Below are 59,131 nucleotides of genomic sequence, written 5' to 3' on the forward strand. Positions count from 1 at the left end.
ATAGAAAACTCATAGAGAAATGTGTCAGACAATGGTGGAATTAGGGATTAAACGTGACTTTGCTTTACTGCTGATAATATAAGCACATAATGATCGACCTCGTCACTAATGTGCTGCCTTCCCACATAAACACTGTAAAATCACAGAGGCAGAAATGATTGGGATTTAATTCTATCCCACTGGGAAGGGAAAGGAAGAGAAAGGGAAAGGGGAAGGGTGCTGTGCTGATCCCATTAGGGCTGGTCCACCTCTTAGAGTGTGCTTGGAGCAAGATCCCAGCCTTCTCCTCCACAGCAGGATGCTTTAGTCTGGGCTGACGATGGGGTGGCTCCACCCCCGATGAACATCGGGGCTGCCCTGCACTGAAGGCTGTGTTAGCTTTGCTCTGCTGTGTGGTTTGATTCCAGGGTGGCTCCTGCCCCTTCATCCCACTGGAGACAATGGAAAAGGGAGAAAAGTGTTTCCGCCTCCTCCATCCTCGATGCCCCAGGATGGGTCTGCTCCCCATGCACGCTATGCCCCCCATGCACGCTATGCATTCTCCTTCGCCTCCCTCTGTTCTTTCCCTTCTTACTCTTCTTCACCTTCACTCCCTGCTCATGTTTTTGGGGACAGGCAGCATCCACCTCACGTGTTCCCCCACCACCACTGAGCTGTGAGTGACCTCGAGGGTGCGCATCCCAAGGCGCACAGCATCACCTACAGGACACCAAGGTGTCATTGCTTCTCGTTTTGAATCATCTCCATTGCCAAGGGTCTATGTGATTGGGTTAAAAACTGAAAGTTTGAACAGTCTGAAGTATCAAATCTTTAAGCAATTACACCATCCCAAATCTTTACTGGCTTCAAAGACCAACTTCTCATCTCCAACGAGGCAGCTCCACCTGTTCCTCCTCAGCGGGGTTCACAATTTGAATGTGGAGACAATGGAATATTGATCATGCAATGGAATGGATTTTTTTGCACTCTTTTCTTTCCTTTTTCTTTCTATTGTTCTTTTACAAACCAGTGAAGAAGCAGCGCTGCGGGAGCTGGTGCTGGGGTCACCAAGTGCTCTGTCACAGAGGCTGAGGAATGCAATGTCAAGCAAGTCCTGTTCCCTTTGAAGTCAGGCTGGCAGTTCCTGTGGACCTTAGTGAGAGGAGGTGGACAGAGGCCATCAGGGGGAGAAGCAGTTGAGTAAAAGAGCACTAAAGCCACAGAGCAATTCCCTAAAATACTGCTGATCCATCAGCTAAGAGGGTCTGTGAAGGATCTCAACGCTTAGTTTGATACCAACCCTCCATCCTGACCCCACAGAGGCTGGGGCACGCTGAAGCTACCCCAGTAAGACCCCAGAACAGTGGGAGAGCTGTGACACAGCACACAGTGGGCTGTCCTTGTGGCTGGGTCCAGCCATGGATTAGGCACCCAGACACATCCATTAGAGATGAGACCTCAGCCAGGCTCAGACTCAACCAGGCTCAGGTGCTTGTCCCCATTCCAGAGGGATTCCCCTTGCTTCAGGCTCAGAATCCCCCCAGCACAGTGGGCATCCAGAAAGGGGCACCATGAGGAACACGCAGCAGGATTTGTGTGGCCCAGAGGAGCCTGGCAGGGCTGGAAAGCTGACCAAGAGCAGTCATTCCTCAGGGTATGGTGGTTTGGGCTTTTTCCCCTTACACTTCCTTACACATGAGGTATGTGCTGCTGGCACATTCCCCACATCTTCCTACATTTCCCCATGTCAAAGCTGTCTCAAAGCCTGTCTCTTCTGCATTCCCAAAACCAAGAGGAGTGAATCAGAACCAGCAAATCGAGGAGCAACGGGGCTGTGCTTGGCATCCGTGAGGACTGATACATCTCCTCCAGCACCAGTAAATAACCAGACATTGCTTCTTGCCCGGAGGAGGGAGCATCCCCCTCCAAACACCTGCAATAAGGCACTTGCAATTACTGCTTTGTCTCCTGGAAACTAGTAAATAATTCAAACAAAACCCTCGCTTTATTTTTTTCCTTTCCTTTTGTTTTTCATTTTAATTAATCCACATAGAATTTTGTCCTCCAAACACAATCACAGCAGCACAGGAACAGCAGGTAGAGAATCTCATTACCCAGCTTAGCAGCCAGCTCCTGGAGCCATTATTAATAGAGACTTCACTGCATGAGGAATTAATAAAACCCAATGGCGAGGGGGAAGGGAAATGTTCCTTCTGGAGTGCATCACCCTCTCCACCTCATCCCTGGAATGTCTGATGGTTTGAGGTACCAGCGGGTGCTCTAGGGACAGCAGCATCCTGCCTCCTGCAGCACTCAGCAGCTTGGCAAGTGCCGCCCTCCCCTGTCAGTGTGAGTGGTGAAGGAGGAACCTGGGTGGGATACAGGCTGGGGCAGAGGGGCAACCGTGATCCAAGGTTGGACTGTGCAGTCCTGCCAGCTCCAGTATGTTTTCACAGTGCTATGTTAATCCTTCCTTTCTCTCTCATTACATCAGTAGCAGCGAGTCTTCAGCACATCCTCAGAGCATCCTCAGTATCCTCAAGGCATCCTCAGAGCACTGCCTCAGCACCAGTAACTGCTCTTGCCTGGGGATGATATTAACAGAGGGTCAAACACCCAAGCTTCTCCCACATATCTATGCTGGGGGGAGAGAGCAGGATCCTGTCCCCTAGCCATGGGGGTAGACCCCATGCCCAGCTGCTTTTGGGAGTTTGGATCCTGCCCTGATGCTCATGTCCATGAGCCTCCTGTGCTCGTGGCTCTCCTGCAAATGAGCACCCAGCTGTCCGGCCGTCTATCCATCCATCCATCCGTCCATCCCTGGGTGCTGAGTCCACTTTCTGGGTGACCCCACGAGGGTGTTTCTGTAAGGGCCCAGAACACACCTCCTCCTTGGAGCACCCACTGTACTGATGGGTATTTTCCCTGACGCAAGGCAGTCCTGATGGTGGAACGCCGAACATGGGCATGCACACAAGGGACACCCTTTTCCCAATGGATACTGCATGCGCAACGATATGCCAGGAATACCTGGAGCCACTTACACGGAGGCAAGGCAAGGCCATGGCTGGCAGCACATACTTGTTCTGTGTTTTCTTTCCTATCTGGCTTCTTTTCTCCTTGCCCCTCAGCCCTAAGGAGCAGGGTGATGGGTGTGCAGGCTGCTGTGCTGTGAGGTGGGGAGGTGTGATTCACTTAGGCTTGATCACTCCTCTGCCTTCATCAGCTGCATTTACACAAACAGCACTACATCAATAAGCAGCTCTAATTAGAGGTGTTAATAGCGCTGGGAGCCGGGGGGAGGCAGGAGGGAGAGCAGTTTGCAGCCTTAAGGAGGAGCTGGAAGACCTGGGATGCTCAGGACCTTCCCTTGGTGCTGCAGGAGGTGGAGCACAGCCAGCGGGAGGGACAATCAAGCTTCAGGAGCCCACATGAAATTGCCAGGGAAATATCCCCCGTGCTGATTAGCTTGAATAATTTATGCAGATGTTATCATGCATTCATGGCTGGTGGAAGTCTTGCAAAGCTCTTATCATATTCACAACCATTTGCTCCCTTCCAGAAGTCTCCATCAGTGGAGGGTGCAGAGACAAAGCCCATGTGCAGGTTACACCTCAGAGACCTCAGCTCCCCATGGCAGTGGGGACAAGGCACTGAGCAGCATCAGGGAAGCCACATTGCCAGAGCACCAGCACAGGCTGTGCTTTACCCTCCATCCCAGCATCCAGCCCCAGTACCTCCAGGGGCAGGCACTCTGGGGCTGATCCTGAAGGGCAAAGAGGCTCCATGGCCCCAAGGGTCAGTTCATGCAGTGCTACTGAGCAAGACAGACGGGAGCTGCTCCTGAGATACAGGCTGGGGTAGAGGGGTCCCTGACACCCATCACCTGGGGCTGGGCTCTGCAGTCCTGCCAGCTCCAGTCCCTGTCTGTCTCCCTGGGAATTGAAGCCAGTGCTGAGATGGGAGGCAGGAAGGGGCATGGCTTCCCTTTAGGAAAGATGAGTGGACACACTGCACAGCAATTCCTTCCAGCAAGGGGGATGGATGAAAGGCCATGGCTCCTTTGCTGCCTGCCTTGAGGCGTGGTGGGCAAGACACTGCTCAGAGCCCCGGAGGCTGTGCAGGGCCATAAGCCATCCCTACATGTCCCCGTTGATCCACACCTCCCTCTGCTTTAGGGTCAGGAAGACTTGGTGCCTTCACTCAGGGCCATGCAGGGGTGTGACAGTCACTGCAGGAGAAGCAAAGAACTTTGTGGGGAGCGATGAGGGAGCAGGAGAAGGGGAAGGTTGTGGGGGGGGTAGGGGAGAAAGATGGGAATAAGGGGAAAACCTGAGGAACCCAAGGAGAAGTGATCAGACCGTGCTGGAGGAGGCTGTGTCTGCAGGGAAGCCTGCTGGTACCCAGCAGAGCAGAAAGCCAATGCCATTAAAGCAAAGACACCAGGTATGTTAATTCCCCGCAGCTCCTGCTCCCCGGAGGACAGCAACAGTGTCCGAAACGCAAGCAGAAATTAAACCAGAGGCATCTCAGTTGGGTTGTTCAGCCTGTAAAAGGCCTGGGGAGCCGAGCAGAGAGGGGTAGAAAGGAGCAGCACATGTCCCTAGGCAGCTCTTGTGCCACCCATCCCTGGGAGATGCCAGCAGCGTTGCCTCCCCAGCAGCACGCTCTGTGCTGTTATTGCCTCCCTTCAAGGACACCCCAGGAATCCTGCTCCAGCCAGGCTGCCTCTGCCTGCAGCAGCCTCCATCCATCCCTTGCAATTAGAAAACCCTTCCAAGAAGGGGCCAGAAAGCTCAGCTCCTGCGAGGCAGAGCAGGGGATGCAAGCAGCCTCTGTCATGCCTGGGGCTGCTGCTTAGAGCCTCATTTATCATCCACCAGCACGACGGGCATGCCCAGCCTCCCTGCCCCAGCAGGGGACCAGCACCACCCCGTCACCAGATGGGGTTAATGAAGGCTGGCCTCTGCCAACAGCATCTCAGAGCCTGGGGAAGGAGCACACTGCCTATCTGAAAGCAAACAGGAGCCTGGGGACTCACCCAGAGCTGAGCTTCCTCTGGAAGCTCACATCAAGCCTGGTTACAGGACTGGTGATTTATTAGGAGAGCTACTCCTTGCAGCTGCAAGCCATAAGGCTGTAGTAAAGGCATCTGCTTCACCAGGGAGCGGTGGTGAACAACACGGGGTGATTTAGCATAGAATCACAGCATAGCTTGGAGGGGACCTTAAAGCTCATCCAGTTCCAACCCCTGCCACAGGCAGGGACACCTTCCACTGGAGCAGCTTGCTCCAAGCCCCTGTGTCCAACCTGGCCTTGAACACTGCCAGGGATGGGGCAGCCACAGCTTCTCTGGGCACCCTGTGCCAGCGCCTCAGCACCCTCACAGGGAAGAGCTTCTGCCTAAGAGCTCATCTCAGTCTCCCCACTGGCAGGTTAAAGCCATTCCCCTTGGCCTGTCCCTACAGGCCCTAAGCTGGTTTAGAACCAGGTTTACAGCATGGAGGTACCCTTGAAGAGCTGTCGCAGTGCTTAGGGATGGGGACACCCCCATCTCCCTGCAGCACAATGCAAAGTGGGCTACAAGCCTTGCTGCTGGCAAGCTGAGAGACAAGAGGCAGGAAGGCCACAGCTCAGCTCTACACCTACACATGAGCCCTTTCCTATTTAATCTTTTCTAGGAAAAAGGCTTCTCCCATTTTGTCTGGAGCAGCCAATGGAAGCCAAAGAACTGCACTTGGCTGTGAGGGGAAAAAAAACCTCCAGGGCTATTAAAAATGATGAAAGCCACCTTGACAGTGTCCTTTAATGTAATTAAAAACCTATTGAAAGGCATGCCAAATGTTTACTAATTAAATGGGTGCTTCATTCTGGAGCCATAATGGAAGAAGTAATTGTGGCGCTTTTAGCAAATCCCAGGTTTTTAAAGGAATAATTACTTCATAGAGAATGAGGGACTGAATTCAACCGTTCTTTACCTGCTGTTATTTCTTGCTCTTTTGCTCATTTTATGCAGCAAGTTGAATCCTGAAACCAACTTGGACAGGTTTTGTTCTGAATAATTGATGTTTCAAAGGATATAGGAAGAGAGAAAGAAGGAAGTGTTGGCAGGTCCCCAGAGCTTCATATGTGGCTGTTGGGGATCACAATGTGGTTGGAACAGACTGAAACATGCCCACACGGCTCTATTCCTGCTGACAGATCTCCAGCAAATCAGCCCACCACTGCTCCATTGGTACCACCAAGACAAACGAGGGGCATCAACGGAGGCAAAGCCTCCATAGAGCTGGCACAAAGGGGGGTCAGTGCTGTGAGCAAGGTCACTGTGCTGTTCGTGCAGTCAGACACAGACGATGCTGATCACCTGAGGAGAGAGGTGGGGGCATTTCCATCCATGGAGACATCCAGAAGCCACCTGGACCTCGTCCTGGGTAACCTGCTGTGGGTGGCCCTGCCTGAGCAGGGGGGTGATGACCTCCAGAGGCCCTTTTCAGCCTCGGGCAGGCTGGGATTCTGTGATGATGGGTGCTGGAGAGGGACTTTGCATCAGGGACAAGGGGTGATGGGTTCAAACTGAAACAGAGCAAGTTCAGGTTAGATCTAATGAAGCTCTTCCCTGTGAGGGTGCTGAGGCGCTGGCACAGGGTGCCCAGAGGAGCTGTGGCTGCCCCATCCCTGGCAGTGTTCAAGGCCAGGTTGGACACAGGGGCTTGGAGCAAGCTGCTCCAGTGGAAGGTGTCCCTGCCCGTGGCAGGGGTTGGAACTGGATGAGCTTTAAGGTCCCTTTCAACACAAACTATGACTCTATGATGAACCCAAGAAGCAGGAGAGCAGGAAAGAAGGTCTTCTAGTAAAGGCAACGCTGCACACCACAGCCCTACCTGCAGATCCCAGCTCTGTGCTCAGATGCCATTGACAAGTCAGGGGACATCTTTGTGCCTTACCTGCAAAACAGGGTCCTCAGCTCAGACCAGGGATTCCTCTGAGGCAGGACTCTGCTCGGTGAGCATCCACAGAGCTGACGTGCTGGAGCCGCACACCTCAGCGCGCTGGTGCTCCCATCCAAACAGGTCTGAGCTCGGACACGGAGGGAGCACAAAAGGAAACCAAGTGCTCCCCCCCACGTCATCAATAAATACCCATCACAAGAGTTCTGCTCCTGCAGGCATTCCAAAAGCAATCCTGCCAAAGAAAGGGATCTTATTTCCACCCTGGAGCAGACAGCAGTAAACTGCACAAGCCTCTAAACCACCCAGTGCTGGGTTCTTAACCAAGGTGCATGTGGTCACTTCAGCCCATCAGCTCTACCTGGCTCTCCTAGAGGAAGCTTTGAACACAAGCTCACTAATCTAAGATGCCACCAGGCTGAGCCTAGAGAGAGGCAGCGAAGGCACAGCAGTGACCAAGCATCTGTGCAGGCAGGCAGGGGATGCTGGCTCCCAGTTGCTGGTTGCAGGGGCCTTTGATAGCAGATGGAGTCTGATTGCTTTTGCTGATGATGGATTAGGAGGCTTATCTCTGATCTCGTCTCTCCCCCTGTTAGCTGGGCTCTCGAGGGGCTCTGCAGGGAGGTGTTACACAAGATTTATTAACAAGATGAACTGCAATGCCAGGCAAAGCCACTTCTGCAAAGTGCACTTTCCCTCTCAGGCTTAAACCCACCCTGTGTGAACACACTCTGCATCTTTGCTCCTCAGGGAACTCGAGCAGGTCTGCTCCTTCCCTCTCAGTGGGCTGGCAGCGCTTCACCAGTGCAACAGGAAGCTGCTGCAGTCCTTGTCCCGCCATCTAACCACTTCCAAAATGTCCTTATTTGACAACAACAGCAAACGTAAGTACCTTAAAAGTTAGGCACCCAGGGCAGAAGAAACTGTAGGCAGAAACAGCTTGTCCCTAGTGTCCCCAGCACTGTCACAGCCTTTCCCTAGGGAAAAGGGAAAGGCTGTGATATCCCTTGTCTTGAATCACAGAATCCCAGCCTGGTTTGGGTTGGAAGGGACCTTAAAGCTCATCCAGTTCCAACCCCTGCCACGGGCAGGGACACCTTCCACTGGAGCAGCTTGCTCCAAGCCCCTGTGTCCAACCTGGCCTTGAACACTGCCAGGGATGGGGCAGCCACAGCTTCTCTGGGCACCCTGTGCCAGCGCCTCAGCACCCTCACAGGGAAGAGCTTCTGCCCAAGAGCTCATCTCAGTCTCCCCTCGGGCAGGTTAAAGCCATTCCCCTTGGCCTGTCCCTACAGGCCCTTGTCCCAAGCCCCTCTCCAGGTTTCCTGCAGCCCCTTTAGGCACTGGAGCTGCTCTCAGGTCTCCCCTTCAGGAGCCTTCTCTTCTCCAGGCTGCCCCAGCCCAGCTCTCTCAGCCTGGCTCCAGAGCAGAGCTGCTCCAGCCCTCGCAGCATCTCTTGGCTACTCTTGCAACAAGGCGCCAGAGCCCGGCTTTTCCTGGGGCTGGGGAACAGGCAGCACCTCCCAAGCCATCCTGGAGAGGTAAAGGACTGGTTTTAACACCCGCAGGCTCTGACTGGCTTCCAGCCCCCGGGCTCAGCTTCGGCAGGAAAGGAAGGTGCTGCCCTTATGGAGCCACCAAAACCAACAGAGCGCTTCCAGCAGCACCGCCTGCTCCAGCTGCCCCTCCAGCAATGGGGAAGTGGCAGATACACAGACCACTCCTGGGCACACGGCAGCTCAGTTGGGCTGCCTGAAGGCAGGCACCACATCTGGAAACCCTCTCTGTACCCCAAAGCCCTTCCTGCCCCACAGTGTGTCTGACCACAGCCATGAAGCAGGACTATTCCTGCAGGGATAAGCAAGCTACTGAAGCTACATGTTCCTGGCCAACAAGTCTGAATAATTCATTTTCAACTGCTTTTCCTTGAACCTGATCCACCCAGCACGCCTTATGCTGCCCCAAAAGTGGGCTATTTTAGCAATGGCCCCATCCTGCAGGTGGGGAAGCCAAGACTTGCTCTAAGGCATCTGTGTAAGGTCAGCAAAGGAGCCAGGATTAGAAATTCAGAGCTCAGCTCACCAGTCTGCCTCATTTGTACCACACGTGGACATGGCACGAGGTGACACTGCTGAGCCACAGCTAGCTATAAAGCAGTAGCTACAGGGGAAGGAAGGAGCAAGGAACAAAGAGATAAAGTGATGAGTGAAGCAGACAAGCAGCAAGGAAAGTAAAGGAGGGGGAGGAAAGCAGGGAGGTAACTCACACATTCATCACCCTAACTCCTTCAGGGGAGTTTTAGCTTGCTCTCTCCAGGCACAAGCCTTTGCTGCTGTGTGCTGCTGGAGGCAGCGCTGCCCTGTGCGCTGCTGTCACCCGCAGAGCAGTGCAGCCACGCAGGACCCGTGCTGCAGCCAGAGCAGGGTCTGGCCTCAGGCTGGGCTGGGCATTGCGGAGAGTCTTTGGCTCTGGGGAGAAACAAGCAGGTCAGACCCAGCCCTGCCCTTTCGCCCAGACTTCTGGATCTCCAGGACCACCTCCGGGAGCAGCGGCAGGAAGGAGCAGGTAGCACTGGCCATGCATCTGCTCCACTAACTGCAGCCACCCCTGTGCTGCATCTTGGCCAGTGCCCTTCACTCCCTGGCATAGCAAACACAACATGGGAAAACAAAGCAGGCACTGCACTTGGATGGATTCTGGTTTTCCTTTGCCAGAACTTCTAATCACTGTGGTTTCTCCTGGCTTTTGGAGTTTGCTGCTGATGTGCAAACCCTTGGCTAGTAAGAACAGAACTCACTTGGCCCACTGTCCTGGGTTCAGTAGCAGTAGTCAGTTTTTCTCCTTCTTAGTAGCTTTTGCAGCACTGTGTTTTTGACTTTCGGCCTGGGAATGGAGCTGATAACAGTGATGTTTAGACTGACCAAGGACTTTGTAAGTCTCATGCTCTGCCAGGGAGGAGGAGAAGCCGGGAGGAAGCAGGGACAGAACACCTGACCCAAACTAGCCAAAGAGGTATTCCATACCACAGCACGTCATGCCCAGGAGGTAGAACTGAGAGTTCCCAGAAGGGCTGGATCATGGCAGGGTGGGGGTGAGGTACCGGTTGGTGAGCGGTTGTATTCTCTTGCTTGTTATTTCCTTTATCATTATTACTATTAGTGGTAGCAGTAGTGATTTGTGTTACACCTTAGTTATTAAACTGTTCTTATCTCAACCCGTGGGAGCTGCATTCTTTTGATTCTCCTCCCCGTCCCTCCAGGAGCGGAGGGAAGAAAGGTGGGGGGGGAAGTGGACTTCGTGGTTCTGATTTACGGCCTGGGCTTAAACCACGACACCCACAGAGTCCACAAACACCTCCAAGTGATGCAAAGCTGAAGCACGCATCCGTTTTCCTCAACAAAACCACCCACTGACCCACAGCACCACCCTGAACGGGATGTGCTGTTTCATACAGAGACCTTGGGGCAGCTCCCAGTGTATAAAGGAGCTACAAGAAACCTGGATTTCCAATCCAAACCAGCCTGTGACTCTATGGTTCGTATTGCAACAGCATTTGGAAAGCCAGGGCCCAGGCTGTACGGACACTGCTCCAAAGAATCAGCAATTCAACTGCCATTTATTCAGCTTTCTGGTCCTCCCGCACAGCAGCAGCCACCCCAAGAGAAGGGTTTCACAGTTAACCCCAGAGGCAGCAGTCAGGATTCAGCCAGAACCCAAATTCCTATGAAAGGATGCAATAAGTGAGCACAGGGGCACGAGAACCGGAGTCTCCTTTAAACAATATGCAGGCTGATGCATGTTTTATTTGATGCTTCACTACAAGTTAAATTAATAGGCTTTTTCTGAACCAGGAGCCACAGCACACACTGTGACTGCACCTGGGAGCCTGGCAGCACCTCAGAACCAATGTGCAGGAGGAGCTGTTGAGGTTAACCAAACAGCAGCTCAGATCAGAGTGGTTGTGCTGCAGCCTGCTTGCTCTCTAAGAATTCACTCTTTATCTTGTCACCTCATCTCCCTGGGGACTGGTGTTGGAGGCTCTGGTCCCCAAATGCCATTGCAAAGCCCAAGCAAAAGTAACCGCAGGGATACAGACCAGCAAGCCCCGGTCTCCATCCATCACCACATGGGGTATTTGCAGTGAATGAGGCCACAGGCAGAGCAGAAGCATGACAAGTGAGCAGCTCAGAGTGCACAGAAGGTATTCCCATGCGTGCCTTCAGACCCAGGGATGAAAAATGTCAAGCCACAATTCATCTCAGCTGGCCAAGGGCTGCCTTTGCAGCCGGGATCCAAGCACAGACACCACTTAGCTTGGCCAATTTCCTGTGCTGATGCTTCACCCAAGACCCTGGCGGGAGAGAATCGTTAATTACAGAGGCTGGAATTGCTTCTCTGCTGGATAAGGGGGAAGCCAAACGCAGGTCAGAGCTGTACGTGCCCAACAGAGCAATAACCTGCCAGTGAGTGCTGGTACAGACCAGCCCTGGCAGGGGATGACACAAGTGCTGTGTGCTCAGCTCACCCCAGCCACAGGCTGCCCCTGTGACAGGTCCAGCTCAGTGCACGGAATGATGATGCCTTGGGGAGGAGAGATGCTGCCACATTCAGGACTGCTGTAGCCAGGTAGAAGAGGCTTCCTCAACTCCCCCAGGGCGCTTTGCCTGCTTCTTTCCACCCACTTTGCATCTGCAGGCGCTTCACAAAGGAGGTCAGCAGTTCCAAAGGCACCGTGCCCCATGGTCAGCAGCAGCCACAGGGACAGGACCGATTCTCAGGGCATGGCTGTGACATCCCCATCACAAAGCAGGACAGGAAGGTGGGATCACACCTCCTGCACCCAAGCCCCAGCATGGACCATGTCAGTCACTGCTCCGAGGCTGTGCAGTCACGCTGGGAGGGGGAAGGTGCTCTCGAGGTCACACACAGCCCCCAGCCAGGCTGCAGATGAGTCACTGAAATGCAGAAATATCACAAAGTGCCTCCCATTCCACACAATATCCTCAGAGGATAACAGTTGGTGGCTCTTACCTTCCTGAACCAACAGGATGAGGCTGCCACCCCACAAAGAGCAGGGGAGGTTTCCAGGATGAACCTCATCCCCAAATGCAGACCAGCATCCTGTCCACCAGCTCCCTAACAGCTGGCCATGAATTCCCCACCAACTCTTCAACATGTCCCTATCCCTTCCTGTGCTCTTCTTATGCTCCCCCTCTCCAAACCTCCCTCCTCCACAGCTCAGAGGATTTGCTCCAAAACCCAGTCCCTCCCCATGGGAAGGAGGTCAGCCTCACACCTCTCCCCATTCCTCCCTCCATTTCCCACCTGAGCTGATCTCAGATGCAGCTGCCACAGCCATTACAGCAGGGACTGTAGCTCCTCTTAGCTGGAGCGAGGAGTTACCTTTACACTTGTGTGCTGATCCAACTAAACTGGCCAGTTTGCTCATTGCAGGAGGCCCAGCTGCTCTCCCACCCCATCAGTAATTCCTGTTTCATGCCCTGTCATAACAGAATGGGGCTGCTCACATTTAGTGCCTCAAAGCAAACACCATCACTTTCATTCCTTTCCTTTTGCTACAGAAGCCTCGGTTATAAAGCTAAACCTACATCTTCCATCTGTGCTGTACAGCACGAAGCACCTTAGAATTAATGCAGGACAATCAGAATTACTGACACAGAGGTAAATGCAGAAAGACCATCAGAAGAGCGTATATTTGATCCTACATCCTGAACCACCGAGCACTATGTTCTGACTGCTTCAGCAGAGCGCAAGAAACACTTCACGAACACACAGGTCAACACACACTCACTCAAGGCTCATCCTGGTTTCTAGTACTTAGAAACTGGCTTAAAGCTCCCAGCATGAGGTCTAAGAATGCCTCTGCTATGTCTGTGGTCATTAGTTAGGACAACTGGATCCATCAGGGGTTTACAGGCTGGAAGGAGGAGCCACAGAGATGCTGCGAGGGCTGGAGCAGCTCTGCTCTGGAGCCAGGCTGAGAGAGCTGGGCTGGGGCAGCCTGGAGAAGAGAAGGCTCCTGAAGAGGAGACCTGAGAGCAGCTCCAGTGCCTAAAGGGGCTGCAGGAAACCTGGAGAGGGGCTTGGGACAAGGGCCTGTAGGGACAGGCCAAGGGGAATGGCTTTAACCTGCCAGAGGGGAGACTGAGATGAGCTCTTAGGCAGAAGCTCTTCCCTGTGAGGGTGCTGAGGCGCTGGCACAGGGTGCCCAGAGAAGCTGTGGCTGCCCCATCCCTGGCAGTGTTCAAGGCCAGGTTGGACACAGGGGCTTGGAGCAAGCTGCTCCAGTGGAAGGGGTCCCTGCCCGTGGCAGGGGTTGGAACTGGATGAGCTCTAAGGTCCCTTCCAATACAAACCAGTCTATGAAGAGCTGCAATTACAACAGTTAACATTATGCACAGCCTACCACCTCTTGATCCCCACAACCTTCTGTCTAAGCCACAGCTCTGCAGAAAGAATCGCTACACATGGAAAGGGGAGAAAGAAGTAAAGAAAAAGAAAGATAGAAAATTATGCTGGCTCCCAGCTCAAGTCTTTCACTTTTTAAGATGCATTTGGATGATCTGCAGGCTGTAACCTGCTGGAGTTACAAGGGAGCTGCTTGTCAAAGCTGACCTGAGCTGGATTTAATTGAAAGGCAGTTGCTGGCAGCTGGAGTGAGATCCAAAAGGGCACCTTGTGGATGCTCTGCACAGGGCAGCCAGGCCAGGAGCCACACGAGCTCCCTCTGCAGCTACACTGAGAAGGGCCAGAGCGTGGGTTTGGAAAGTGGATTCTTCAGGCTTGGGCTGGAGAGCCCTGGGCTGCTTCCCTACGCTCCTGCCTGTTCCATCGCATCCATCCTGTTTGCCTTGTGCCAGCATGAGCCTAATGCAGAGCACATCAGAGGGCAGTGCTCTGTGTGCATACAGACCCTGCACTGAGAGCACCATGTCAAAGCAGCAAGAGTCACAGGTCTGTCCCACAGCACCTGGACACACAAGACCATTTCAAGGCATTTGTCTGCAGAGGTTTTCCTCTGCCAACCATCAAGCAGATACAGTGCACTTTCCGCTGCTACCCTGAACCACACAGCTTCTTCCACTCAGGACAAATGCCTACCCTTTTCTTTCCAGCTGCTTCTCATCAGCCATCACACCAGCAACACAAGGGTGAGAGCCAGGCATGGACAAGCCAGTGCCTCCCCCAGGCTCTGCTGCTGCAGGTCCTCAAATGGCTTCACAAACCAGTGAGTCCCTCCAGCACTCACAACTCACTTCTCTTTATCCTCCCATACAGATGTTCCCATCCCCCCCACCCCAGCTCAGACAGGAAGGCTCATGTTGAGCTATTGGACAGTGGTTTACATCCTGGGAATGGGGGGAACTGCTGTTCACAGCTACCAGCAGCTCCCAGGACGGCAGTGCTGTGTGGAGATTTGCAAACTGGATTAGCTGGGAGCACCCAGCTGCTAATGCCAGCTGCAGTGCTGAGGATGCCTGTTGCCTTGGGCAGATCACATCAGAGCTCTCCTGGTTTGCATTATTTACCTCCCATGAAGTTTCCCTGGGGAGTGACTTAGTAGTAGAAGGAAAACAAATCCAGCATTGCGCAGCAGTGCTTCGCAGGAGGAAATATTGAGCAGTATCCACGTCTAAGTATTATCGATATCCTAAGCCTTTAATTCCACCAGAGACAAAGTGAGTTCATTCCACAGCTTCACGCAGTGACCCTGGAACATTACCATTCTTGTTAAGTATAGCCTCTCGTGAAAATACTGACCATCAAACTGCACTGCTTCGAGCTTAGCAGGCTATTGTCACTCCTTTCCTCTGCAGCCTGAGCACCCTCCACCTTAAGATTTGCCACTATCCGACAATAAATTGAATTTTTAATGGTGCGACATGACCCTTAATTCCCCTCACAATAAAGTGACATGTGTACACACACACACAGAGGGTAAAGCCAAGCCACACCATGGCATGCTTCGAGGCAAAGAGCCAGTGAAAGCAGGCACACAGAGCTCCTCCTGTGCCCTGCACAAGCCTGGCTCCCAGCTCCGCATGTACAAGCAGAACCTGAACTTTGCTGGTTCTTCATTAGCACTGCTAATCCACACCTCATCATTCCAGAACTCTCAGTTGCCTCAATATGAAAAGTAATCCTCTTCTTTTCCTCCTGCATGTTTAAGCACTCACCTCTGCTGCTCACCCAGCTCGTTACCAGCCTCACCTGGCCACTTGTAGCTACAGCCTTTGGCTCGCTCACAAACTGGAATCTTTTGCTTTGATCCTGCAGTGAATCCACACCCCAGTGCTGGAAAGCAGAATGAGACCCATATATATTTAATTTCCCCCTCTCCCCAGAGTTCAAACTGGAATGTGTAAAACTGCCCAAGCAGAACCTGCTTATGCCCAGGAAACCATTCTCCAGCCCAGCCATGAATCCAAGCAATATTGCACTTGGTGAAAAAAATAATGTTCATGGTGGGTAAAAACCAAGGTCTGAGTGCCCTTGTGACAACCCCAGGAATGCAGCCCTCACCCCAGAGCTCCATCCACAGCAGACCCACTGGGTGCTACCACTTCGTAGCTCAAACATGGACCAACAGCAAGGACCTGGGCTCAAAGATAAGTCCTGAGGGAAGCAGGGGGTTAGAGCCAGGTGGCCAGGCAGGAGCTTTGGAAATGGCCATGTGCAAAGGCGCTCATGGCTAACCCACAGGGGAACAGTCCCTGAGAACGCCTCAGGGCTGACAGTCACAGGCCCCTTCCACTGGAGTCTAACAGGCACTTTCCTTAACTAACAGCATTACACAGCATGCCTAGATCTCCCTCAGTACATCTGGGAAGCATGTCTGGAACATAAAGCTTCCAGTGTCACAGCATTTCAAGTCATCCTCCCCTCCCTATCCCTGGGACTGGTGGTGTATTTGTCTGCTGAATAACACCATAAATATTTTTACCAGCTTGGAAAACATAAATCCAATCACTTTCTGCATGAAATGAAATCCAGCGTGCATAATAGTCTTTCCTTCCCCAACAGTCATGTTTTATGTGTCAAATCACAGAGCATGGGCAAAGAGCTGCTCCATGCTGATGCCGCTGCACACCCGCAGGGGTGAGAAGCACTGTCCTCTGCCACTGACTGCAACAGGGCAGTGCTTCACTTCTCACCAACACATCTGAGAATCTGCAGAATTAAGCTTGTATGAAGTATAATCATTATAATTATCCATAAATGTCACTCAGACTTGTCTGTTATCGCTTCTCTATTTCGCTCTGCAGCGAGGTAAGGATGCCATGTGAATGCGAGTGCTGGAACACTCATTTTTCAGCCTCACTCACGCTGTATTTGCTCCAGGACTTCCAATTACAACAGAAATGCCTGTTGTACTGGTGAGTTTAACACTGCCTAGTGCCTACCTGCTGCGTGCCCTAACACAACAGCAGAAGAGCATCAGCCTTATGCCTATTCTGATAGCCTGATGCCTCTGAAGGCACAAACATTAGAGACATTCTCTTCTCAACAATATCAGTCTTAAGATGAGCTCTCAAACAGGAGAAGGAACCCATCTAGGACTGAAGCAGCCACTCCGATTTCCCTAAGACATTTCACTAGTCCACATCACGACTAGAATTTAAGTGGTTCCAAAGGGCAGCTTAGCACTAAACCAAACATTACCCTCTTCCTAAGCAGGTCTTCACAGGTGCCCACAAAGCACTTCTGAGATCCATCAAACTGGATCTCCCTTTTCCACAGCCCTTGACATGACTTTAAAACAATGACGAGCAATTCTGACAACTGAACAAGCATATTAACAAAAGCATTCTCTGCAATTCATTTTCATTTGCATGGCTGTGACCACGAAAAAATATACTGTAAAGAGTCAGGACACTCACCTGATATAAAAGTGTTTTCATTAGGATAATCATTAAGTCTGTTCTGATGCATGTGTTGAGAATGTCATCATTCCTTGTACAATTTGTTACAGAGTAATACTTCCTTCATTTTAATGCCCCAATAAATACTTCTGAACAGCCTTGTAACATTATCTGATATTGCCAAACCAAGCAGAAAAGGAAAAAAAATATCAGATACACAGAGGTTCTGAAACTTCAGTTCATTAGTATCCCTGGAACTCAGTCTCAAAATGCTTTTTGGAACTACCTAAGAAAATAGTTCACATAATTTTTATATGGCAGATGAACATCACAGGAGTTCATCATTAAAAGGGATCAATTTAAAAAGCAAATTGTGAGAGCTGCTACCTAGCTATAGAATCATAGAATGGTTTGTGTTGGAAAGGACCTTAAGATCATTCAGTTCCAGCCCTCTGCCACGGGCAGGGTCTCCAAGCCCCATTCAACCTGGCCTTGAACACTGCCAGGGATGGGGCAGCCACAGCTTCTCTGGGCAACCTGTGCCAGTGCCTCAGCACCTTCATAGGGAAGAATCTCTTCCTTATCTCCAACCTGAACTTCTCCTGTTTAAGTGTGAGCCCATCACCCCTTGTCCTGTTGCTTCATCCCTGATGAAGAGTCCCTCTCCAGCATCCTTGGAGCCCCTTGCAGACACTGGAAGCTGCTCTGAGGTCTCCACACAGCTTTTTTTCTCCAGGCTGACCCAGCCCCAATGTTCTCAGCCTGTTTCCATACAGGAGGTGCTCCAGCTCCTGATCATCCTCATGGCCTCCTCTGGACTTGCTCCAACAGCTCCATGTCCTTCTTAGGTCAAGGACACCAGAACTGCACACAGTGCTGCAAGCAGGGTCTCACATGAACAGCTTTAAAGGGTCAGGATCACCTCTGTGACCTGCTGGTCACACTCCTCTGGATGCAGCCCAGCACACAGGGGCCTTCTGGGCTCAAGCACACACTGAAGTCTGGTCACGGGGAGCATCTCACTAACCAACACCTCCAAGTCCTCCTTCTCAGGCTGCTCTGAATCACTTCTCTGCCCAACCCATAGCTGTGCCTGGGATTGCCCCAACCCGGGTGCAGGACCTTGCACTTGGCTATTACAATTAAATGGCATTGTTTTAAAAGCATTTAGAAGTTACTGATCACCACAAGACCCGAGAATCATTACACACACACCCCCCATACTGCAAGACAAAATTGTTCCTTCCGAACTTTAAAAGCTTTCTTCTCTAGTTGATATATAGGGGAAAACAGGTGCTTGGAGACCAACAGCAGTAATTCCCTATCTTAAAAAAAGCTCTTTATCCATTTTGGTACTTGGGAGAATGCACAAATGTGCAGCAACAAAAGAACTCTCATCAGTGGCAGCCTCCTATCAGTTATACCTTTTATGGTGCTTAGTATATAAAAACAGTTTGCTTCAAATTACAGGATAACAGGAGTGAGAGGCATTAGAATGCTGCTAGTCACATTAATCATACATATTGACTGAATACTGAATGCTTTTCCAGTTTGTCTGACAAATTGGAGTGGCTCTGGTAACCCCTCGCTCAAGTGTGTGTTCTGCCTCATTCTCTTTTCCATCATTCATTAAATCTCCTGTGAATACACAAGGGCTCTCTCTCCTGGCTGTCCACATGGATTTGATTGCTTGCCAAGTGTTCAGATGCCCTCTCATCCTCCCATTAACAACTTACTGATCTCACAGCAAAAGCCTGCAGTGAATTTAAAATTCCCTTTCTATATGCCTGTTAAATAATCCCTCTTTGTTGTTTGACTGTGCATGAAGAAGGCCGTGCTTCACGGGAGCTGCATGTTACATGCCCTTTGAGAGCAGAAGTGACAGCTGATGTCACAAGAAATACCATACTCCTTTCACCAAGCTTAACCTTGGGTACATGTACTTTGTTATGACATGTAGGAGGTACTGACGCATAACTGAGTTGATTTTTTACTCATCTTTAGAGATATTAATATCCTGATCTGTGCATAGATAAAGGTTGGAAAATTGTACCTTTCTAAAAATAGCTCAATGGAGTGTCTAAAAACAGTCTCTCATTGTTCCATAGCTGCTCTTGGTTGCATCTTGTTTGCTCACTAGACAGAAACATAACTGCAAGTACTACCATCATGTAGACAGATAAAAATCCAGGTGAGTTGCATTCACTGCCTGTATTACATCATCTGTAACGATTTAGGATCAAAACTTGGCTACTCTGCTAGTAACCTGGCTTTGGCATTTGGCAGCATAAGATTACAGTAGAGTCCTTCCAAAAATATCCTGAATGAAACAACTTAGGTCAAGTGTTTCAGGTCTTTTTAGACCATGCAGTAGATCAAACACTGCAGGATTATTCTTACAATTCACATTCTGAGCTGTTTGCACTTTAAAAAGTTACCATAGACAATGCTCCCATCACCAATTGTGATGAAAATTTCACTGAACTCAAAAGCACTGTTTGGGAGCCTGGGAGTGAAGCTGTGCCTTGTGGTCCTTCATGTAGCATTACCTTGAGAAAGGTTCAGCAGCAATCCCAAAACAGTAAAGCAGTTCATTTCTGAGATGCTGACCCAAGAGGCTCATTTCAACTATCAACACTTCAAAGCTCTCAGGATCACATCCTTAAGGTGGCTAAGGGCAACTACTTCAAATTCTTATCAAATCTTTTGCATCACACTACAACCTCATCTATTTTCTTAAAGAAAACAAAAAATACACAAAAAAATCTCCAAAACATTGATCTGATAAAATTTAAGCACATGAAATACATTAATAAACAAATGGGAAACAAGGAACTGGATGATACAGAATAAGAAGGCAACATTTCCCACAGAAATACTTCTGCATGTCTAATTGTTGGCAAAGTCAATGACAAATTGATTTCTCAGCTGCACAGACATTCTGTATACCATGTACCCTATAAAAATATCACTGTTCAATACAAGAATTCAAGTGTCTGCAGACCAGGATATAGGAAAAATAGTTAGGGAGGAAAAAAACCCCACTAATTCTGTAGTGCACGGTAGAGTGAAACGAAGCAATTACATTCTGAAAGGTACAACTCAAACCAGAGTTGTTCAATCCAGAGATCTCTGCATTCCCTTCCATTTCTAACACTGGATTTTTAAGACCATAAATACCAAACCCAGCTGATTTAAGCAAGAAAAGCCTTTCAAATGTGGCATTTTCTCTCATGTTCTATATTCAGTTAAACTGATGGTGATTTAGTAGCAGCTTCCTTCATCCCAACCTCTGCAACAACTTGACCTTTTCACCTTCTCACATAACTTCACAATAAAGGTGCCTGTGCTGTTCCTTACGTTGGACTAGGCACAGTACATGGATCAAATGCTGCTGTAGTCCGAGCCACGGGCAGCAAGAGCTGCTGCTGCTTTCCGCTCCACCAGAAAGAAGGTAACTGTTCCAAAGAAGCCCACAACCACCATGATGAGGAGCTGCCACTGCAGAAGGAAGTAGTTGCTGTAGAAATAGGCAACTGCTGCACAGATGGACTGAGAGGAAAAACACAGTGTGAAGAGATTATCAGTGGAGATATCCAGAATTACTGCACAAGAATCAAACTGATATATACAGTTTAATGTTCAACTCTCAGTAGCATGCTTCTGTAGAAGACATGCAATCATAAAACTTCATTATAGCTCAACATATGGCTTGATATGATATACAACAGATTTAGTTTTTACTTGTATTTAAACAGTGTTCACTGCAGAAAACTCAAGTGTTTGTAGCATCTCAAATGCACTTCTCTGCTATTTTAGAACAGTTTGTCTACAAACAACACAGCCAAGGCTTTGAAGTCAGTCCTAAAAATTAATTCCAGTTTTACAGCATTACAAACTATTCCATACCAAAATTCCGGATGAAATCTGCCACAGAAACATTCTCTTTCTCAGCTCATTAAAAACTCAACCCAGCATTTTGATAACATTCCACAATCATACTCTCAAAAGGCTCTGTTAAGTAGTACCTGAACAAACTTAAAGATGGCAAAGGCAGGAGCACTGTCTTCCGAATACAGGAAGCCTAAAATACTGAGGAGCTGGGTGTTAAAGCAGCTGTCCCCCAAGCCCAACAGGAAGCTGCAGAATATGGCCACGTTTTTGCTGAAGGAGAGAGCGAATCAAATTTAAAAGCCATTCATTCAAACAGCTTACACATCTATAAACTATTTGGCAGCCTAATTGGAAACTGAGAATGGAAGTTATCAATCTAAATCTCACTGAAAGAAACTAGGAATGCCTGGCTTGGCATAAAAAGAATAGTTCCATCAGATTTTAGTTTCTTGAATGTCAAGACTACTGGTACTGTTACCTGCAGGGAATTTTAGTCTGAATTAGAACCACTAAAAAAGCCTCATACTGGTACTTGGAGCCACAAAACCCACAAGGCAGAGACTAGAAGCTGATACACACATGGTGAGTTGATAAAATCTGCAGGAATATTAGAAAAATACCAGTTCATTCTGCAGCAAAACATTCCAGTTAAAGAAAAGTCACCTGTACTGGCACACACTGACATGGTTTAGGGGTAGACTTAGCAGTCCAGGGGTAAATGTTGGACTTGATGATCTTTGAGGTTTTTTCCAACCTTATTGATTCTATGATTCTAAATGCTTAGTTGCAAGTTAGCAGCTGTGCCTGCACAAACTGACAACACTATTTTCACTCAAATTGACAAAACAGCACTTCAAAAGGAAGTTGCAATGATAAGAAAGCTCCCTACATCCTTCCCCTAACACTTAGTGCTGTAAGACAGGCATAGCACAGCACCAGTTAGACCAAGTGGATTTGACAACAAGCATTGAAAGACTTTGGAAACCAGTGCAACAGCACAAGGCATGGAGTGTCTAAAAACACCTTCTCAGTGTTCCTGCTGTAGTACAACTGAACTCAACACTGTTTTAAAATAAACTGACTTCCTGACATCTAGTACAATAGTTGCTGGTCTCGTTAGTCAGGTTGTTCTGGCTAGATGTCAGGAATGGCAGTTCACAAGCAACATACTTGCTATCAAACATCCTAATGCTTTTAATTCTTATGCCATTCAAGTGCCTAAATTGGATGCACACTGGTAGAATATATAACTTCCACAAAACCAGAATTCCTAAAAGCTTTTTCTATGGAGTTAGCCACTACACAGAAAAGCAGGTTCAAGGAATTTTCTGTTAGAGGAACAAGCTGTTTATATACATTGAGTTATAGCAGCCAAAGGGAAAAGTTCACATACCTTGGAATCATGTATGCAATATCATCTGTTCCTTCCATAGGAGCAATAGGGGCATCATTTGGTATGTTGAAAAAAATTAAGTAAAAGGCTAAGAAGTGGACAATGATGCCGAGCACCACCACAGGGTTCCGGCCAAAGCGGTTCTTCTTGCTCAGCAAACCAAAGATCCCTCCACCTGTAGCAGTGGAAAAGTTGAATAATTAAACCAGAACTGAAGAAGTAAAAATAGAACCAAACTTAGAATACTGTAAAAAAAGTGCTGACAACTTACACTATAAAATTCCCCATGTTGGATAACTGAAAGATCAATGGACAAGTGCTTAGCTCTTAACTGCAAAAGCATGCACCTCTCTCTCTGCATGCATGTTGTTAGTAAACAGTGTTTTTTTGTTAAATATTGTAGTACTTAAGTTTAAGCAAAAAACAATTACTTAATTCAATTTTATTCAATATTACATCTCATTTAACACAAGCTAAACTCTTTAAAAGAAAGACATCTTTAGTGCAACAATTTATTAAAACATTAAGTTACAACATGACTTAAGTAATAAAAATGCAAACATCATAATGTTTAAAAACAGAATATAAAAAGGCTGAAAACTCCTCAATGACATCATAGTTCAGTGTTTCTCTCATGCCAAGATTTAGGTATTTCTGTTCTTCTTTTAGGGCCACGAGGAAGATCAGGGGCTGGAGCACCTCCCGTATGAAGACAGGTTGAGAACATTGGGGCTGTTCAGCCTGGAGAGGAGAAGCTGCGTGGAGACCTCAGAGCAGCTTCCAGTGTCTGAAGGGGGCTACAAGGATACTGGGGTACTCTACATCAGGGACTGTAGCGATAGGACAAGGGGTGATGGGTTTAAACTGAAACAGGGGAAGTGTTAGATGTAAGATTAGGTTAGATGTAAGGAAGAAGTTCTTCCCTGTGAGGGTGCTGAGACGCTGGCACAGGCTGCCCAGAGAACTTGCAAATGCTCCATCTCTGGCAGCGTTCAAGGCCAGGTTGGACAGAGCCTTAGGCAACATAGTCTAGTGGAAGGTGTCCCTGCCCATGGCGGAGATTGGAACTGGATAATCTTAACCCAAGTTGGATAATTTCCTAACCCAAACCAGTCTGGGATTCTATGATTTGTGCTAATCTAAAAAATGCAGACTCTTAGGATTCAATTAGTATGTCACCTCCTACTCCAGAACCACTTCACAGAGTGTGATGTGTAATTCACATGCAATAAGGAGCCACATTGCCCATTTTATTCCTATTATTTCAGGTTTTGTTCACATACACATTGCTGGAAGCTTGAAAGACACTACCTGTTTAAATACAAACCCCACTTTGACAACTATATCATCTTAATCCTTTTTTGTGTACAAAGTAGTAAATTTAGACTCACCCAAAATTTCTCCAACACCAATAAAAATACCAGAGAGCCCAATAAGGCTTTTTGCTTCGCTGCCAAACCTATTCACAGCACCAATGCACGTTCCATATACTCCAGAAAAGAAGGTTAATTCCACACCTTTGAAGGAAACCAAACAAACAATAAATGAACCATTACCAAAGTCATAACAAATCTTTATGTCTAAAGTCTGTTTTTCTCTACCATACCTTTCATGTAAATATATTTAAATGAGGTATGTGAAAGAGAATCAAACAGGGAATTTTAAACTATGCAATATAACATTCTCCTATGAGCTTAGGAAAACTATATCAGAAAGAACAGCATCACTAACTAGTGTCACAGGCACTTTGGGTCAGTGTTGTTGCTGTGGCACAACCTTCTAGCTAGTTTATACTTCTGCTTTTCAAGAACTTTGGAATTTCATCCAAGTGCCGTGTGAAATAACACTTAAAGTAACAGAAGAAAGAAAATAATTTCAGTGTAAGAATTGCCCCCTCAAGTCACGGCAGTCCTAAGAAAGTCCCCACATCCCAAATACCAATTAGGAGCTAAGATTCCTAAAATGGACTGTGTTGCTTTTCTACACATACATAATGAATAAAAACTGAGAAAGAACTGCTGCTTAAAACACTTATTTTTATTGCCATTACTGTGAGGAAAGGTGACAAAGCTGAGTCCAGTTTCCACTACTATAAGCAACCATCAGTATAAAAATACCTGTTTCTTTCATAAGAACTGTATTTAGAACAATGCAAACTTATGCCTAAACAAAGAAAAACAGCTCAAAAATAAAACTGTTTATAATTTACCTCCTTTGCCTTCTGCTACTGCAAATATATAGTACACCATATACACACATATATAGTCCAGGCTACCTGTATGGCACAGGAACTGCAGAGCTTCAACAAGGGTAAACTTTGAGCAGCCTTAATAATCTAACCATCAATTTTTATTAATAAAAGCTTTTGTGATTCACAGAACAAGTGTGATGAGGAATGACTGAGGAACCTTGGGGGGGTTAGTCTGGGGAAGAGAAGGTTCAGGGGGTACTTTATGACTCTCTACAGCTACCTCAAAGGAGGATAGAGCCAGGAGGGGGCTGGTCTCTGCTTCCAAGGAGAAAGTGATAACAAGTGCTTCAAAATCCATGTAGACAACACCCTCAGTGACATGGCTTAGTGGTAGCCTTCGCAGTGCTGGGGAACAGTTGGACTTTATGATCTTAAAGGTCTTTTCCAACCTATCTGATTCTATGGTTTACGGGATTTTGTATTTCCCTACATGAAGTGGCAATATTGACCAGGAGCCACCAGGTGGCAGCAACTGTTTTTCCCAAACTGGACTGCTTTTTTCCTGCTACCTGTAAACCCAAATTTAGGATTAATCAGGCCAAACCTGCCTGAACGCCTCCCCTTGTTACCTTGCTCACATCCCCACTGTGCTACAAGAGGAATTCAAGTTTAGTTAATCTGGGTTAACACAACACTGGAGATGCCATGAAGTAACCTGTAACTCAGTAAGTGCCTGGCACAAACTGACTTCATAGCTCACACCACTATTTCTCTACCAGAAGCTGACTGCAAACTTCAGCCGATGTTGTGGCACTGTTTAGAGTCTGTTCACATCTAAGTTTTTCTTTTCACCTACAAGAGCTAACAACAATTTTCCATAACAGTGACTCAGAGCTGAGGTTCTGAGTGTATCCTCCCTAAAACTTAATCTGATCATGAACAAAACTATTTCTGAAGCCAAATAAGTAGCAAGAAGCCCCCACAAAAATTCATTAAAAGATCTCAGTTACACTTTGAACATTTTAAGAGTATTTCTGTGGAAGAACCACTTCTATATGGCAAAACTAACTGTATTTGGTTTACAATTCATATCTTGGTCTAACAATGGCAGACCAGGATTAACTAGAAGTTGATAAGGAGAGCCTTGGCCACAGCAAATATTAATGACAAAACCAGTTGAAAACGGCTACATTTTCCCCAACAGAACCAAGACTAAAACAAAAACTGTTAGAAATCTCCCATGCCTTAATGAAGGTGACACAAAGTATAATGTACAAGCATTACTTTAATTCTTTATTTAGTTACTTTAATTGAACAATCTACAACCTACTGATAATGGAATGCCAACTGAGATAAAAGCCATTTTGTCTAACCCTCAATTTGGGACCCAGAGCTGTACTGAACCAAGAGTCACAACATCTGTCAGTACTTGCAGTCTTGGTGCACCCCTCCTCCCGTACAGAAATGTTCTTCAGAACACAGGAATGTTGTAACTTAGTCAAAGTTAACTGAAATATTCAAGTAATGTTTGCAGAGATATGGAACTGTAAACCTGCCCTGGGGTTAACATTCCGAACAATGCCCTGACATTACCACATTATACACTCTGCTTGCTCCATACCTGTGTATGCTGTTGTAACACTGAGCAGCATAATTTCTTTGGTGAAGCTCAGCTTTATAGATTTCTCTGTAAAGACATAATAATGGAAATTAATATAACTTCTGATAGCGCTGAGATAATCTACACTTTCTTCTGCTCTTTGCTTAAAGCAAAACCAGGTTAAAATTCTGCAAACTACGACTTCATTGAACTGAGAGCTGAAACTGACCCTGACCTGCCTTTTAAAAGATATGCTGCGATCTGAAATCTTTGTTTTGTAAGAAAATCAAGGAGGGAAATATTAAAGACAGGATACACAGCTTTCAATGAGCATACAATTTTCTGTTCATTGTGTATTTGTTCTCAGTCCATGGTGATTGTCTCCTAAAATTATACATAAATTCTCAGTGATGATCCTATGTTCTCAAAACAAGCTTAACAGTCACATGCAGACCACACCAAACTCCAAAGGAAACTCCAGGTGCTCCAGTTCAAATTCTTATTAAGTTCATTTGGTGAGTAAATAAAACAGTATGTAACCACTTCTTTATCTTGTCAGCAAAGTTTTTCTTTTTAAGCTTTTAAGCTTTTTTAAGCTTTCAAGTTCTTTTTGTGCTCATCTACATGAGCACAAAGATAAAGAAGCTGTTATAAAGAAGCTCATATATAAGGAAGCTGTTGATTTAGTTCCAGATCCAAGCTACTTTACAAGGAAGTACCCCTCCAAATTTCTCCAAGACTATACTAGTACGTAACTGAAGTGAAGTCTACTTCACTTTCTTTCCTTTCAGTCATCTGTTCATATGATACTGTCACCTGAAAGGAGTTTGGTGGTTCCCAGGCTTTTCCAGTTGCAAGCCCCATTTTGTCTAGGCTCAAAATCCCAAATAATCACATAGACAACTCAATTCCTCTCAGGCTTAAAACTCATCAGCCCTGTGTCCCTATGGGAACCATCATCTCCAGTCTGAAAGACATTATCATCCGGCAGTCATTCTTCCATCCCTGAAGGTCTATATTCAAAGGGGAATAACTGAAATGCATTCTTGACACCTTATTTGTTCACAATTTTTTCCTCTAAGTGATTAGTACATGATCACATTATCAGCAGAATGATGGAGAGCTGGAAAGGACATGTCAGTGTGTTTCAAAGCAACTCTTATGTGGAACAGTACTTACTGAAGGCAGCCAGTGCTCTTGTCATTTTGTTTTGTGCAGACCTGGGCAAATAAATTACTTGGTCAAAATGGAAAAAGAATAACCACAGTCTTGCTATGCTGGAAGGCAGATCAATTGATCCAATTTCCTGTACACTTTCTAGCCCAGCACTATATACTGGAATATGCTACTATATTATTAAATATTTCTAAGAATCTAAACTATTAACCAAAAAAACCCGTATTTCTGTGCTAGTGAATGCCATTCCAAAATTAACCTGCTTAACAGCATCTTTCTTCTGAGCTTTTCATAGTTTTAACCATTTTTTCACAGGCATATTTACTAATCTTTTTCTAACATTTCCATTGTTCTTTAAAGAAAGCAAAAATACTTAAACTGATGCTTCAGGCAAAGCTGTACTGAAGCTATCTGTGTACCTGTGTGTTTCTAGTGTATTTATTATTTTTAGGGTGGCATATATATATTCAGAGGAGATATGAAAAGCATATTTCAGTATGTTAAGGATAACCTATAAAAAGGGTTTTCTGCTTATTCCAGTCTTTAAACTGGGTTAAGGAGGAGAAGACAGACTATGAAAGGCAGATACATGTTCAATAATAATCGGAGGTAAAAGGTAGCTTTCCAAAGGCACACACTTACTGGAAAAGCAATGTGCAGTACTGCACTCCACCCTTGAGAATACATCATACAAAGAACATTCATTCTCACTTATTAAAGTACAGACGCTATTCTATTAAATCCAAAAAGTTCAGGTTGTTCACAACATTCATGTTTCCAGTGTAGAGGGGAAACTAAATGCATGATGCTCCAGTGAGGACCAGGAGCACAAACGTTAACAACATGTTCTTGCCACAAGCACTTACGAGCTGTCCCCTGGGATTTCATTAGTAGTAACTTCCTCCCCTGGAGCTTTTGTGTCCTCTTGTTTCCTAATCAGAAAGAACAGAACTGTGCCCACAAGACTGATAACAGTCAGAGCAATGAAGACAGTTCTGCGATCACTCTCTGTGGAAAAACAAATAAGACATAACTAGATGTGCAAAAGCAATTCAAAGACCTTAAAGAACTAATACAGACATACTCCAGAGCTGTTTAAAATGCATATTCATTTTCTAACCTACCTTCCACATGGAGCACAAGGTACTCAGCTGCTGGCAAATTCCTGTCTCAGTTTTATGATGCTAATAAAATTTCAGCATACTAAAGAGTGTCACTGGCATTTTCTGCCATGCAAAGGGTATGACCAAGGAGGAACGCATAAATTATTAGCAGAAGAAAGTACATCTTTCAAGACTTACATAATTCAAAGCAGACATAGCAAACTACCCCAAAGCCCTTCAGGTTTCTAAAAAAGCTCTTGAGCAGCACCAGAAATATTACTGCCATAACATCAGGAACTGCTAAGGCTTGTAAATTACAAAGGCCTTAAACTCACCAAAACCTCAGTAACTGACAGAGCATGTGATGTGCATCTACAGGAAAGTAACTGCTGCACTCACCACTTGTTTAGCACAATACAGAAGTCACTCCCATTTACAAATTTTAAGCAGGGGAAATAAAAAAAACCAAGAAACAGCTAATAGTGACTGAATTAGTGTATGGTTCTGCAGATACTGTCTATACTTATATTTATTTCCCCTTTAGCTTAAAGGTAAAATGTTACAAATATAACCTGTGTATGATTACAGGACAAAAAGAGAATATGAGCTTCACCTTGAAATGTCTGTAATATTTTCTATAGGTTGTAAAAGGAAGGAGGAATTGATTTTAAACACCATCAAACCTTCCAGTATCAACATTTTGTAATAAAGAGGAGTCTCAAGACATTTAAAAGTAGAGGAAAATGTAACAGCAGAACTCCCTCATAGTTAATTGCTCTGTTCTGTGGTTAGCAAGAGCAATGAAATTTGGAACACAGGGAATTTCAGGCCTACCAGGTTCAAAGTGTTTCTAATACTTTCAATAACACTTAAACCTTTTTGTTAGAGATGAAGGAATACGGAACATGATCTTCAAAAATCAATCTGTGCTGTGCTACCAAGCCTGTGTCTGTGGAGAGCCTGAAGTCAGATCTAACACCAGCATGAAGCAGACTATTCATCTCAACAGGGCAGTACTTCTGAAGGCTAATAACCATCATTTAAAAGACAACATCTTATTCCTGATTGACTAGAGCAGAAGTATCCTCATCTTTTAAATGTTAAAAAGAATTGACACTTCCAGTCGACATTTGACTTCAAGACTACAATAAGGAAAACTCTCACAGTCATTACATAACAGGAATGAACCCTATTTGTTTACAAAATGTTTGGTTTTTTCCAGCAATGTTCAGTTTTTATTATTACAATCTTAGATTTTGTTCTGTTTTCTTAGTCGATAACCCACCTACTTGCCTTGCTTATTTAAACAGTTGCCATAGATCTCTGCTTTAAAACCACTGAGTCTGAACAACTATCCAGCTTCTTAAGCATATAAAGTCCTGCTCTTCACAATCCCATCAGGAATTAGTCTTCATAAACTACGCCAAGAAAGGAAGACCAAGTTCTTAAACACTCTACCAGCAACGCTGCCAGTTTAAGCAGCAGCAGCCCACTCTCAGTGCAGCTGCACATCTCAGCCTCTGTTTTCCTACTCTACTTTGCACCACCACAGTGATTAGTGCAGCTGTGAACTGGGATAGTTTTTCTTTCTTTTCCTTTAAGTCACAGTTTAATCAATTTTAGTCTATACGGAGAACTTACTTTGGAATAGGATCATGTGCATATCAAACATACAGCCATTCCATAATACCCCTCCCCCAAAATATTTTCTGCCTAACTTTGCTATCTGTCATCATGAATGTTTCATTCTTTTTACTTCTATTTTGAATGCCAGAGAGTGACTTTTCATCAGGAAATGTAATGACAGGACAAGGGCTGATGGGTTTAAACTTAAACAGGGGAAGTTCAGGTTAGATATAAGGAAGATCTTTCCTGTGAGGGTGGTGAGGCGCTGGCACAGGGTGCCCAGAGAAGTGTTAAGTGCTCCATCCTTGACAGTGTTCAAGGCCAAGTTGGACGGAGCCTTGGGCAAACACGGTCTAGTGTGAGATGTCCCTGGCCACGGCAGGGGGTTGGAACTAGATGACCTTAAGGTCCCTTCCAATCCCAACCATTCCATGATTCTATGAAATGTGTATTTTGGCATAAGCATGTCTGTGCAGAGAAAATCCCAGAATAGCTATTGTGGAAAACCTTATTCTAAATTAGCACTGTGAAGACTTTCACAGACAGTATCCTAAAGGAAGGTACTCAAAAGTATACTGCATGCAGGAAAATAACATACACAATACAAGGACTAGGAGTACCATGGAACACTAAATGAAAAGCACACTCCAAAAATAGCTTTACAACAAATTAGGGGGAAAAAAGTCTGCTATTGAATAAGTTTCTTGCCACTTTCCAGTTCCTTACTTCATCATGCTACCATGTTTTAAAGGATGGCCTCCCATATAAGCAAGCAGTACTCACCTGATATGTGAGTTTTTCCTTGCCAAGCAAAGTATATATACAGGTTTCCAAAAAACAAGCTGTAAACAAAAAGGACAAAGGTGAACAGGACTTTCTGTGGTAAGATTAAGGGTGTAGCATCACAGTAATATTAATACTACGCAAAAACCAGTACTGTGCCACTGTGAAAGAAATAAAGACACTAATCCCTCTCCATGCAAACTACCTACTCTATACAAAGCTTCCAACACAGCAGAGGATTCTTCCCTGTACTGCTGGCTCTTCATTTCTAGCCATCAAGACACAAGTGGTAGCAAAAGCTAGGCAATCTGCATCTATATTGTTTGTCTTTCATTTTGAAAGGGTATAGGTTAGAAAGTGGACATGTTTCTGGAGGTAATGTTGTAATACTTCCTCGGAAGAGTCCTGAAGTATTGCTCCAGCACCAGTGTTAACAGCTCAAGGCAAGTTCTGTGTTGCTACCTAGTGTTTCCTAAAATCTAGTAACTCTGAATAAACAGTGATTCAAAACAGCCCGAGAGTCAAGTTACCTCATATAAAGCCATGCATTTACTCTCTGTAGAACACACAATTACTTGGGTTTGTGGAAATTGCTACTCTGATAACATACCAATAGGTTAATTATGGAACCTGAAACTCAGGGAACAGAAGCAGTATGCCACTGGCTGAGACATTATCAATGACCTCTAGTACAGACTCAAAAGCCTCAGCACCTTCAGCAATTCATTCCTCTCCTCATCTCCCACTATCCAGAACTGATGTATTAGAGGTGGTAGAAGGTCCCTCTCTTCAGGAACCATTTTTGGACCTATTGCCAGCAAATTTTGTTTGATCCCTTTCTGATCTTGCTGACACCATCCAACTCCACACCCTCCTGTGGCAACAAGCTGTAAGAGTTTAATCACCCATTGTATAAAGCAGCATCTTGTCTGTTTCAAGCCCGTCCTCTTCTGGTTTCACCAAACCACCTTGTTCTAGTGCAGCAGCATTTGGTGAGCAACAGTCCTACATTCAGCTCACTTGCTGAAAACCTCCATGTTCTGATGACATGGCATAACCCTCCTCAGCTGAGTCCCAGACTTCTTAGCCTCTCAAGTCAGCAACTCTACCTTCTTGTATGTTTTTGTTATTTCCCCCATACCTTAAATGCATTACACAAGAGCCATAAACCATATCCACACAAAATACTCAATAGCAGCAATACAGCACCCACTACTTTACTTGATGCCAGGACTTTTTTGGTTGCAACAGCACTCAAGCTTATCAGAGTACTATCAACAACAAGATCTCTTTTCTGACTATCAGGTCCAACTTCACTAGCTTCACTTCACCTTGTCAGTGAGCAGCAAGGTCTGGCTGCTCCCTCAAGGAAAAGGAAGGTAAAAGTCAAGGGGATAAAAGATCCAGCAAAGAAGGCACCTCAGCAGCTACAGCCCAGCCCCACAGTCCTTGAGAAAGGAAAGCAGGATCAACTAAAGTCTTGACCATCATAGAAGCTCGTGTTGCCAAGGCAGGTCTGAGGTCAAGCTGAGAAATCAACCCACAGGACAGAATCAGGTCCAGCAATCCCCACATAGGTCCACAGTGAGAAGACAGAACAAAGCCAAAATAAGAAATTAGCCTATAGACTGGATCAGCAAAACCCACAGCCAGACACATACATGGCTACAAGCAAGCTGAAGACCCAACCTCTTGCAACACAGCTCCAAAACAGCTGAATACCCAGAACTGAGTTTAAATGGGGTTCCTGGGCCCAAGGGCAGATGGGAAGGGTGTAGTGGAGGTGTCAGGTGAGATGGTTCAGGACCATTAGGGCTAATTAGAGCAATCAGGGTACTGACACTAATTAGCACAGCCCTCACAATCAACAAGATTTGTGTCACATATGTCAATGTTCCCCTAACAAATAGCACATTGAGAGCAGAAGTCTGCAATATGTAACTTTCATTCACTGTTCTATAATGCAGAATAGCAATAGGAATGCTCCCTCCCACCTCTTCCTCCCACTTGAGGTTGGAAGTAGGTGATGTTATGGTCCTTTCCAACCCAAACCATTCTGTGATTCACTGACTGTAAGGTAGCAGTGGAGTGGTTTTTGATGCTGTCTCCACTTACCAAAAAATGTAAAAAGTAGAATGTGTACACAACCAAATAAAGATTCACAAATAAAGCTTACCTGAACTGTAAGAGCGCCCAAAATACTCCACTGTTCCTTCCAATGGTGTTTTCATCTGAATTTACAGTCAAGCAATTTCCCTGTGCTGTCCACAGGACTGGAATAGATGGAATATATTGCTCAAGTAATAAAAATGTTTTACAGGTATATTCAAATATAGCAAAGAACAGTAAGCAGGGTAAGAACAATGCTTACCAGCAGCTGCAATCCCAATAAAAACAGAAGCAGTGTAGAAAGCCCATGTAGCAGGCTGGATAAAAACTGCAATGTATAGGCTGAAATAGAACATATCAGTTTATTGCATACAGATAAGTGAACAATGCTTTTGAACAATCAGATAGCTCACTTAGCTTAGGTTGTATGTGAAAAAAGGGAATCTTTACTCCACTAAGCATGTAGAATTTTATTTTCTACAGTCATTACCCTGAGACCACACCTGAACTCCAAAGTCTGGAAATGCTGGAGGAAAAATACACTCTGTTTCCAGCAGCTCTGCAGTTACACATCTACTGGTACAAACAGTATCTCTCCAAGATGCTTTGCTTAGCCTGTACTATGCCATGTATGGCATGGTAGCCTCAGATGTCAAAAAGACAAAGAATCATTTAAAAGGAAGCAGACAAAAATTCAAAAGTAATACTTACCTATAAAATACACCACTAACAACCATGGAGAGCTGAGGTTCTACTACTGCAACCACTGAGGGTGAGATAAGATTTGATGCAGAGAATACTCCATAAATGATGGACATGCTACAAAAATAAACAAAGATGATTAAGTACTTAAAACATAGGGTATAAGTGCAACTGATTTAGGAATGTTCACTTGATTCCAAAACACCAAGTTAAGTACATACACAATTTATGTAACTGCATAACCTTCATGGTCAAACATTTCCTTCCTTCCTTTATGTTACTGTCATCCATTGCACTCTGTATGTGAGTGTTTCTTGGATTGCTGAATAGGCTATTGCAGGCAAGCATGGTAATTTACAATACGCATTTGTCACACCGTGCCTCAACAATAGTTACTGTACTTTGTGCCTAGAACTTCTAGAGGAGAATGTTCCAGAGCCTCACTTGTCTCTCAGTGAGGTTTTTATGTTCTGCCAAATACACCACAGAAAATTTATATAGATGTATTTTCTGCCAACTACATTTTTAGTTTAAATGAAGATAATAACCCCTCAAAGCAGCAACCAGGTTCTCCTATATGACCAGTTAATTTGGGATACAAAAAGTCCCTGCTCACGCTTGACAAGTTTGAATCTGCCAGTGCAATTAAACAGAACAGCTTCTCATGGCTTTGCTTCTCGTTTCTGACTGCTTCTTTCACATTTATGTTCCAGTATCTCCTGGAAGCTTATCCATGCCACCTATCCTACACAAAGGTCTCTTCTCACAAGCAACAAGTGATAAGACAAGAGGAAACAGCCTCGAGCTGCACCAGGGCAGGTTTAGATGGAGATGAGGAACAATTCCTTCCCCAGAGGGTGCTCAGGCATTGGAACAGGCTGCCCAGGGCAGTGCTGGAGTCACCCTCCCTGCAAGTGTTCACACATCGTGTAGACAAGGCCTTCAGTGCCATGGGTTAATGGTGGCCTCGGCAGTGCTGGGGAACGGCTGGACTTGATGATCTTAAAGATCTTTTCCAACGTGGTTGTTTCTGATTCTATGATTCTAAAGGCAAATAAGCAAGACCTTAGTTAGTAGTTTTAGTTATTTTAAAACTTCCACATTCTTCCTTTCCTAAGATAAAATGCTGACAATGTGATGACCATATGGTAGGTTTTCTCCCTAGAAAGAAAACATGCAAAACAGATCTGTAGTTCAACTAGAAGTAATTCAAAGTAGAACTGGAGTGAATGTGAGAAGCCTGTTTAAAACTCCTTTAAGTATGTCACTAAATTGTGAAGGCAGCAGAATGCTACAATCTCTTGAGAGTATATCTCAACCAGATGGCATTATAACTGCCTTCACCCTTGCAAGGAGCAAAGTAAGATCTGTGTAAATTACCTTGTGTAGCCACTGCCATGGAAGTCCGTGCTGTTTAAATTTGTGATAACAGTTTGCTGTGAGGAGAAAATCATACATTGTCATATGCTAGAATATATCTTGTAGTCTGAGAACACTTGCATCAGTTTGAAGTCAGTATCAAACATTAGAATTGATCATTAACAGACTCTACAAAGTACTTAAAGTGTTAATTACAACTCACACCACCTCCACAATGAAGGTGAAGGAGATACTCGGCAGGAAAACATGTCTGTAGTAGTAATTAGTGTATCATGATTTCATCAGAGACCTTAAAATATTTCACAGAAGTTTTGTTTCACTGAACCCCTCTCTAAGGTAGATTCGTATGTCTATCTTAATTTAAAAAGTGGGAAAAAAGGAGAAGTTTCAAAATACTCTCCATTTGGCCTGAGTTTCTGATTAGAGTTTCTGTTCTTTCTGGTTTCCTGTTATTTCCCTGTTCCTATTTTTTTTCCCTTGAATCAGCATGAATGATCATGAGACCATGGAATTAGTTGGCTTGGTGGGCGTATCTGATTGAAAGTCACCTGGAATAACTTTAATGACAATAAATTACATGATTGCATGATCACTGGGTGTAATTTAGTGAGGTGCTCTCAATTCACTGCAGAACTTCTGAGATTCCTTGGCTGTACTCATATCCAGTATCATGCTGAATATAACACTTACAAAAACCATTCTAAAGTAGTTGCTCCTATAAAGCAGTGAAGGACATTTATACGTCTTAACCTAGGAAGGATTCTTCTTGCACACAAGAAAAGAGAAGCTGCAAGACCAGTAGGTTCAAGAGATATGTTGAAATCTAACTGTCCTTCAGGCACATTACTAATACTGAAAGCAATGTTGACAGCTCCGTAAGTTAGAGGATCTGGACTGAGTATATCAGCAGCAGGATTCTAAAACTGTAAGTAGTTAGAGTGCAATCTGCTTTTAATGGTAAATTTGGATTATGTTATGCTCCATTTTGCTTCAGCACACAAAGAGATACACACTACTAAAGCAGTAAATTATTTTTTCAGATGGTGACTTGGCAGTTGTAGCAATTATGGAAGTCTGACTACTTGTCAGATGTTATCCTCATACTCCCCCTCAATATCTAGTTTGTTGAAACAGAAAAATACGTTTAGATTAGGAAAAATGCTCGAGGGCATAGTTAATAACAACTTAGGCAAATATTTTGAAAGAGACTATATGGAATAATCAGAAATATGACAAGTCCCATGTAATTCAATTGTTCAATATTTCAAGTGTCAAAACAGACACTATTTTAAACTGCAAACATTTGGTAAGATTAATTTTCTCCTTTCTAAGCAATCAGGCACAGTACCATGTGTAGCTCTGCTACCTTAAACTGCTTAATTATCCAGTTCACCAACTTCATCTAGTAAACACAGAACCAATAGAGATAAAATGTCAAGGTGTCTTGCACACTAAGAAATGCCACACAAAGTACCTCTTAGAGTACACAAAAGGCAAGGAAGGATGAATAACTGTGATAGAAAACCTGGCATGTTTTGAAATCCACACCTACCGCAATATTTCCACAGGTCTGGAAAGCAGTGAAAATAAACATAAATGAGACTCCCAATATAATGATGTTGAAAAGTTTTTTGGATTCAGGAGACATCTTGTGTTTTCTTGCCAAGGCCTGAGCTTCAGTCTGGAAAAAGTCTCTTTTCCTTTAAAAGCTTCCTCTTAACTGCCGTTAAAAACAAGCAAAAGGAATAAAAGAAAAAACAAGAAAGCTTAAAAAATTATGATTACTGCAGGCTACTTATCAGCTGTTAGGACATAACCATCAACCAACTCTTCAATATTGTACAGTAAAATCAGTAACTTGAAAAGCAAACAATAAAGAAAAGTCTGGTACAAAGGGTAAAGACCCACATTCTCTACCTTTTCTTATGAAGTTAACAGAGCAGACTGCAGTGTGTTACTTCTGCATGACATCACTTTCCCCCAGATGAAGAAGTTTCCAAGGTATCAAGCTAGTTCATCCATGCCATTGTTTGAAATCCGGAGCACAGCCTCTAAATCACCTGACAAAGGAAAGATGAGACATTCGTCCACAGGAGTCATTTCCATGCATGTTGGACAGGAAATAAGGAACATTTCCCAATCTAGATCAGCTGACCCAGCCTGTGTGCACTCTGGGAAATGCAGTTTCATGAAAATATACCTTTGCTACTTAAAGGGGTGGTAATCTGCTAATCCTTAACATAAAATGATTTGTACTTGTCGAAGAATTGTAATCTCTATCCTCTAAATAACACCTGGCAAGACAAGAAAAGCCTCAGGAAATCATCTAAGACAACTGTTTAATCCACTGAATCCACACACACAGAGTTATTCCAAAGGGAAAATGATTCCCGCCTGGGAAAAACCACGTATCTCAGTGCCACCAGCACACAAGCTCCATATGGTGCTTCTGTCATCACCCAGTGACTCAGGATAGAAAAGAGTCATGATCCTTCACTGCCTTATCTCAAGTAACAGCATTATAATTATCAATTACATGCCCTTAGTATTATACTTCATATTGTTTCCAAATAATAAATTTCAGATCAATTGAACTTTGTGAAAATCTCTGTTAAAAATCAAAAGAGGCTTGATCACATGGAATGGCTGCTTTTTACTGTCACTATCTTCTGTCTGCCCTGTTAGGCCTCCAATTAGGATATCAAGGGGGGTGGGGGGTTAACACAAGCAAAGCTCTCTTCTTCCTTTTTTAAACTATGAATTTATAGTACCAGCCTTTTAATATCCTCTGGGCACTGTGCCCCACTCATGCCTCTTCCCCTTGTGCCACCATAAGGATTCATCTACCTGCACAAACTGGGCTGGTGCGCTGGAGCAATCCTTTTGGTAACAGCTTGTGTTGAAGTGACTGAACCTGGGGAAGAAGGGACACAGGAAACTCCCTCTGTCAATTTAGGGAAATCATTGTAAAGAGAAACTTCACGTTTCAGCAGATGAATTACAATTTTAAAGCAAAATTATCTGTGAAAAACCAGAATAAATACAGCACGAAGCAATGCACCATGCGAAAATCGGTACCAGTTTATTTGGCTTCCTGAAGTCCTGCTGCTTCTGGGTTTCTGTTGATGTCACAGCTTACTTTTATACTTCAGTGCAAAAGATATTAAACACAATTGCAGCAAGAATGAGGATTTAAATTCTGAGTTTGTTTTCTCATTGTTAATGCTATCATTTCCTTGAATAAATCACTATTGTCTCTTTCTATTCTTAACATAGTACCATGGAACAGATGGATAGACACACTTATCACTGTTTTAGGAAGTATGAAATTCACACTTGGAGTTTGGGAATTTGATTCAGTGCCTGCACTCACATATCAACACCTTTTTGGGAGGGGGAAAGGGCTTTCACATTAATCCCTAGACAAAACTCTGAATCTGTCACTTTTACACAAGGGCTGTGCTAATCTCCCTTGTTTCCCCTTCCCCACGCAGCACGCTGCCAAAGCACAAACTTGCATGGTGTAAATGAGGATATCTAACGTTTCCCAGCTCCCCGACATGGACGGCTGCAGCCGCGGGAGATCACCTCTCAAGCAGGGCTCTATCACAGCACCACAGCCCACATCCAGCGCCGCACGGACCGAGGAGACCTCCCCAGGCACCGCTGTGGGCAGGAGGTGACGAAAAACCCACGAAGCGCACTGCCTGCCCCTCAAGACCACAGCCCGCCTGCCCCTCAAGACCACAGCCCGCCTACCCTCACAACACCCGACCCTCGGCTCCAGCCCACCTCCCCTCACAGCACTCCGCCATTTTGAGCCGCCTCCCCGCCCACCCGCGCGAGGGCCCATCCCCTTCGGGATCGCTGCTTTCCCTTTCCGTGCGGCTGCGTCCCCCGCCCCTGCCCCAGCCCCCGCCCTGTTTCCGTTTGGATTTTAGATTTTTTTTCCCCCTCCCACCGTTTTCAGCACATTGTTCAAAATTTCCCCGCCTCCGCCGAGTCCTTCCGGGTCAACGGCGGAACCGCCGCAACGGTTGCTTTTAACCGCGGGTGGGTTACTAATTTAGCAGCTGCTTTCCCGCGCGCGCCCCTCGGGGATCCGCGGCCGGTAGTGAAAAAAACCCCAATAATAGAAAAGAAAACGAAAACGTAGCTCGGGGAGGGAGGCGGCCGCGGGGCGGACGCTTTCACTTCCGGGTCGTCGTCGGCCATTTTGTGGCGCTAAGTATCCGCGCGCGGGCGGCGCCCGCTCATTTCCTCCCAGCGGCGGGTAGGGGAGGCCGTTGCTGGCGCCGCGCCTCCGCTCCGGCCTCAGGCCGCCTGCTCTGCCCCCCCCCCCCGGAACAACGAGGTGGGTGCCTGTGCCTCCCTCTTCGCTGAGGACTTTGCGGCGTTGCCCTATGCCCTGTACCTCTCCTCCTTTCTGGACTCTTCTAGGCCGCCGCTCCGGCGCCCCCTCTCCGGTGTGAGGCGCTTCCCTCTCAGGGCCGCGCCGTCTCGTAAGGCGATCCCTCCTCCCTTCCTTCGGGTTTCTTCTCCTCAGCCGCCGCCGCCCCTCGGGGGCTGTTGCCCGCCATGAGTTATGGGCGCCCGCCGCCGGACGTGGAGGGCATGACGTCCCTCAAGGTGGACAACCTGACCTACCGTACTTCCCCGGACACGCTCCGGAGGGTCTTCGAGAAGTACGGCCGTGTGGGCGACGTCTACATCCCGCGGGACCGCTACACCAAGGAGAGCCGTGGCTTCGCGTTCGTCCGTTTCCACGACAAACGCGACGCCGAGGACGCGATGGATGCCATGGACGGGGCCGTGCTGGACGGCCGCGAGCTCCGCGTGCAGATGGCCCGTTACGGCCGCCCCCCTGACTCGCACCATAGCCGGCGGGGCCCGCCCCCGCGCCGCTACGGGAGCAGCGGCTACGGCCGCCGCAGCCGCAGGTGAGCGCCTGGAGGGCTGCGGAGTTTCAGCAGTTAGACGGGCTTCGGGCGTGTGCCTTGGGGGGGGGGACCTTGGGTTTGTTTCCTGTTCCGAGTGACTTTTGTGGCGGGGTTGGGAGCGGGGAGTAGGGGTTTAGTGGTGAAGGCACGTGGAGTTTCCCCGAAGCGGAAGGGTTTTGCGTTGTAGTAGATTTAGCCCCCGGCCACTCACTCCGAACAATGGCGCCCTCGGAACACTCATTTTCTTGCCCACGTGGGTCTCGTTCCGCCCTCCCTGTCCTGAAGTAGTCGTTGAAGTCTGTTGCGCCGCCCCTGTTCAACTTCTAACGTGCCTTTTTTTCCTCCCCCTCCTCGTGTGTTTTAGCCCTAGAAGACGCCGTCGCAGCCGATCTAGAAGCAGGAGCCGCTCTAGATCCCGCAGTCGGTCCCGTTACAGTCGATCCAAATCTCGGTCTCGCACACGCTCTCGGTCTCGCTCCACCTCCAAGTCCAGGTCTGCCAGGAGGTCCAAATCAAAGTCCTCATCTGCCTCCAGATCCCGGTCCAGGTCTAGATCCCGGTCCAGATCTAGAAGCCCTCCCCCTGCCTCAAAGAGGGAATCCAACTCTAGATCCAGATCTAAGAGCCCTCCTAAGTCTCCGGAAGAAGAAGGAGCAGTATCCTCCTAGGAACATGGTAATGTACCTCAGGGTCAGCATATGTTGCATGTTACTTTCTTATAGTGCCTAAGTGGGGTGTTGGGTAGTTTGTAGAGTATTAATAGCCTGAAGCAAGTGGATCCTAACGGGGCATATTGTTAGTCGGTTTTTATTTTCTTGAGCAGTGCTTTTTTGGTTGTTGGTTTAGGGAAATTAATACCAAAGGGCTTTCTACATGGATTTTCTTTTTAAACAGAGAAAATGTTTTATTGAGAGATTAATGGCTTGGTTTAAATAAAATATTGTATGAGACGCAACCTATGATGAAAAATGACTATTTCTTACTGTATTTATCCAACATCTGCATTTTCCCCTTTAAAGCTGCGGTCTCCTGTTTGCTAAAAGAATATTGGCCAGTATTGCAGATTTTAACTGATTTGGCTGATCCTCCAGGGACCAGTTTCTGTGGGCGTGTATTGGAGCAGGTTTGTCTTTAACTGTTAAAGATACACTATCCTTTTATAACGGAAGATCGGTTCAGTGGCCGTTATACTGACTGGAGGTAATAACTGTTCTAGAAAAGTGGCAAATTGCAACGAGAAAACCATGGAAACTAGATTTTTTCCTCAAGTTGACATCTTGAAGAGGCATCTAAGGATACACACCGGGTGGGGAAAGGATAGTGTGTCTTTAACCCTTCAAACTGTTTGGTCCTGTTTTTGAAAGGAAAGGGCCTAAGCTAGAATTGAAGTTAGATAACTGTAGCAAAATTAGTCACCTTTTGTGTTTTGAATGCTACTTAGAGTTTAGTTAAGTCTTTAAGAAGTACTAGTTTTATAACTTTTATATAACTTACAATAATTTATTGTTGAACAGGCTGAATTGAAGTTAATGGTGGCTTGATCTCCAGCCTGATGCTTACTCTTCTTTGTAACTACATACTCTGATACAGAACCTTACATTTGGTCTCTGAAGTAAAGCAACACGTTTTGGGGGGGGAGGTGGAGCACTATGGAAACTCCTAAAACTTAATTAAATTAGGCAAAGCCAGTTGAAATACAACTTAGGAGTATACCTGAAGTCATCCCCACAACCAAGAGAGACAAGGTAGAAACGTGGCTGAACTTTTCTTTCTTCAAACCTAGATGCATCACATAAATGAGAGCTTCCATAAAGGACGCCTTTGAGGGGAAAGGATCGCTTGAGTCTTCAGTCCCTTGGAGAGCCCTGGCCGAGCAACCAGCTGATGAAAAGGTTATTTTGTAACATTTTGTCTAACTTTTTACTTGTTTAAGTTGCGCCTCAAGTGGCAGATTTTACATTTTATGTGCCATTTTGTTGCTGTTATTCAAATTTCTTGTAATTTAGTGAAGTGAACGACTACCGATTTCATTATTGGCTTGGATATTTGAGGTAAAACTTCATTTTTGTTTATATAGTGCTGACTTCTATTTCAAATTAAAACTGATGGTAACTTGCTGCCTCCAGTTGCATACTGAGGAAACGGGCAGCCATTACATGCTGAGTAGCTAACTTGTCAAAAACTACTCTCAATTTTGTCTTCATTCCTTAAATAAAACCCTGCCAGACTTCAGTTTGAAACTTAACTGTAAATGCTTTTTTTTAATTATTATTACTTTGAATTGAAATAGTATCTTTAAATTCAAATTGATAGAAATCTTTTCAGGTGACAGTTAATATTTGAAAAGGATTGTTTTATCAGCCTCAATTCTAATCTCTTCTCTTATGTATTTTTGTGCACTAGGCGCAGTTGTGTAGCAGTTGAGTAATGCTGGTTAGCTGTTAAGGTGGCGTGTTGCAGTGCAGAGTGCTTGGCTGTTTCCTGTTTTCTCCTGATTGCTCCTGTGTAACGATGCCTTGTCGTGCAGAAACAAATGGCTGTCCAGTTAATTAAAATGCCTGACAACTGCACTTCCAGTCACCCGGGCCTTGCGTATAAATAATGGAGCATACAGTGAGCACATCTAGCTGATGATATACACACCTTATTTTTTCCAGAATGGTAAAACTTTACCAACCTACATATACGAACTTATATATACAAGAAATGTAATGTTAAGACAAAAAAATGGTTTCATTCCTTTGTAAGTACTGATTGGTGTATCTTTTGCTTAAGACATTCTGTACTATACCCACTGTCTCTGTAGTTAATATTAAACATTTTTTCTGTGTTAACTTTTCTCAACGTAATGTCTGAGTCAGCTTATTTTTAGCTTTGAAAGATTTCTGCAATTCCACTGACAATGTTTAACTTCTCTGTAGTAACTGAATGCATTCTACTGCTACAAATTTTATCTACTGGGGTGGCTTTTAAATTACTAAGGGCAAACTTTAACCAGTGTTGTGACTAACCCAGACATTGTATGGCAAGTGGTGCATGCCAGAGTCCAAACCCCAAACCAGACAGGTCTGTTGGATGTTGTTATGAAGGCAGACACTGAGCAGTACTAACTGCATTTGCTGTGTACTTGCCCTGATGCCACAGGCTGCTGCTTGGTGGTAGCTAATCTTACAGTGATGATTTCTATTTCTTGATTTGGATACCAAATGAATTGTAACTTAAACCATCGTGTGTCAAGGGTTATTGTAATGCTTTGTTAACTTTTATGCATGTATGTTAAATGGGAATGGAAACATCTGAATACTTGCAATCTGGCTTGGTTGAGGATTAAAAGTACTTTTCTACAAACAGAGGAGTTTGTATGTTCCAGAGCTGCATGACCAGACTGAGTCATTTAAAAACAAAGGGGCTGGGTTTTGTATGTGAATCTCTGGGGAAAAGCCTCAGTCTTAAGAAACAGATCTGACTCTTTAATACTGAAAGAGTATGGCTAACTCTTCCTCATAGCTGATGTTGTAAGTTCAAACTGGCTCTTCTGGCTTGTCAGGTGGCTCTCCTCTGTTGTATAGCAGCGCACAAAATGACATTGACTCTTTGAACTATGCAACGGTCTTTGGGGAGGAGCACAAATCTCTCAAGCCATAGCTGAACAATCAAACAGCTTTATTTTTACAATGCATGTTTTAAGGATTACTTAAAGGGGCCTGCTTCCCACCAAATATGCATGAGGTTTGCTATAAACAGGACTCTTCTGCTGGTCTGTGCTACCACACACAGTTCCCAGTTCATTACCATTTTGTATTGCAAACAAGTGGAATAAACTTAAGTGCTATCTGCTTGTGCTAGTGAGATGATCATCATTTCAATGGTATGTCTTCCTGGTAGAGAAGAGCTGGCCAAGTGCTCTTTGTCTGCTCCGAAGGAGTGCAAGGGAATGGGAATGCTCCTCAGTTTCCATTTGTAGAGCAAAGCTTCGATAGACCAGTCAGCACTGAGGGGAGGAAATACCAGTGTGTGAAAACCCAGTTTGTAACTGCTGGGAAATTACAGGAGAGTGTCACCCAACTTAATTACAGCACTTCACAAAACAAAGGTGGTAACAGCTTCCTAGTCAACAGCAAACTGGTGGTTCTTGGATGATTATGATCTTGGGCTGCTTTTGGCTACTAGCCCTAAGATTTGGCCAACAGCAGCCTGATGGACAGTCTGAGGAGCTCTGGACTGGGTGCAGTGGTGCCTCTGGGCAGTTAACACTCCTTAAAAGCTGAGATGGGGCACAGGAATTGAGATTTGAGTCTTAAATGCACAAAAGTGTTTACCTTCGGACTTGATAAGTAGTCCAGAATTGAGCATGTGGGTTCTTTTCCAGCAAGAAGTAAACTGTAGTTAAAATATCTTCAAAGTCTGTGTAGTTTGGGAAGATGAAGCAGTCTTGGTTAGTCTCTGGGTTCTAAGTATTGTTAAATATGCCTGGCTATGTGAAATGGTAATTGGAAATCAATAGGGACCTGAGAAGATGGCCTTGAGCAGTGAGTCTGTAATTCCTTTTTCCATACCCACCCTCTGGTGGTATTTATAACAGCTTAATACTAAGTTACCTCAAGAATAACAAGTTAATAGCACAGTGTCACCATCAAGGCTGACACCTGCTCTCTTGACAGTGTTCCCGCTACCACGTGGATGCAAAGTCCTTGCAGTTTGTCACAAATCAAAGATACCCGAGAGGATTAACATACCTTTGGGGTCAAAAAAGATATCCGATCCTAAAATGATGTCTACAGGCGGAAGAGAGAGCAGCTCCGGGGACACGCGCCCCCAGGTGAGCCCCAGGACAGGGACCTGGGACAGCCCATTCAGTAGACAGCTCCTCCGGCAGCTCTGCAGGCACCGCGGCAGCTCCTCGCTGTCCGACAGCGTCACCTCAGCCCCGCACTTGGCGGCCAGGACACCAGGCAGGCTCACACCCGCTCCCACCTGGAACCAAAGCAGGGGCATGGAGCGGGAAATGGGGGGGACAAGAGGGACCGCGAGGAATGAGGGGCGCGTACCTCCAGCACCCGCTTTCCGGGAAGGCTTCCCTTGCGGGCCCACAGGTACTGGGCCAGCACCACGGCACAGGGCCACACGTACGTGCCGTATTGCGAGTCCGGCACCTGAAACACACCGTGCGCGGCGCTGAGGGGCCGGGCCGGGCCCCGCCGCCCCGCGTTACCCCCGCCCTGGGCCGGGCGGTACCTCAGGCACGCGCAGCACCAGCGCCTCCCGCCTTGCCGTAAAGCGGTACCGCCGCACGCGGGCCCGCGGCTGCTGCTCCAGCTCCTCCATGGCCAATCACGGGCGGAGACGTAGAAGCACCAGGCGGCGCGGACCAATCGGCAGCTTCTCCGCGCTGGGCGTCACGGGATGGCTGCGGGCGGGTCCCTCGGCGCGCAGCTTCCCCCCGGGGGTCGCGGTTAAACCCGCACAGCTGCCCCGGCGGGCCGGTGCCGCGAGGGGAACCGCGAGAGCCTCTCACGAGCTGCGGACACGTGGCCGGCTCGCAGCTATCAGGGAAGCAGCGGGCGCGGAGCGCGGCCCCGCAGGGAGAAGCGGACAGGGGGAAGGGGGAGGTCCGGGAGCGATCCCACCGGCAGCGCGGCCAAGGGCACCGGGGACCCGCGCTCCGTTCGTGCCTTCCGCAACACCAACATGGCGGCCTAGCGCCGCTTCCCCGCCTCAGCCAATCAGCGTCAGCGGGCGGGCGAGGCGTAGCGGAAGTTGGAGGCGCAGGGAGCCAATGGGAGGGCGGCGTGGGCGGGGCCGCGGCGACAGCGGCGGCAAGGGGGTGAAATTTCTCGAAGGTGCGGCGGCGGCGGCACTGGGGCGAGCGGGGCCGGGAGTGGGGCCGAGTCCGCGGTACGGCGGCAGCAGCGGTGGCGGGTAGGCCGCGGGTAGTTCAGCGCTGCCAACATGAATCATAAAAGTAAGAAACGGATCCGTGAGGCGAAGCGTAGCGCCCGGCCCGAGCTGAAGGACTCGCTGGACTGGACCCGCCACAATTACTGCGAGACCTTCCCTCTCAGCCCCGCAGCCTGCAAGGTGCGCCCCGGCACCCTCGGCCCGCCTCGCCTGAGGGGAGCAAGGGTTCTGAGGGTAATGGGGGAGGCTGAGATGAAAGCTGGGGGGGAGAGAATGGGGACCTGACGGGGTTAGGGAGTCCCTGAGGAGAATCGGGGGGGGGATGATTGAGGGGGTTCTGAGGGGAATGGGGGGAAGGTGATTAAGGGGAGTCCTGAAGTGCTTAAGGAGGCCTGAGAGAGTGGGGGGGGTTATGACTAATGCAGTCCTAAGGCGGTTGGGGAGATCAGAGGGGAAGGAGTGGCTGAGGGAATTGTGATGGGAACCACATGGGAAAAGGGCCCTTTCTTGAGGCTGGAGGTGTGCCCTGTGGGTGTCAGGACCCTGGGGAAGAGGGTTGGGATGGGCAGCGGGAGGTCAAGCAGCAGCACCTGTGGCTTTTCATCTCTCCACGTGGCAGGGGGTGCAGGAAGGACCAGGCCCTGTCGGGGTGAGATGGGCACTGCTGGTGCTGGGGCACCCACATAACTCCCAGGAGCCTCAGGGGCAGTGAAGGGGTGAATGCAATAGGGGCTGTGTCAGCCCAAGGGGCAGAAGTGGTCCCTCCACCTGGGGTTACCTCGGTGGGAGGAGTGCTGAGTGGCTCCAGGGTGCTGGTGTTACTGGTATGTGCAAGGACGTGTGCATGAGAAATAGGGCTGCAGCCTCGGGGAGCTTAAAATAGCACACAAACAGCTTGCTGCCCTCGTGGTGTATGGAGCAGAGTGTGAGCCTGAAGCTTCTCCACAGTAACTTAGCATGGTTCTAGGGCATCAGTCTGGCCTAATACCTGCTCTGTATTCCTCTCTTGGCTTCATAGGATAATGTGGAAAGGGCAGATGCACTCCAGCTAACCGTGGAGGAGTTTGTTGAGCGGTATGAGAAGCCTTACAAGCCTGTAGTCCTGCTGAATGCTCAGGTGGGCTGGTCTGCCCAGGAGAAGTGGACTCTGGAGCGGCTGAAACGCAAATACAGGAACCAGAAGTTCAAATGTGGGGAGGACAATGACGGTTATTCTGTGAAAATGAAGATGAAATACTACATCGAGTATATGGAAACCACGCGCGATGACAGCCCACTCTACATCTTTGACAGCAGCTATGGAGAGCATCCCAAGCGCAGGAAACTTCTGGAGGACTACAAAGTACCCAAATTCTTCACCGATGATCTCTTTCAGTATGCAGGGGAGAAACGGAGGCCACCTTACAGGTATAGTACAGTGATAACAAGATAGAATTGGGTCTTTTCCATCTCATCAGCTCTTCCTGAGTAGGTATGATTGTCTTGCATAAAACAAAGTGGTAGCTTTACCTCCACTTCTTTGACATGAGCATGCATCCATAACCCATAGGCATGGAAGGGCAGATTTGTTCATCAGTTTCTGGTTCTGTCACCAGTGTCACTACTAGTTTATGTCTTTGGGTTTATTTTTCTTTTCATTAAACATTTTCCATCAGTTCTTGGATTTTTCAAAGATTAGATAGTTCCTGGAAGTACTGAAGATTATTTTCTTGCTGTGTGTGCTTTAAGGCTTTCAAATTTGAAGTACCTTGGGACTTGCTCCTGGGTTTTGCACCAGTGTCTTATGTGCAATGTGGAATTCAGTCCTTTTAAGGTAAAGATCTTCAGCTGACCAGTATGAAGTGTAGAGACTAGTTCTTAGCTCCCCTTCAATGATTTTGAGAGAACAATAGTTCACATCTGTGTAGTCTCTGCAACTCCTTATTTTTTCTGTGGCTGATTGGAAGAGGGTTGAAATGACATTGAATTCCTGAATTCAAATGCAACAACCTTGTATTTGGGCCGTTAGATGCAAAAGCGATTTCTATGTTAATATAACACAGCAGTGTGAGCATAAGATGAACCCTCCCAAATAATTAAAGGCTGGTGACATTATAATCCAAGAATTCCTTGTCCTTTGGATGACATAAGGCTGTGATGTGGGGTTTTAATTGTTTAAGGTGTTTAAAATAGAACAGGTAGTAACAATGGTGCTCTTCTCTGCCATCTCTCATGTGTCTGTAGCCCAGCTGTGCTTTTGCAGGACAGAAGCATGAAGCTGGTGCTGTTTAAGATCACTGAAGCAGGTGTTTTTACAATGTTGTAACAGACCCTTTTTATAATTCACTTCTAAGAACACACAATGCTGTGAACAAATGCAAAAGCACACCAGGAACAGTCACTAGTAGAAACTGAATACGCTTACAGGGCTGGGAATCATTTCTCCAAGATATAGGTGGACCAGATAATTTGGATGTAACTCACTTGGATTGTTCTCTCCTTCCCCCCACGCCCTCCCCACCTACAGGCACATGCTGAGCTCCTTGGGAGTTTGGTATTCCCAATTCTTGTACTTTGTTCTGTAAAATGTGGGTTTCTGTGAGGTTGTTACCATTTTCTGGGAAATGAGTGATACAAGAGAACACACGAGTGCCTTCTAGAGTTTGGGGTTTCATTTAGGTACAGAAATGGATGAAGAGCATCCAGTAGTTAAGAGCATAATTGGAAATCCAACAGAGTGGTGCTTCCTAATCATATGAGCAGGAGGTAAACTTCACAGATTGACCTCTGGATTGAGAGGTGAGTGACAGTGTATGGATCGTAATGGAAGAACTTGTGCTGTTTAGAGCACCTTTATTGGAATTTTTCCTCTTCAAAATGAAGGCAGTAATTTTGGGAAGCCATTTACTGCAGCAGCTATTTTATTTTGGGGGGTTGATGGGGTTTGTTGTTTTTGCTTTTTAGATTGAAGTTATAGGTTGTGAAGCTTTTAATGGTAGATGAGATGTCTTGTGGCAAGCTGGAAAATGTTCATTGTGAATTAAACGCCTGGAGGAAGTTGCTGCTAAATGATAGTGTTGCTAAATAAGGGGTTTTAAAACTTCTAAGTGTGTAGTTCCAGGTTATAGTCAGAAAAATGGTCCTGAACAGTGCATCTGTCTCTGTACCAGACACATCTTTGTGTTTAATTTCTTCTGGCTCTTAGTAAAAGCTTTGACTTTTCTGCTTGCAGTTTAATCAGCTTTCCAAGGGTAATGTGAATCTAAAGACTGAATTGATAATAGAAGTGACAAACGGCTGCTTTATACCTTTTTTTGGCTCATTTGTGAAGAAGGCAGGGTGCAGCTTGATAACCCCCGGCTTAGTCCTACAGTCAGTGCTAGAAGATGACACTTGAAAACCAGTTTCATGCATACCTGCGTTAGAAAGGGGAGATGGAGCTTTTCTGAACCTGTGAATTCCTTGCTGGGTATCGCCTGCCTGTCAGCCACACAACAGAGAGATCATAGAATAGTTTGGGTTGGAAAGGACCTTAAGATCAGCCAGTTCCAACCTCCTGCCATGGGCAGGGACACTTTCCACTAGACCATGTCACCCAAGGCTCTGTGTCCAACCTGGCGTTGAACACTGCTAGGGATGGGGCAGCCACAGCTTCTCTGGGCAGCCTGTGCCAGTGCCTCACCACCCTCACAGTAAAGAACTTCTTCCTTATACCTAACCTGAACTTCCCCTGTTTCACTTTGAACCCATCACCCCTTGTCCTATTGCTACAGTCCCTGATGAAGAGTCCCTCTCCAGCATCCTTGTAGGCCCTTGCAGATACTGGAAGCTGCTCTGAGGTCTCCACGCAGCCTTCTCTTCTCCAGGCTGAGCAGCCACAATGTTCTCAGCCTGTCCCCATACAGGAGGTGCTCCAGCCCCCTATCATCCTCATGGCCTCCTCTGGACTTGCTCCAGCAGTTCCATGTCCTTATGTCAGGGACACCAGAACTGCGCAGTGCTCCAAGTGGGGTCTCACAAGAGCAGATTAAAGGGTCAGGATCACCTCCTTTGACCTGCTGGTCGCTCTCCTTTTGATGCAGCCCAGTATACAGTTGGCTTGTTGGTGCTTCAGTTTCTACCATCTCTGCTGCCCATTAAACAATTCTTGCCTTTTTTTTCCCGTCTTGATGCCTGATACTGTCACCTCACGCTTAACCTGGTATGCCAAATCTGTTCCAGCAGAAATGAGCAACTGGAAGTGCTGCTGTTTTTAAACATGTAGCATAGATCAAGTTTTCCATTGGGAGAAATAAACCTTGTGAATGGGGAATGAGAATATACACCCCAAATCCTGAATGATCACTGGAGAATAAGCTCCATCTAGCTAAAAGCTGTAATGAAAGCCTTTTGTAAATGAACAGAAGGCATAGAGGGAGGTCAGGGTTGCATAACTTTGCTCTATTCCTTACTTGCAATGCCTTTTGTTTGGTCCTCATTGTTCTGCAGCTCTGGATCTGTTTGAGCAGAGAATTTAGGAAAACCCAGGCTTAGGAGACTCCCTCTGCACAGAAAGAAACCTAACAGTCTGCTGTGCCTTAATCACATTCATAAGCCTTGAAATCACTATGTATTTCATTGCAGAACTGTTTAAAACAAAGTAGAGCTGTGAAATATGAGCCGCTAGCTTCACTTTCTTGTCCCAGAGTCATTCCTGTCCCAGTTCATGTGGTTTTCTAGGTGAAACCCATCTTTATGCTGTAGCATGGGCCTAACAATCTCAAGAAGGTAAATGAAGGAGCTATAACTACCTTGATTTCCAGCTGGATGTGAAATGAGCAGCTGGAATTTTCTGTCTAACATGAAGAGAAGGTAGCTACTTGCTTGCTCTGTGACTAAAGAATTTTGTTTTCCCCTCCTGCAGATGGTTTGTGATGGGCCCACCTCGTTCTGGAACAGGAATTCACATCGATCCCTTGGGAACTAGTGCATGGAATGCCTTAGTCCAGGGACACAAACGTTGGTGCCTGTTCCCTACCAGCACCCCCAGAGAGCTGATCAAAGTGACACGAGAAGAGGGGGGGAACCAGCAGGACGAGGCTATCACTTGGTTCAATGTCATCTACCCCAGGACACAGCTCCCCACCTGGCCCCCTGAATTCAAACCCCTGGAGATCCTGCAGAAGCCAGGAGAGACAGTCTTTGTGCCAGGTATGGACAACTCTGTCCAGTAAGGAAACCATAGAATTATGGAAGAGATCTGAGAGAGAAAAGCATATATTCAACTTTTGTGTGTGGTAGACATGAAGAGGATATTTCAGTTTTCTTATACGGCCCATCTCTTACCAAAAAAAAAACCTATTCTAAGCTGTTTCAAGAGGGATATATAGTGATGCGTATTTTGGGACTATTCAGTTACTTCCTGAATATCCTGAGACCATATGGCCTGTAGCATAGGATTGTGTGTGGTACAGATAATAAAACAAGTGAGGCCTGAGTTGCAGCATTGCAGGACTGTGATTCTCAACTTAATTGCAGTAGTAGGAAACCATCAAGGTATAAAATAATAGAGGAGTTTGAGTAGAAGCAACTTTCAGACAAAAATGTTTGAAGATATATATATATGTATGTACTGTCACAAATCCATGACTGAATTTTGTAGCCTGAGTAGTGGGACTGCAGAGGAATTTTTCTTAGCTGTGAGGAAAGAACTACTTCAAGGCACTGACACCTTCCACCCACCTCTCTGTGGTTATGCTTTATCTTGCATTTGAAATCAAAAGCTAAAGCAAGAGCCAATAGAGATACCATTCTCTCTGAGTGGCTGCACTCTGTGTGCCTGTGGTAACTGGGAGGTGAAGGTGGCTTATAGATACAGAGGGTGAGTTCTCAGTACCCAGTTCTAAACTCTACATCTTGCATTGTCTTATTCAGCTTCTATCTGCATTGCTCATCTCTCACATCCAGCTGACTTCATGTTTGAAGAGTGCCTTGTGATTGCCTTGGCACTTCTTGGTGACTCCTCAGTGTACCTTCTGTTAAGATTTTGTAGCTGTCAGCTTCTATTAAACTGGTTCCTTAGTCTTTCTTTGAGGTCTTAAGTGGGTTGTAAGAACACGACTGTCTATTTTTATCTATGTGGAGAAGCAGTTTTTGCATCTATTTTTAAATGAAAGGTTAGTCTGTAGTCATAAGAACCCTACTAAATCAGCATGGAAAGTGCTCTCCAGCTTAACAGAACGGCTCTGTGCAGTCTGGGTTACAGTGGTTCTTGCTACTAAGCCATCAGCAGTCAGTGTGTTCCTGTCCGGTCAGATCTTCAGTGTTGTTTGTGAGCTGGATAATTTGGGCAGACCTTTGAGCTGCCTTCTGTGGTGTATTTCTAGGTGGCTGGTGGCATGTAGTTCTCAATCTTGACACAACCATTGCCATCACACAAAACTTTGCCAGCTGTACCAACTTCCCTGTGGTTTGGCACAAGACGGTGAGAGGGAGACCCAAACTGTCACGGAAATGGTACAGGTAAGATATTTAGTAGCTTTCTTTTCATATTCTCTACTTAAAACCCCACATACCCTGTTCATTTACATGCAGTGTTACTGCTCAGAGCTAACCCTGACATTTAACTGTATTTAGGATCCTAAAGCAGGAGCATCCTGACTTGGCAGCCTTGGCTGATTCAGTTGACCTGCAGGAATCTACTGGCATTGCTTCTGATAGTTCTAGTGATTCTTCCAGTTCCTCAAGCTCCAGCTCTTCAGACTCTGATTCAGAGGTAATGCTTTTTACCACAGAAGGTGATCCATAGCCTGCAGTTATGTTGTTTTTTTTCCATACCTGGTTGAGTGTCCTCATCCTTATGTTCATGTCTTATGAAAGAAATTAATAGAAAGCAACTAAACAAAACTACATGGTGGGGGAGTCAGTGTTCTTAGCAGGTTCTATTTGCTGAAGCCTCTCTTTGTATTGCTAAATGGATTTGGTTTTAGTCTCTATTTATATTCTATATAAATCTGTCACTCATTTACTTAAGCCATACTGTGTAAAATGGCTGCAAAATGAATATTTTAAAACTGGGGAGGGGGCACAAGCTCCAAAACAGAGACTGTGACTCACAACAGGGGACATTTCTATGCATCTGAGTCCTTCAGAAGGCACTAAGTCTGCTCTTATTTGGAAGAGTATGTCCTCCTAGGTGTCAAAAGGAATGCATCCATTGTCTTGCCCCACACCAGTCAGTGATGAAATCTAAGAACATATCTGTTCCTGAGCTTTAAATGCTTAATTTAAAACATATTTAATGTGTCTAATCTAAAATAGAACATTCTTTGGATACTGGTCATTCAGGGTTGCTGAGATAGCTCTTACAGTAAATTCCACAGCACAGTGTTCTAGGTTTCTCTGAATTCTGGTTCCATCTCTTCATCCTTCAGTGTGACTCTGGCTCTGAGACAGAGGGGATGATGCACAGACGGAAAAAGAGGAGAACCTGCAGCATGATGGGGAATGGTGACACAACTTCCCAGGACGACTGCGTGAGCAAGGAGCGCAGCTCCTCCAGGTGACCCCATGGCAACTGTTGGCTTTAAACAAGCAAAAGACAATACAAGGCAGAGTTGGCAGATCTCAGACAGGGTGTTTCATCAGGACAGAGGGATGGAGAGCGAGGGATTCCTTACAGAACATAAAGCAGTTGGCTAGTGGTGGTATCTTCCATCCACAAGTTATTTTAATTGCTCAAAGCTAAGATTCTTTAGCTTATTAAAAATGAGGCTATTTATTTAATAAATGGTTTTATTACTTTTCCTAGTTGTCTCTTTTAATGAAGTGGTTTATTTTTGTTTAATTGGAGAGGTGGGATATTTTAACTGTCCTCTTCAGAGGGCACAAAAGAATAGTGAACAGTTAAAGACGAGGAATCATCAAGCAAGACTTAGGTTTTGATACCTTGCTGTTCAAATGGAAAACCTTCAAGTAGTTGCATGGTTTCTCTTATTGTTGCCTGGTTACTTCAGTTTGGCTCACTGCTTTGTCTGTTAAAGGCAAAATTCATCCAAAATGTCTGTGCTTATCTTTAAGAAAATGCAAGTTTCTAGTTAGTCTGGAGGGAGGGAAAGTTAATATTGCAGAACCAAGAATTAGATATTTGCTTAGGGAAAAGTTGCTAAGGAAGCTTCCTGAACTTGCCAGGTCAAAAACAGTGAAACGGTGGGAATCTGGGAGTATACTGCAAGGAGGAGCTCAGAAATCTTTTACTAAATGAAGCCTTTTTTTTGCATAGCAAAGGCTTGCCAAAATTCTTAAGCAAACCCCTCGCAGCTTGGTTAACTGATGCTGCTGGATGAGCTGCCCACCTGCATTAGGGTGCTGTCTAGTTACTGAGCTGCTGGATGCTCCAAGTTTCAGGTGGATGATGCCCCATCCATCCCTGGCAGCATTCAAGGCCAGGTTGGATGGGGCTTGAAGCAACCTACTCTCGTGGAAGGTGTCCCTGCCCCCATGGCAGGGGGTTGGAACTGGATGAGCTTTAAGGTCCCTTCCAACCCAAACCATTCTGTGAGTCTATGACTTAACTGGGTGGCCTGCTAACAGGGTGTGCAGCAGTAATTTACCTGAGGAAGTCCAGATTCCCTGTATCCTGCATGACTTCCCAGTGTAGGATGCTGTACAAAGACCTGCTTACTCCTGTCTATGCTGTCATGTGTCTTGCTGTGATAATGTTGCTCTCTTTTTTTGGGGAGTTGCTCATAACTGAATACAGCTGCATTACAAGTACAGAACATCATTAAACAGTTGGAGAACTGTACTGACTGCTTTCCCCTGGAAGTTTTAACAGTTTGTTTGTTTTAATGTTGACAAATCCTATTTCAGCAGCCACTGTGACTTCAGGCAGGGCACGAGCAGCAGATAACAAACATTAATGCGGAGGTTTTCTTTTAGAGGAAAACAAAGCTGTAAAATGCAGAGCACACGTGCACATCTGTTCCTTTGAAAATCCCATGCAATTTTAAGTCATTTGCACTTCAAATCTTGAAATTAATACCTAAAATATGAAAAATCAGCATACTCCCTGGAGCATTTGCTTCCCAGGTTTCACTGCTCTTCCTCCTGTATGTTGGCTGTTTCACTCTGTGGGGATGGGTGGCCTTTATGTTCCTCCTGTAATGGGTGAGCTGACAGAAACAGTTCCAAACACCTTTCCTTGCTTGTGCAATCCTGTAGGGAAAATAAACATACAATTAACCTGCATGCTGCAATCCTGTGTGTCTTGCTAGGAAGGGAATGCTGCAGTTGTTGACAGGTCTGCTTCTTTTAACAGGATTAGGGAATCTTGTGGAGGCCGCAGCTACCCCTGAGAGATGCCACCACCCACCTAGAGGCAGCTGCCCATCGACGCTCCGTTAGCAGCCAGCCAGCTCTGTTCTACCCCCTTCTGCTTCTGTTTCTCACAGTCCTTAAGTTCTTGTCACTCTTCCTCGATCCAGACATCATCTTCATTATGTGCTGTCAAAGGTTGGCTCCTTAATAACTTCTGTGGGGAATGCCCTGACTCTACATTCTTGTGCAATGCTTTGTCCCCTCTGCGCCCCAAGTGAGTGCACTAAAAACCCACCTTTGGGTAAGGACATGCCAAGTATTTAATGGTTCACATAACTGGCAAGGAAGACAACGGTCAGTTTTTAAAGAACTCTTTTTAAAACCAGCGGGTAAGTGGAAAAACCTGCCTTGTTTTGACACTGTCATATGTTTACATGTTGTCCTGGACACTTGAGGAAAGGAACACCAGCCCTTTTGGCCTATCTGAACATCCGGTGGATCTCACACCACAATGTCAGGAAAGGGAGGTGGGATGAAGTGACTTCAGTGGAGGTGGCCACCAACCTGAAGCATCTTTCATGGTCTTAATCTACATCTAAGGTGCAACACCTTAACCAGCAATGGTCCATTTACTTTTGCTCTGTGTCTGTTCTGATGACTGGTGACAAAGATGCACTAGCACCTTGTGGCAGGAAGCTCAATGGAGCAGGAGAATCCTGGAGTTTCTTGCACAGCAAAAACTGGGGGGAAAATTCAGCATTTGCCAGTAATCACAATCCTTTAGGTGCATGTGTGATGTTTAGCACCAGGCAACAACTGATGAAGTCTGACTGTATGATAACAGTTGCTGGGCTTTAAATACCAAGCAGTGACAGGGCCATGGGCTCAACCAGGCCTGTGCAGTTCACATGCCTAAATGGCTTTTCTTTGAGGTTATGGCTTCAGATGTTTCCAGAACTTGTGGTGCCAATTTGAAAGGACTGGGAGGGGGACATATTGTTGTTTTATGCTTTTTAAAAATGCAGTGTGTTGCTTAAGTCTGTGTAGGTGCATTTGTCTTATTCCAGGTAAAGCTCTCATCCCCAAGGGATCTGTTGGGAGCTGCTGGGTGTTTTTAGCAGGGGCTTGTGCTGGTAGTGTCAGTGAAGAGGTCTGTCTGCCTGAAGGTGAGCTGCAAGGAAATCCTCCTCCTCCATCTGAGCAGCACAGCCAGAAGGTGGCTGGGTTTGGAGGGCTTCCTTGGATGTTCTTCTGAGACCCAGGAGGTGAGTATTAGATCTCTTCAGCTGCTCTTTGGGAGAGGAAACTTGAAAGCAGAAGTAGTGTGTGTGTTGTAAACATGCAGTGGTGCCCTGGCACTGGTAGCAGAGTTAAACAGCAGAGTGGCAGCCTTAACTGTGACTTGCTTACACATGATGGGGTTGATGGAGCCCAGGACATTGTTTGTCTGGTCTTCCTGATCTGTTTTTTAACCTTGTCTCTTCCTGTTTATACACTCTCCCCCTTCTTGGAGAGTTTGTCAGGATCTGTTTCTGGATCTTCTGTGCCAGTCGTTTTGTGTAGGAAAAATGAGGTGGTGGGAAAATGGAGATGTGGTACACTCCTTAGCTGGATTTCCTGTGATAGCCAGGCATAAATGAGCACGCTTACTGTGTAGACTGCTGCAGGTTCTTCCACAAGATTACTTCATTTTAAAACAGAAAACTTCCCCATCTCCTAATGTTTCTGGCCAAGGTTGCCTTTTTCCCTGCCTGAATGAACATGCACAGCACATGTCTCCTGAGACAGAGCAGGCTGAGGCTGCTGCCTTCTGCAGGAAGGTGGGAGCCTGGAGAGGCGAGGGCTCAGAAGTCTTAGCTCTGTCAGGGTGGGGGAGCCCTTGGAGAGCTTCCCACTGCCCTCTTCATGGCTTGGAGGGTAGGACCTCAGTGGGAGGGCTCATGCTGTATCTTGCGGTTGCCTTTGGTGTTCAGGGTTCAGTTTTACACTCTTCAAACCTTCCACACCCCCAGAAGCACAGTGGGAAGATCCAGAGTACAAAGGATTCTTCCATGCCTATGAACTCTTCCATGTGAAATCCAACAATTTCAGATTGAAGCCTGTGTTTGCCATCCCTCACAGGAAGCACTGTGTTTGAAATGCACTGCAGGCATTGCGATGCCAGCAATGCTCTACTGACTGCTCCACAAGGCACTTCCCAATACAAAACAAAGGTGTATCTGTTCAGGCTACCTGGGAATCGAGATTCCTGGGATCTCTGGTTCTTCCACTTATAAGTTCTTGCCTCAGCTGAATGGGTGAGCTTCTGTCTTTGCTTTAGTAGATGAGGAAAATACCTACCTCACAGGGGTGTTGTGAGGCTGAAATGTAATTACTGTGTAAGATGCTTTGAAGTCCTCCTCCCACAAAAACTGTTCCAGGCATCTGAAGCAACCGGAGACTTCCTAACCTGGTGTTACCTTTCTGTAGCAGAAAACATTGGGGATGTTGTTGTGGTGGTGTTCAGCACTCTTGGCCACGTGGGGTTCTGTGCTGGCCCTTCCAGAATTGCTGTGTGGTGCATAAATTGTAGCAGAACAAGGGTTTTTGTTTTCACCAGTTGAACTGTTGGCATTTCATGGCCTGCTCCAAACAGGAGGTCCTGCTAGATCAGGAGCCTTTGAAAATAGAGCTAAGTTAAATTCTCTCTCAGCAGGGAGGGAGTTTCACTGGCCTTAGAGGAAGGAGGGAGCTGGTGCTTCCCAAGCCCTCCTTCCAGGCTGGGTGAATGAGGAATGAAGTTAACTGCGCTCCCTCGTGCCTAGCTCTGTGCTTGTGACCGGCTGACCGGGGAAAGGGGCTTTTGTGCTCTTGCCTTTTGAGGTTTGTGCTTCTTAGGGCATCCATGCCTCTTGATCCCACCCCACTGCTTTTGTGACCTGGAGAACCCCTGGATATGGTCCAGTGCCCTCACTTCTTTGAGCCCAAGGTAGCAGCCACTCTGCCTCAGCCCCTGATGGCACTTCCTCCTGCTTGCTCCCCAAGTACAGGCTGAGTGTCCCACTGGGCTTGCACTGGGTGCTTCCTGATTGTCCTGTGTGTATGGATATCCCTGTCCTGCCTGCTCTGTGGAAGCTAAAGGGGTTTGTGAGCTCTGGCCCTCTAGTACCCAGTACAGGCTTGTCTGCTGTGACAGTTCAGGAGTAGAGGAGTAAATACCCCCTTAGAACTGTCCATGTGGACAGCAGGCGTGGGGATCTCGGCACCTGCTGTCTGCACAAGTCCAGTGGGAGCACAGGCACAGCTTCCTCCCTTCTCAGCTGGGCTGTGCTGGCTCCAGTTTGTCTTCTCAGTTACATTAAGCATCTCCAAATGCTAAAAGACAGACAGCAACCTCTTTCATGATTAACCCAGACCCTTTTCCTCCCTCAGTCCTCAGCCATCATGGGGCAGGAAGCATGACTTGACTGAATCAAATCCGAAATGCCTGTGTGAGCTAATTGTACCTGGAGGTTTCTGGCATCCCCCTTGTGAAGGGGGGAAGGAAAGAGCTTAGGGATTCATTTGACAGTCACACTGTCAGCTCCAAGCCCTGCTACTGCCCTTAGCTGCTTTTATCACCCATCCAGCAGAGCTGGGAATACTCTTAATTGTCTTGTTTGGATGATTGTGGTTTTGCTTTTTATTTGAAATAAAATCGATTATTTTGCATTATTCTGCTGGCTGGTCCCTTTTGTTCCTGTGAGCTGGAATAGCCCCACACGTGTGCACCTCTGCTTCCCAAAGCACCATAGTGTGCTCAGTGGTGGTCAGTGATAGCTACAGGGGTGCTTTGGGCACTTTTTCAGCTCTTTCTCATGTGTCATTAGTGTGTCTAATTAGTGTGATGAGGTGTGGTTTGGAAGCAGCTGGAGCCAGTGGGGGAAGGTTTGTGCCTGTAGCTTTGTTACCAGACCATAACAAGTGCTTTTGACCCTTCCCTGTCCTGGATTGGGAAAGTGGAAAAAAACCTCCTGTATTTGGTTAGTGAGCTCGTTGAAACCAGTAACTGCAGGGAAAAAAGCTGAGAGTGTGGAACAGCAGCCTGGAGACTTCGGAACTACATCACTATAATGTAGCATTCAGCAGCACCCGATTCCAGAGCATAGTGTGACCTGTGGCTCAGAGCTAGGTGAAGCCATTGTAGCAATGCTTTCCTAACCCCTCTCTTTGATTTTTTTTCATTCCCAAGAGAGGTGGTTTTGTGTTCTCCCCGCCTCAAGATAATCCCG

The 59,131-nt window shown here is 46.3% G+C and overlaps 4 protein-coding genes across 21 annotated transcripts; 2 read left to right on the forward strand and 2 right to left on the reverse strand.

Annotated features, from left to right (window-relative positions):
- Positions 1-842: 842 nt before the first annotated feature.
- MFSD11 (major facilitator superfamily domain containing 11) lies at positions 843-39,553 on the reverse strand. 10 transcript variants are annotated; one of them, XM_080629419.1, is made up of 17 exons: positions 38,729-38,848; positions 37,615-37,681; positions 36,685-36,827; positions 36,320-36,487; positions 34,768-34,823; positions 33,397-33,504; positions 32,948-33,027; positions 32,753-32,849; positions 30,577-30,635; positions 27,931-28,072; positions 27,068-27,108; positions 25,910-25,975; positions 23,489-23,614; positions 22,098-22,272; positions 20,839-20,974; positions 20,171-20,362; positions 6,770-7,161 (listed from the first exon to the last, which is right to left on the reverse strand). In XM_080629419.1, the coding sequence occupies exons 4-16, from the start codon at positions 36,413-36,415 to the stop codon at positions 20,195-20,197; spliced, it is 1,350 nt and encodes a 449-aa protein (XP_080485545.1). In that variant the 5' UTR covers positions 36,416-36,487; positions 36,685-36,827; positions 37,615-37,681; positions 38,729-38,848; the 3' UTR covers positions 6,770-7,161; positions 20,171-20,194. The 10 variants fall into 10 exon arrangements, with proteins under 10 accessions (XP_080485544.1, XP_080485552.1, XP_080485545.1 ...); XM_080629426.1 differs by lacking the exon at positions 20,839-20,974 and having other exon boundaries at positions 6,765-7,161; XM_080629423.1 differs by lacking the exons at positions 6,770-7,161; positions 38,729-38,848 and adding an exon at positions 39,415-39,553 and having other exon boundaries at positions 15,848-20,362.
- Positions 38,819-43,055, forward strand: SRSF2 (serine and arginine rich splicing factor 2). Of its 8 annotated transcripts, none has more exons than XR_013958004.1 (4): positions 38,819-39,707; positions 40,072-40,830; positions 41,491-41,599; positions 42,111-43,055. XR_013958004.1 is itself a non-coding variant. In XM_080629428.1 (3 exons), exons 1-2 carry the CDS (start codon positions 39,346-39,348, stop codon positions 40,373-40,375), a joined length of 666 nt encoding a protein of 221 aa, XP_080485554.1. In that variant the 5' UTR covers positions 38,819-39,345; the 3' UTR covers positions 40,376-40,382; positions 40,727-43,055. The 8 variants fall into 8 exon arrangements, 3 of the variants coding, with proteins under 3 accessions (XP_080485554.1, XP_080485555.1, XP_080485556.1); XR_013958005.1 differs by having other exon boundaries at positions 40,072-40,382; positions 40,727-40,830; positions 41,491-43,055; XR_013958006.1 differs by having other exon boundaries at positions 40,072-40,382.
- Positions 43,056-43,349: 294 nt separating this feature from the next.
- On the reverse strand, positions 43,350-45,406 carry METTL23 (methyltransferase 23, arginine). The gene is made up of 5 exons (XM_080629427.1): positions 44,943-45,406; positions 44,756-44,860; positions 44,444-44,681; positions 44,027-44,111; positions 43,350-43,698 (listed from the first exon to the last, which is right to left on the reverse strand). Exons 1-5 carry the CDS (start codon positions 45,030-45,032, stop codon positions 43,530-43,532), a joined length of 687 nt encoding a protein of 228 aa, XP_080485553.1. The 5' UTR covers positions 45,033-45,406; the 3' UTR covers positions 43,350-43,529.
- Positions 45,407-45,511: 105 nt separating this feature from the next.
- JMJD6 (jumonji domain containing 6, arginine demethylase and lysine hydroxylase) lies at positions 45,512-58,571 on the forward strand. 2 transcript variants are annotated; one of them, XM_080629445.1, is made up of 7 exons: positions 45,512-45,839; positions 46,624-47,012; positions 50,488-50,774; positions 51,950-52,085; positions 52,200-52,338; positions 52,997-53,124; positions 54,883-58,571. In XM_080629445.1, the coding sequence occupies exons 1-7, from the start codon at positions 45,657-45,659 to the stop codon at positions 54,917-54,919; spliced, it is 1,299 nt and encodes a 432-aa protein (XP_080485571.1). In that variant the 5' UTR covers positions 45,512-45,656; the 3' UTR covers positions 54,920-58,571. The 2 variants fall into 2 exon arrangements, with proteins under 2 accessions (XP_080485571.1, XP_080485572.1); XM_080629446.1 differs by having other exon boundaries at positions 45,512-45,785.
- Positions 58,572-59,131: the final 560 nt, after the last annotated feature.

This window comes from Psittacula echo (genome assembly GCF_963264785.1).
Source record: "Psittacula echo genome assembly, chromosome: 14".
Classification (NCBI taxonomy): Eukaryota; Metazoa; Chordata; class Aves; order Psittaciformes; family Psittacidae; genus Psittacula; species Psittacula echo.

Coding starts and splice junctions, on each gene's coding strand:
- MFSD11 (XM_080629419.1), bottom strand. CDS start 36,415: ATGTCTCCTGAATCCAAAAAACTTTTCAACATCATTATATTGGGAGTC. Junction 33,505..34,767: donor CATGGCAGTGGCTACACAAG/GTAATTTACACA, acceptor TTATTTTTGTAG/CATGTCCATCATTTATGGAG. Junction 23,615..25,909: donor TGTTACAACAGCATACACAG/GTATGGAGCAAG, acceptor TTTCCTTCAAAG/GTGTGGAATTAACCTTCTTT.
- SRSF2 (XM_080629428.1), top strand. CDS start 39,346: ATGAGTTATGGGCGCCCGCCGCCGGACGTGGAGGGCATGACGTCCCTC. Junction 39,708..40,071: donor TACGGCCGCCGCAGCCGCAG/GTGAGCGCCTGG, acceptor CGTGTGTTTTAG/CCCTAGAAGACGCCGTCGCA.
- METTL23 (XM_080629427.1), bottom strand. CDS start 45,032: ATGGAGGAGCTGGAGCAGCAGCCGCGGGCCCGCGTGCGGCGGTACCGC. Junction 44,861..44,942: donor TGGTGCTGCGCGTGCCTGAG/GTACCGCCCGGC, acceptor GGTGTGTTTCAG/GTGCCGGACTCGCAATACGG. Junction 43,699..44,026: donor ACTACTTATCAAGTCCGAAG/GTAAACACTTTT, acceptor TCCTCCCCTCAG/TGCTGACTGGTCTATCGAAG.
- JMJD6 (XM_080629445.1), top strand. CDS start 45,657: ATGAATCATAAAAGTAAGAAACGGATCCGTGAGGCGAAGCGTAGCGCC. Junction 45,840..46,623: donor GGGGAGCAAGGGTTCTGAGG/GTAATGGGGGAG, acceptor TTGGCTTCATAG/GATAATGTGGAAAGGGCAGA. Junction 52,086..52,199: donor CTGTCACGGAAATGGTACAG/GTAAGATATTTA, acceptor AACTGTATTTAG/GATCCTAAAGCAGGAGCATC.